At 37.9% G+C, this 60,525-nt stretch overlaps 1 protein-coding gene across 1 annotated transcript; it reads right to left on the reverse strand.

Moving 5' to 3' along the window:
* Positions 1-15,742: 15,742 nt before the first annotated feature.
* On the reverse strand, positions 15,743-41,280 carry LOC125240516 (alpha-tubulin N-acetyltransferase 1-like). Its single transcript, XM_048148408.1, has 4 exons — positions 40,967-41,280; positions 40,295-40,379; positions 37,846-37,892; positions 15,743-16,070 (listed from the first exon to the last, which is right to left on the reverse strand). Exons 1-4 carry the CDS (start codon positions 40,999-41,001, stop codon positions 15,743-15,745), a joined length of 495 nt encoding a protein of 164 aa, XP_048004365.1. The 5' UTR covers positions 41,002-41,280.
* Between the last annotated feature and the right edge of the window lie 19,245 nt (positions 41,281-60,525).

The following is a 60,525-nucleotide window of genomic DNA, read 5'->3' on the forward strand; positions in this document are numbered from 1 at the left end:
AAATTAAAAAGTGGCAGCACTGAAATATCCCCCCTTTCAAATATATACGTGAGTACGGGACGACACTACAATGTTGCCATTTTAATTTTCTATTTCGAAAGTGGGTAAGATTCTATTATTTTTAATATACAGATAAAATTGATTGTTCAACTTTCGTATGAATATCAGTTTTTTAAAGAAACAACACTATTTTGTCTTTAGCTTCCGGTGTGTTTAGCCCGGCACTAATCATTTCCGGTAGCCATTACCTCACATTCTTTTCGCTCTCGATCTAACTTGCGAACGCGTCGCTGCATTAAAATTGCCATTTATTGCTAATTAAATAGTTAAAGTCACATTTTCCCAACAATTATCGTTAAATTAAGTTTAAACTCAGTGCTAGTCACATTATCAAAGTGGACAGGAAGAAAGCTCTGCTCCAAGAACAGTTCTGGGCTCGAGGAGACGGTAAGCCGGGCCCGCACGTGCGCCTTGCATACCAAGGCTGATGGTAAGCGAGCTGAAACCAACCCACTGGAACCTCATGCAAAAAGGTATGTGACATATGCACTGTTTTTTCCCCAGTAAGTGTTTGTTTAAATCTCTAAAATTTCGAGTTATCTTTGTCAATTTCGTCTTAAAGATATTTTATTAAATTACAGTCCGCTCAATTAGTTCATCATTAAACATTTGTTCCTTCGGCCGGATCCGTTGAAAAGTTACCTATTTTTAGTAAAATATCAAATTTGTCGTGTCGTAATATTTTTCTAATAAATTGGTGGGTAAAACTTTTAATTCTCGATTCGGTTAATGGCTGACCGGAAGTGTGACTTTTATAGTAGAATTTAGGTTGGTAGCAGTGTGACAGTTCGTTCAATCCGCTCATCTCGTTCGGTCTTAGTCTATGCTTTGGTGTATGGCAACAATTCGGTTGTCATCTCATCTGTCATTGTCAAAGTCAACTTCAAGTTAATTTTATTGAGTAACGTAAGATACCTGGACTTCCGGTTGGGACGCCATCATAGCGGTTTCGTGTCGTGAATAATTTATTTTTCTTTTACTCATTAATGTTGTTTAAAGTGTAATATTGATAGCGTATTATGCAGTAAACTAATGGTGTAGTGAGAAGCTGATGAAGAATTGTTCTCGAAACGCGTTTAGCCTCTTTTTTGTCGTAAACGGCCGGTAGTCCACGTGCTCTTGTAAAATCTAGCTATCAATTTACAAGTGCTAAGTCACCGTACAATGTCGTACTTACCGTACAAAAATTACTAATATTAGCTCATATCACCTTGACACTGGCGAAATAGTCCCAATGGACTGAAGCCATTTAATTTTAAAAACTGAACTGAACTGAGTAACGTAAACTGTTTATTTTGGACTTCCGGTTGTGACGCCATCTTAGCGGTTTCGTGTCGTGAATAATTTATTTTTCTTTTACTCATTAATGTTGTTTAAAGTGTAATATTGATAGCTTATTATGCAGTAAACTAATGTTGTAGTGAGAAGCTGATGAAGAATTGTTCTCGAAACGCGTTTAGCCTTTTTTTTGTCGTAAACGGCCGGTAGTCCACGTGCTCTTGTAAAATCTAGCTATCAATTTACAAGTGCTAACTCACCGTACAATGTCGTACTTACCGTACAAAAATTACTAATAATTAATTAGCTCATATCACCTTGACACTGGCGAAATAGTCCCAATGGACTGAAGCCATTTAATTTTAAAAACTGAACTGAACTGTTTATTTATATTTTCGTTCTCGTTTTTCGATAAATCAACAGTGATTATTACGTGAAAAATGTCGGACATTGATGTGAGCAATAGAGACGTTGACATGGATAGGGTTGAACGCAATTACGCGGTTATGCGGTTAGAGTTAATCTTTGATTGTATAGATTTAGAGGGTTATGTCGCGGCCGACTTAAACCCAATAGTTGAAGACTTTCATCGTGCCCAAAAGGCTATAATGAAGAAAACAAAGGATGTAAATACGGAGTTCTCGGTTACTGTCGATTTTGAACAAAAAGTAAAGTCAATCTTGACAAGGTTAAGGAAAGCTGAGCCTGTCATTACAAGCAAACATGAAACTGTTGACAAACAAGATAGTAGTGATAATAATTCAGCGAAGTTACCTAAAATTGTTGTGAAACCATTTGATGGCTCCTTGCACAATTGGTTGTCATTTAAGGAACTCTTTGATTCTTTAATTCATAAAAGGAATATTTCGAACATTGAAAAGCTGCATTATCTTATGACATCGTGTCAAGGTAAGGCTTTAGATTTGATTAAGAATTACCCAATTTCGGACAACAGTTACATGGATGCTTACAATGCTTTAAACAAGTTTTACAATAGAAAACGGCAAATTGCCTTTGGGTACTATGAAAAGATTTTACTTTGTGAACAGGTGAAGACCAATGGCCCGTTTCTCGAAAGGTACAAGCCTTGTATTACAAGTGTGTTTCCATGACAACCCATACGATTTGACAGTTTGCGCACTTGTAATACAAGGCTTGTACCTTTCGAGAAACGGGCCCCAGGTCTTCAACTGAATTAGGAAAAGTTAACCGTGTTTTTAGAGAAACATTACAAGTGTTAGAAAGGTTCGACTTACCCGATAAAAACTTTTATGTTATTTCATCTGTTGTGGGGAAAATTGGACAAGGCGACTCGGGAGGCCTTCCTCCTCGAGTTCAATTCCAATGAAATTCCAAAGTTTGAATTGCTACAAGAGTTTGTTGAAAAACAAGTCCGCGCTCTGGAAGTAACGGAGGTTAAGCCCGTAACAAGTGCCATTAAAGGTAAAGGCAAGGTAACACTAGTTGCCACACAACAAAATATATGTGTTTTCTGTACTGAACTGCATAACTTAGAAAATTGTAAAAAATTTAAAGTTTTAGACACTTCGGAGCGGTTCAAGGTGGTGAAAAACAAGGGCTTGTGTGTTTGTTGTTTCTCCAAAACTCATAAAGTTAAACAATGTCGATCGGATTGTCGGTGCAGTATATGCGGTTGTTCCCACAACACTTTGTTACACTTTGAAAAAAAGGAACCGGCTTCGCCAGAGGCTGAACCAGCACCTCAGCCAACGGTGAGCGGTTTAAATAGCAAAGTGACTTTGACGTCGGTCCAAAGTAATGGATTAGTTTTATTTGCTACTGCTCGGGTAGCTGTTCGGGATAGTTCAGGTAATTATCAAATAGCTCGTGCTCTTTTGGACGGTGCTAGTGGTGTCAATTTTATTTCCCATGACTGTGCTCGAAGATTAGGTTTACAGGTAGATGATACTAGCGAGCCAATTACTGGAATTGGACTATCTGAAGTTGCACCTAAGGGTATGTTATCATGCTCTGTTAAACCTATTGGATCAGAAATGGTTAATTTTGACTTCCAACTTCCAAGCGTCAGTGCTTCCAGTTATCTGTCCGGAGCAACCATACTATAGAGTCAATATATCGGAATGGCATCACATTCAAGGTCTACCTCTCGCTGACCCTGACTTTGCGAAGCCGGGCCCAATAGATTTACTCTTAAATGCAGAGATCTTTGCATCTTCCATTTTAAGTGGTAAGAAGGAGGGCCGGAAGGGGCAGTCAAAGGCTTTGGAGACTGTTTTCGGATGGGTTCTGATGGGTGACTGTTATGCCTCTCGTACACAATCTTTCACTAATTGTCGGAAAGATTGTTTTTTTCGTGTCGAATGCTTCACAATCAAACTTGTCGCTGTCGTTGGATGATTCTCTTAAAAGGTTCTGGGAACTAGAAAATATTTGTGGTCCGAGTAAACCTATCTTGTCGAAAGAGGATCAACTATGTGAAGATAACTTCCGTGCAAATTATTGTCGCACGAGTGAAGGCCGGTTCGAGGTACCTCTACCTTTCGTCGATCCTTCGAACAAGCCTACCTTTTCGCACACTCGTGAAATTGCAATGCGGAGATTTTTTTCGTTGGAACGCAAGCTTACAAAGCATGCGGATTTTCGTAAAGCTTATGCCTCCTTTATGGAAGAGTATGAGGTCAGTGGTCATATGGAGCAGGTTGCGCCGCCTGTCTCTAGTGTCGGGAATTTTAATTACATCCCACATCATGGTATTTTGCGCCCCGAATCTGTCAGTACACCTCTGAGAGCCGTTTTTGACGCAAGTTGTCGTGACAGCAATGGGATTTCGCTTAATGATACACTACTAGCTGGACCTAAGTTACAAACTAATATTTTTGATGTCCTTACTAGGTTTCGATGGCATAAAATAGTCTTTACGGGTGACATAAAGGCCATGTATCGTCAAATCCTCGTGCCAAACGAGGACGCTGAGTATCAGCGGATATTGTGGCGACCTTCGACTGACGGCCCAGTTAAAGACTATCGTTTGCGGACGGTAACTTATGGTGTGAAATCGGCTCCGTATCAAGCTTTGCGCACAATAGCACAGATAGCGGAGGAGACTGCTGACTCCTATCCTGAAGGGTCACAAGTGCTTGGGAGAGACATTTATGTTGATGATGTCGTGACAGGCGCTGACTCTATTGAGCAAGCTTTAAAAATTAGATCAGATTTATCTGAAATTTTGTCGTCGGGTGGGTTCCAATTGAGAAAATGGACCTCCAACAATAAAGGTTTTATCGTTGACCTTCCATCTTCTGAGTTGTATTCGAGTGATTTTAAACATTTTGATGAACTTTCGGATTTGTCCCTTAAAATATTGGGATTGTTATGGCGTCCACAAACAGATTCGTTCCAATTTGAGGTTGCAACACCACGTGATCAGAAATGTACTAAACGTACTATTTTATCGAATATAGCGCGCATATATGACCCGCTAGGATTCTTATGTCCTGTCACGTTTCACGCTAAATATTTAATGCAGGTCTTATGGTCATCTGGGGTGCAATGGGACGATGATGTTCCAGAAGCAATCACATCAGAATGGATGAAATTTACCGATCAACTTCCGTCGTTGAAATCTGTCGTTATTCCCCGTCGCATCATCCATTCGTTTGTTTCATTACAATTGCATGGATTTTGTGATGCGTCGGAGCGTGGTTACGCTGCTGTCGTCTTCTGTCGTGTCGATGACACACAAGGCTCTACTTTTGTAGAGCTTTGCTGTGCCAAAAGTAAGGTTGCGCCTCTGCGTAAATTATCAATTCCTCGATTGGAACTGCAGGCTGCCGTGTTGTTGGCAGACCTGATGCAGTCAACACAAGAGGCATTAAAACCTCTCTATGTTGTTCAGGAAATATTTGCATGGTCAGACTCGACCGTAACGTTAGCTTGGATCAAGTCGTGCCCTTCACGCTGGAAAACATTTGTTGCAAATCGTGTGAGCCATATCCAGGATCTTGTTGCTCCTGATCGCTGGCGTCACGTCAGTACACACCACAATCCTGCTGATGCAGGATCCAGGGGTTACTGCCTGAAGATTTGGTAGAGTGTGATATTTGGTGGAAGGGTCCGTCGTGGTTGGTAAAGGAAGAGAAGGATTGGCCTTGCTCACCTTTGCACGATCCAAGCAATGACTGTATTGTAGAGGAACAACGTATTTGTAGCTTACTCGTGACGGCCGATCCTAACTTAATTGATGAAGTCCTTAGCAGGTTCTCCTCGCTTTTCACATTAAAGCGTGTGTTAGCCTACTGTTTCCGTTTTTTACGGTCAGCTAAGGATGGAAAAGTTGTCGGATCTCTACAGTCAGCTGAAACCACTGCAGCTCTCATGTTTTTAGTAAAACATGTGCAGCTCACTTCTTTCAGTGTAGAGATCAATCAATTAAGGGAGGATCGTTTGAACGCATTGCCAAAGGGTTTGCGCAAGTTTTCATTATTCATTGACAGTCAGGGTATTGTCAGGGTGGGCGGTCGCTTGGCAAATTCTCCTATTAAATTTTCTGTCAAACATCCCATTTTATTGCCTCGCTCCCACCGACTCACTATTTTAATAATTGACGAATATCATAAAAGATTTTTACATCCAGGTGCCCAAACTTTACAAAATTTACTTGCGCAAACGTTTTGGATTTTGTCGCCAAAGCGAGCAATTCAGGCAGTGATTGGAGGCTGCGTGAAATGCTTTCGTGCCAATCCCTCTGCGGCATCTCCGCCGCTTATGGGAAATTTGCCTACTTTTCGCGTCTCGCAAATTAAACCTTTTTCGAGTGTCGCCATTGATTATGGAGGACCATTTGATATCGCTTTCGGTCGTGGCCGTGGTGCGAAAACGTACAAAGGTTACATCTGTGTTTTTGTATGTACTAGTACCAAAGCCATTCACATAGAGCTTGCTTCAGAGTTGTCGACAGAAGCTTTCCTCTGTGTTCTTAAACGGTTTGTCGCTCGTCGTGGTCGATGCAGTAACATTGTCTCTGACCAGGGTAGGAATTTTGTGGGCGCTAGTAACTATCTTGGTTCACTCATGAAAGGTGCTGCTGATGCCCAAGAAATTAAATTCTCGTTTAACCCTCCGGGTACGCCTCATTTTAACGGATTAGCTGAAGCCGGGATACGCTCGGTTAAGACTCACCTCGCACGGGTTGTAGGTAATCAAAGGTTAACCTTCGAGGAATTTTATACAATTCTGACTCAGATTGAGTCTATGCTCAACTCTCGTCCATTGACACCTCTTAGCTCGGATCCTAGTGATCTCTCAGCCTTAACTCCAGGCCATTTTTTAACTCTGGAACCGTTGTCGATTGTCCCAGAGGAAAATCTTGTAGATAAAAAAGTAAGTGTCTGTAATCGTTGGAAAATGATACAGAAAATGCATCAAGACTTCTGGCGTAGATGGCACGCTGAGTACGTCCATACTCTACAACAGAGGACTAAATGGAATAAAGTAAATACAAACATTGTCGTGGGTTCCTTGTTCTTGTTGATTAACGAACAGACAAGCCCTTTAAAATGGCCTCTTGGGCGCATCGTTGCTCTACATCCCGGAGTTGACGGTGTCTGTAGAGTGGTCACAATTCAAACTGCTACTGGTCAGTACAGAAGACCAGTTGTGAAGCTGTGTCTTTTACCACTTTCAAATTAACTTTCGTCGTTCTAGTATTATCACTTAGTTTAACATTATAGTTTTTAAGTAGTTTGTCGAACTCTAGCACTATTTGTAGAGTAAATATTGCATATTTAGGTGAGCGGTATGTTCAACTTTGAATGAATATCGGTTTTTTAAAGAAACAACACTATTTTGTCTTTAGCTTCCGGTGTGTTTAGCCCGGCACTAATAATTTCCGGTAGCCATTACCTCACATTCTTTTCGCTCTCGATCTAACTTGCGAACGCGTCGCTGCATTAAAATTGCCATTTATTGCTAATTAAATAGTTAAAGTCACATTTTCCCAACAATTATCGTTAAATTAAGTTTAAACTCAGTGCTAGTCACATTATCAAAGTGGACAGGAAGAAAGCTCTGCTCCAAGAACAGTTCTGGGCTCGAGGAGACGGTAAGCCGGGCCCGCACGTGCGCCTTGCATACCAAGGCTGATGGTAAGCGAGCTGAAACCAACCCACTGGAACCTCATGCAAAAAGGTATGTGACATATGCACTGTTTTTTCCCCAGTAAGTGTTTGTTTAAATCTCTAAAATTTCGAGTTATCTTTGTCAATTTCGTCTTAAAGATATTTTATTAAATTACAGTCCGCTCAATTAGTTCATCATTAAACATTGATTAATAACAAAAAACCAGCAAATTTAGGATTGTACCCTGGTTTAGAAAATGTTTTTTGTTATATTTAAAAATTTTTAATAAATATTTCACATTACTACAATGATATGTTTCAAACCATGGAATAAATTTTATTCTGAATGCACTTAGATATTGAATGATTAATTTGTTGCTCATTATATCATAACATTGTTCTCAAAATAAATAAGGATTTCTATATCACGCAATATTTACTCGCTTTACGACACATTTCATTTACAATACTGGTGAGCGTCAGGACCCCTGGACCACTACAGATATTTGATGTTTAGTACATACTAAAATTTAGTACCTATTTGATACTATTTGGTACCTGAGTACATATATTTGGTACCTCCACTGATATCGAAAAATCGAGCGAATAAAGTGGCCAGACATTCTGACGTCAGGATGTCTGGACCATTTTTGGTTTACATAGTTCTAGACAATACTACTAATTGATATCATAGTCAATATTTACTACCTATTTGGTACCTGTCAATATAATTTTTTCAAATTTTTTTGGCATACCAGAAAAAAGTTATGACGGAATTTAAAGTTGTGAGCCCAGCCGTGGCGTTGAAGTATGTAGCGCATGTCCAAAGAATAGAGGCAAATCCGCCTGCCCTCCTGCGCGTCAACTTAAATAGGAATTTATTTTTAGGCACTCGCACATCATCTCTACTGACTAGTGGCATTAATATAGTCGAAATATAAAAGTAACAAAACAGTGTCAAAACAGGCCCTACATACTTCAACGGCACGGCCGGGCTCACAACTTTAAATTCCGTCATAACTTTTTCTGGTATGCCAAAAAAATTTGAAAAAATTATATTGACAGGTACCAAATAGGTAGTAAATATTGACTAAGATATCAATTAGTAGTGTTGTCTAGAACTATGTAAACCAAAAATGGTCCAGACATTCTGACGTCAGAATGTCTGGCCACTTTATTCGCTCGATTTTTCGATATCAGTGGAGGTACCAAATATATGTACTCAGGTACCAAATAGGTACTAAATTTTAGTATGTACTAAACATCACATATCTGTAGTGGTCCAGGGGTCCTGACGCTCACCAATACTGTCATTGGGCATCATGGCTAATGAATAGGAAGTTTGTGCAACACAAAATATTTGGTCTGGCAAAATATCCTTTGCCGCCAAATTTAAAAAATGCGCAGTGCGCTTTTCACTGCGACGAAATATTTGATTGTTTTATGTATATAGTTCAATTCATAAGTTAGTTTTGTCATTAAGAAAGTGGAAAGTTTTCAAGTAATTCTAACAATCAGAAAGTAAAAAATAAGCCGTTAGCCATACAAAACAAAGTAATCTGATCGACGAAGACGGTGCGTCGAGTCTCGATTTATTATGTAAGTACATTATGGTAAGTACCTAATTAAGCTTACTTATTGCTTTGGTTTGACGGTTGCTATTTATGAAATATCTGAACCGTTTAACCGCTTGATATAATAATCGGTTAAAATGTTAAAGGATGACTAAAAAAAAAACAAGTTTATAATTCAGCGATTTAATTGTATTAAAACGATTTATATTCATTACAATGTAATTCGAGCAAAACAATTGTATAAAAAATAACAGATTGCTAACAATAATTAATACACATTTCAAATAATAGCTTAAAATGCATTTCTATCACTCCAGCCTTGGCCATTATAATCAACATACTATTTAATAATTATTACAGAGCTTAACATAATGTTTTTTTAACTTAAACTAATTTTGTACATGAATTAACTTGCCAAACTGTTACGTTTAATGGCAAGATGCGCTCATTTTTTAAACAATCTTAAATTGTATATCTTAACCTATTTACATAATTACATACATACTATAGGAACTTACGCGTAGGCTAAATCAATTAAATAATGATAAGGTAGGTACTCACTCCTCGATAACATGCGTGCGGCGTTCTCGTCGGCTGTTATGTTTACGTTACTAATAGCTTGCACCTGTTGACCTTGGCTTGTTATCGACTTTATCGAGGAGAGAAGACCTCAGTTTCGACTTAAGCATTGTTTTAGACAATTTAGGCGTTTGTCTCAATATGCTAATTTTATTAAAAGTGTTAGGTACTACGTATTGGGACATTCTCTCTCCATAATAATTATTTACCTTCGGCTGTATTAATCGTTTTTCTCTGACACTTTTTGTATTATACTTATTTGTTACCGTTAGTTTATAGCAATCTTGAAAGTAATATTCTAATCCTACTAAATATGTCACTTTCTTATCAACCGGTAATATTTTACATAAAGAAAATAATAGATCATAGTTTTTATTACAACTATCCTTATCTTTTTTGCTAACTAGGAACTTGAGCAGTCTCATCTGTAGATTTCTGATGTCGTTAATATAAGTTTTAAACGTTCGACCATATACTATTAATCCGTAACTAATCAAGGAGTCAGCAAGTGTGAGTGGACAACATCAATTATTATTTAAGTCTAGGGCCGGGGGCCCGCTGCCGACTAAATACTGTTAATAATATAATTAATTACCCTAGGAATTTAGTTATTATTTGGTTTATGAGTAATTGGTGTGATTGCCAGCGTAGAAGTCAATTTCAAATCAAGTCATAATTATTTTTTCATAATTATTAATTATGAGTGTTCTATATACTACTATAAAAAGTGAAGAGAATATTTGATTTTTTAAATAGAAATAAAAACCATTCATATTAGGCTCTATTTAAAGATATTATTTAGCACTCATTTTTATTGATTTATTCGAGAGTATTATAATCACATTGTTTATACAGTGAAACCTGGTTAAGTGGGACCTGGATAAGTGAGAAACCTCTTTAGTTGGGACCCAAGGTGTGGTCCCGACACTTTCGCACCGATTTACCTCTATTAGTGAGACAAAACAGACCTCTATAAGTGAGATTAGCCTTTCCGATTTTATGGTCACATTTCCCTCTATTAGTGAGACAGAGTGTGTATTTTACCTCTGTTACTGAGACTATATTTGAAATGTATATGAACTTAATTATTTGCTAAGAATTTTATAAAAATTTACCTCTGTATCTGAGACACAGTCAATCTATGACCTCTGTAACTTGGACTTCATTGAAAATCTACTTCCATATTTTTAATAATTCTTAGCCTATCTTTAAATTACGCGATTGATCCTTTTTGTGTTCAGATGAGTTTAAGGGTTTTCTTGGTTATTTACAGTAATTAAAACTAAAATCTCGATAATTTACATAAAAATATTTAAAAAAAACTTTCATAATATACCTACCTATAAAAGTTTTAAGACACAAAATGACGTTAGAGTCTTATATTTTATTTAAATACAAGGCTTATTTACCTTTTCTTTTAAGTAGTATGCAACTAATAATAACTATATGCAAAACACCTTATTTATCACCTCTATAACTGGCATACCCTCTATTCTGGCCTCTATTAGTGATACCCTCTGTAAATGAGACAAACATTTTATTATGCCTGTCTAACTGAGACCCTGAATAAGTGGAATACCTCTTTAAGTGAGATAAATTTGGTCGTCCCTTGAAGTCTCACTTATCCAGGTTTCACTGTAGTATGAACTGGTTAAGTCTACGCTGACTTTAGTTTCTAACGCCTTAAAATAACCCTACGTAGAGAAATTATCAATTAATAGTTAATTTTTTAATCTCAACTCAATCAAGAAAATTAATAATTACAAGATCATATTGTGTGTGGATTCTGCCACGTATTGTATGATTTGTATGTTTACTTATCGATTTTGATAATTTCTTCTGTAGATTACATGCCCACTTTTTAAAATATGAATGGGAAAAATGTTTGCCTGAACATCATTTTGATCATTGATACAGTGATAGACAATAAAAACATAGCATGTACGGATATATGACTAATATTGTAAAAAGCAAAAAGTTGGTTATACCTAAATGTTCGTTTACAAAAACCACAATACAAGTATAAAAACTGTGCCACAAATGCCACAATCAATCAAATAATTTGCCAATTTTTGGCAATAAAATTCACTAACACACCAATTTTTTTCAACAATCTGCGATTTCACGAGTTTTAAGGAATGCTTCATATCAGTGCAAAGTGTATAATTATAAGTATTAATTTCAAGCCGATTAATGTAGTAATTTAATAAAAAAAAAGTATAAAATAACAGAGTGATCCAATGTATTTTACTCACAATGCAAGTAGGTATTGTACCTACTATGAAACTAGTTGTAAAATACAAAACATCGCACCTATTTAGAAAAAAAAACATACATTTTCAAAGTGAAATATTAGAGCGTCTATTTTGGGGTATACAATGAATCATATAAATTCATTGTCCCTTACAAATGCATACATACAAATAAACCGAGTCTTAATTCAAATGAATTCATCTCTGCTCATACAACGCAAGCCTCATCGAACACTCGGTACAAAACATTTAGAGATATGTAACGCCCACTAGCGACTAAAACCACTTTATAAGATAAGTTTGCATTTCAAAGACTCGACATTAAAGTCACCAACGGAAATTAAAATTCCTGTTTAGTACCTAGATATACTTTTTTAAGAAATAAAAAATGTCCCGATTGAAAATTGTCGACTGATTGAATGTCTACTGTGTACTAAGTGAACACCTTTTGTATGTACATCCATATTATTACAATAAACGAGGAACTTAATAGTGCACAAATATTATACAATAAATATGTAGATAGACAGTATAATTTGAATGTAATGATGATATTACAGCCGCTAGTACATACATCATCAAGCAAAGTTATAACAGACGAACTAACATCAATAAACCAGGTACAAAATTAACATGTCAAGGAAACAACTTTTGGCGTATATTATAAGTAGGTACCTAATAAACGACAGTGTCAACTAAAACCCAATTAAGATGAAGAACTATGTTTGATAATTAATTAAGATATTGTTGAGTTTATTGATATTTAAAGTTTCTCAAAAAACCATGTGGTGTATGAAATTGCCACATGGATTTTTTTTCAGTTGGGTTAAAATTTTAAAATAGTTGTAAATCTATCTATATAATATAAAGCTACAACCCGACTGACATTTTTCCAAAAATAGGCAGAAGGGGGATTTGAAGGTGGCAGTGTTTGGTGTGGTCGTATAGAGTTTGGTCCTGCGACCCCGGATAGATCAGACCGTCGGTCTACCGGTTCCGGGTAAAAAAATGTCGGACGGCCTGGCCAAACGGCTGGAGTTAGCCGGGGAGTGTTCGACCAAATGTCATAGAGGACCCTGGGCAGTTTTTGACGCCGCCATTTTTTTTTTCAAAATGGCCGACTTTTTTTTTTGACGATTTTTCAAGTTTGTCGTAGAGAGCTCAAATTTTGGTCATAGAATCTCCAAGCGGCCTCGATTCGAATGAAATAAAAAAAAATTGAAAAGTGCTACAAATGTGGGAAAACTGGCCACTTTTATTTTGTATGGCAACTTTTAAACCGTAAGAGATAGCCGGGGGTGCTCGACCAAATGTCATACAGGTATCCGAGTAGAAAAAAGTTGCATTAAAAAAAAATCAAAATGGCCGACTTTTTTTTTTTGAAAATTTTCAAAATGGTCCTAGCGCGCTGAGATTTGGCACACGGGTGGACGGTCGCGCTAAGATTAGTATTCAAAAAGAAAATTTTGAAAAATTCAAAATGGCGGCCTTTGAGGGCCAATTGAAATTTGAATGGAGGTTTTTCTTTTAATTACCATAGCTCCGTAACGGTACAAAGAAGTGAAAAGTGCTCAAACAAATGTTATACAGTCACCCGAGGTCCATCGAATGGCATTAAAAAAAAATCAAAATGGCCGACTTTTTTTTTTGAAAAATTTCAAAATGGTCCGAGCGCGCTGAAATTTTGCACACGGGTAGACAGCCACCCCAAGATTAGTATACAAAAAGAAAATTTTGAAAAATTCAAAATGGCGCCCTTTGAAGGCCAATTGAAATTTGTATGGAGGTCCTTTTTTTAAATCCCCATAGCTCCGTAACGGTAGGGAAAAGGTTAAAAGTGCTTGAACTAATGTTGTACAGTTATCTGAGGTCCATCAAATGGCATTTCAAAATTTCAAAATGGCCGACTTTGAAAAATTTTTTTTTTTATTTTCGGTCCGAGCGCGTTCAAATTTGGCACGTGGTAAGAACGGGGGCCAAAAATAGAAATGAGAAAAAAAAATTTTTGGAAAAGTCAAAAACGGCGGCGAGAGGGGACAAAGTCAAATTTCCCTACCAGTTTGTATGGAGGTTTTTTTTTAATCCCCATAGCTCCGTAACGGTAGGAAAAAGTTTAAAAGTGCTTGAACTAATGTTGTACAGTTATTTGTGGTCCATCGAATGGCATTTACAAAATTTCAAAATGGCCGACTTTGAAATTTTTTTTTTTTTATTTTCGGTCCGAGCGCGTTCAAATTTGGGACTTGGTAAGAACGGGGGCCAAAAATAGAAATGAGAAAAAAAATTTTTTGGAAAAGTCAAAAACGGCGGCGAGAGGGGACAAAGTCAAATTTCCCTACCAGCCTGAGGGAGCGTTCTACAGCCCGACGGTCATTGCTCCGGTCCAAGTTCCGAGCTGCGTACAGACAGTGCTCCCAAGCAAGAAAATATAAGTAAAGGTGTCTAAAAAGCGACGCGGTGGGCCGGAGGCCGCAGGCCGGGGGTCCAACTTCCCTACAAATCTTACAATCCCCACAGTAACTACGCGGAGGGCCGAAGGCCCGGAGCGTGTCTGACAGGCTCCCAAGTACGCGAAGGCCGCAGGCCGAGCTGCGGGCAGAGTGCTCCCAAGCACGCGAAGGCCGCAGGCCGAGCTGCGTGTAGACTGTGCTCCCAAGAAAACAATAACAAAAAGTATCTAAATAAGCGAAGCGGCGGGCCAAAGGCCCGACGCGGAGCTTCGAAACCCAGCGAAGGCCGAAGGCCGAGCTCCGCGTAGGGCCGAAGGCCCGGAGCGTCCCTGACCGGCTCGCCGGCGGACCGGGAAGTTGGAGTTTAAACACGACCCAATAGTAAAAGTGTCTTAGAGAAGCGAAACGACGGGCCGGAGGCCGCAGGCCGCAGGCCCGTCGTGAGCTTCTCAAGACACTTTTACTATTGGGTCGTGTTTAAGCTCCAACTTACCTACAACTCTCACAGTAACTACGCGGAGGGCCGAAGGCCCGGAGCGTGCCTGAGAGGCTTCCAAGCACGCGAAGGCCGCAGGCCGAGCTGCGGGCAGAGTGCTCCCAAGCACGCGAAGGCCGCAGGCCGAGCTGCGTACCGACTGTGCTCCCAAGCAGAACGATAATCAAAGTGTCTAAAAAGCGACGCGGCGGGCCGAAGGCCCGACGCGGAGCTTCGAAACGAAACCCAGCGAAGGCCGAAGGCCGAGCTCCGCGTAGGGCCGAAGGCCCGGAGCGTCCCTGATCGGCTCTCTGGCGGACCGGGAAGTTGGAGCTTAAACACGACCCAATAGTAAAAGTGCCTTAGAGAAGCGAAACGACCGAAAACCGTCGTGAGCTACTCAAGACACTTTTACTATTGGGTCGTGTTTAAGCTCCAACTTCCCTACAACCCCATCAGTAACTACGCGGAGGGCCGAAGGCCCGGAGCGTGTCTGACAGGCTCCCAAGCACGCGAAGCCGCAGGCCGAGCTGCGGGCAGAGAGTGCTCCCAAGCACGCAAAGGCAAACAAGCAAAGCAATAAATCAAAAAAGCATAGCTCAAAAACAAAAAGCAAAAGCAAAACACAAAAACAAAAAGCAAAAGCAAAACACAAAAACAAAAAGCAAAAGCATAAGCAAAGCACAAAAGCAAAACAAAAAAAGAACACCGCGGGGCCCTCGGGCCCCGCGCACCTTTAAAAAACTAGTTATCAAACTTTAAAATCAGGGGAGCGGCCAAAATGTGATTGGAATTGTTACACCCCGGACGGTATTTCGATGTCTATTTTTGGCTGGTTGAAAACGAAAATAATAAGGGTTTATTCGTCATCTCAAGTTGTAGTAGTCCATTCGATCTTACCGGTGTTTAGTAACACCAAGACCAAGTTAGTGTTGCCATCTGACGCCAAGATAAAAGTGATTCGGTCCGTCCTAGTTCAAATATCCGTTTTTAAATTTTTCCTTTTAAACATCCTAATACTAGGGATGTTACGGAGCATCAAGTAAAAAGAACTGGACATTCGTTTGTTGTGGTAAAACTTGACATCAAAGTAGCCCTGGTCAGTGAGCTGAGAGTCACGACGCGGGGTGGCAAAGCCTGCCGGGGACGGCGCAGCAGACACCGCCGGAGCGACTGGCAATGTGGTCGGGCGCTCCGGGCTTGGCGACGCCGGAACCTCTGGAACCGGTTCGGATTCCGGCTCGGGTTCCGGAGTCGGAACTTTGGGTGGTTCGGGCGCTGGTGTTCGGGAGTCTTCGGGAGTTCTGTACGAGTATATAACGTTATGAAAACTGCTAATAGAATTAGGTGCTTATCCTTTCGTATTACTTTTGACTTGTCACAAAGGTTCCGATATACCGAAACTTTCGGTTGATTTCACACTGTCGGAGTCGGCTTCGGCTTCGGCTTCGGTTCCGATTGATTTCAAGCGAAAGTCATACCGAAACCGAAACTTAATGGCCGCAGTACGCGGCGCGTGCCTGGCTATGAAAACAGGTTTGGACTTGTATGTATGTATTACATACCTGTGCTATAACATTTTCAATCGTACAATAAGGTGTTCATTTTTATTTCCCATGCCTGTTTGATAATGTCGAGACTATACCTACACACCTAGGTAGGTACTGATTTGTATGAAGGTACTTTTTTAATTAACAATAAAAAATACGAAATAATAATACCACTGTTTTATTTTATTACTTGACGCAGGCGAAGGGAGAAAAATTAGGTACTAATTTCTCTCCCTCCGCGGCTTAAACATACATCTCCGGTTCCGGTTTCGGCTTCGGTTTCGGTTTCGGTTCCGATTTCGGTTCCGTTAATGCAAATTTAAAATCTCCGGTTCCGGCTTCGGCTCCGATAAAACCACCTCCGTAACATCCCTAGAACAATGATCAAATGAAAATATGCATGTGTGCGACAGATTAACCAATAAAATAGTAGGCCCTGACAGTTACGACTGTATATCGATGTACTCACTCATACAATAAAAACAGTGCGTGGAGTCCCTCCGGCGGAAGAAGTGAAACTTAAATGCATGAATTTTTCTTTTAACGAGATATTAATATATGTGATAGACAATGGTTTTCTGGCTCTGGGAAAAATATTAAAAAAAATATTTAAGATCGATTTTTATACTAAATCAGTGTAAGAAGATAGATAAATAGGCCAAATCTTATTTATATTAATATATCGTAATTGGTATGTTTTATTTAAAAAAAAATGACTACTATTAAAAAGGTACACTATTTGTGAAACCTCTATGATAAAATGTTGAAACACAAAATTAATAACTCCGAAAAATTCAGCCTAAATCACATACTAAAAATCGCCATCGTCCTGTTTTTTCACACTTTTCCGCCATTTCATCTTAATCCTTAAATAATAAATAGTAAATCATTATATTATTTAATTTATTTAATTGTTCATTAAATAATAATGAATGATGAATAATAATTAAGCAATAAATGTGATTTTGGATAGCTACATATCGAGCCACGGGCCATCAAATATATGATGCATATATACATCACCATGCATTTAAGGGTTAACATAACCTCAAAAACATTTTGTCAAATGACCATCACGTTTTTGCATTTAGTTACGTCCATCTTTTTACTGTTTTAAATATTTTACATTGCTATTTGCTCAAATTATTGAAAAAACAAACAAACTCATTTTGCACTCGATCTAAATATAAAACACACATTCCAACCAACCATTCCACCATTCAAAACGCGCTGAGTGAGCGGCATTCCACGCAAAGTAACAATGACTGAGTGTTACGCGCTGTCAGTTGGATGTCGCATTAGAAGTTTCACTTCAAAAAAATTCGTTATATCCTTTCGATCCGTGCCAACTCTCATGAAACGACCTGTAGTAATCGATACAATTTAGTAGACACTTAGCTAGAACAACACAAGTGACAAAAATAAGTACGTTCTAACATAATTACTCGTATAATTATAACAAAAGTGTTCAGAACAGAGTTACTGGACTACAATAATGCATTATCGAACACAAAAATGTATTTATTAAGCCGACACCTTATTTTTATTGATAGTTCACCGCTGGGCGAGTAACTATAAACATCGCCGTCTCTCTTTTATTTACACGGGAGTGATTATCTTTTGTTCGGTTTGTAGTCGATAGCTCATAGTTTACTAGCTCGCGGTGGGACCAGTGCCTTATAAATATGCTCTATCAAAATGAGATATTTTAGGGAATATCCTACAAAAGAAGTACTGAAATAAAAAAAATCTAACCAGACCAATATAACAGTATCTCAAAGACTTTGAGTTAAGACTCCTTATTCCTTAGAGCGCTCATCAATTTCACGAAACGGCCATCGATAGATGGCGTTGGCGCTCGGTACGCGAGCACCTGCAACTCAACGCGCGTTTCAACGCCGACACAAATAATCTTGATAGTTTTGAATTAAATTGGTAATAACATAATTTTCAATTTTATACGGGGAATTTCCTGTTCATGGTATGGTAGTAGTAAATAAGGTGTATGAATGTAGTAAAAGTATAGTAGTCTACATATACATATATAAATACAGGTTTCCTAATTGATTGATTCAACAACCAACACCGCTGAGCCGAAACTACGAAAGCTAGAAAGTCGAAATTTGTACAGATTGCATTAACAAAATTTCGAAGAGATAAGAATCGATTATGAAAATTTACACCCCTAGTAGAGGGAAAAAGGGGGTGAAAGTTTGTATTGGGATCAATTTGTTTTTTTTTATTAGGAAAATTTTAGTTAGGAACTTGAAATTAGAGAATAGTTTAATAGTGATTTCTGTTTTTTTATTGAATGTATATGCATACTGATTGGTCCCATTTTTATCAGAACCCAGTTCTGATGATGGGATCCTGGAGAAATCCAGGGAACTCCTCAAGTCTGAAAGGCATACATATAGCGATTTTTGTGTTTTTATATGAATAGCATGCATTTACGTACGGAACAATGACATTTGGTGCAGTGGAACTGTTGATGATGGTCAGACCGGAACTCCCTAAATCTAAACGGCACAGTTATAGTGACTTTCATATTTTTATAAGAACAGCATGCACTTACGTCCAGAATAGTGACATTTGGTGCAGTGGAACTGCTCATGATGTTGTGTCACTTTTTAACCATCGCCTCAAATCTCTCAAGGAAGGACGGTTCTCAATTCGTCTGTTTTTTTTTGTTTGTTCCTCGATATCTCCGTCGTTACTGGACCGATTTAAAAAATTTAATAATTAAAGCATTAAAAGCAGTTTTAAAAAATACCTACACATTTCTACATGTGCTCTGCCTACCCTTTTATGGGATACAGGCGTGATTGTATGTATGTATTTGTACATAATCCAACATTCGCAAGTAGCTTTCATCAGAACCCAAAAGGCGGCGGTTTTTTTTCTTAAAAATTATTAAACGTTTTTTTTATGGGATAGGAGGTAAACGAGCAGACAAGTTGCCTGATGGTAAGCGATCACTGCCGGCTATGGACACCCGAAGCACCAGAAGTGTTGGTGCGTTGCCGGCCTTTAAGATGGATGTACGTTCTTTTCTTGAAGGTTTGAAGGTCGCATCGGTCCGGAAATACCGCTGGCAACAATTCATTCCACAGTTTAACTGTGCATGACGTGACCTGTGCAAAACATTGCGTCTTAGAAACATTTGAAAGGGTGGAAATCAAATTATGCACATGTTCGTTCTAAAAGTAGCTGATCAAACATCGTCGGTTTGGAAAGCCTGCGGTTAAATTTTTGCTCCTTCCTTACTATACATATTTTATTTAGAGGGTTTTGAGATTTAGGTAATAAAACAACGCTTCATTAGGTTTAATAGCATTATGTAAAGTATAATGTCAATGTAAGTGCAAGCAGTCTTATGAATAGAATAGCAGTTCTGTTGACCACCTCCTGACTCCATCATGAGATCTTGGACCTCATCTAGTTCGATGGTGCTCGTCGGCCCAAATCTAATGAGCCCAAACATGATGGGGTTATAATGAGGAGAATAGCAGTTCTGTTGACCACCTCCTGACTCCATCATGAGACCTTGGACCTCATCTAGTTCGATGGTGCTCGTCAGCCCAAATCTAATGAGCCCAAACATGATGGGGTTATGATGAGGAGAATAGCAGTTCTGTTGACCACCTCCTGACTCCATCATGAGACCCTGGACCTCATCTAGTTCGATGGTGCTCGTCAGCCCAAATCTAATGAGCCCAAATATGATGGGGTTATGATGAGGAGAATAGCAGTTCTGTTGACCACCTCCTGACTCCATCATGAGACCTTGGACCTCATCTAGTTCGATGGTGCTCGTCAGCCCAAATCTAATGAGCCCAAACATGATGGGGTTATGATGAGGAGAATAGCAGTTCTGTTGACCACCTCCTGACTCCATCATGAGACCCTGGACCTCATCTAGTTCGATGGTGCTCGTCAGCCCAAATCTAATGAGCCCAAACATGATGGGGTTATGATGAGGAGAATAGCAGTTCTGTTGACCACCTCCTGACTCCATCATGAGACCTTGGACCTCATCTAGTTCGATGGTGCTCGTCAGCCCAAATCTAATGAGCCCGAACATGATGGGGTTATGATGAGGAGAATAGCAGTTCTGTTGGCCACCTCCTGACCCCGTCATGAGACCTTGGACCTCATCTAGTTCGGTGGTGCTCGTCAGCCCAAATCTAATGAGCCCAAACATGATGGGGTTATGATGAGGAGAATAGCAGTTCTGTTGACCACCTCCTGACTCCATCATGAGACCCTGGACCTCATCTAGTTCGATGGTGCTCGTCAGCCCAAATCTAATGAGCCCAAACATGATGGGGTTATGATGAGGAGAATAGCAGTTCTGTTGACCACCTCCTGACTCCATCATGAGACCTTGGACCTCATCTAGTTCGATGGTGCTCGTCAGCCCAAATCTAATGAGCCCAAACATGATGGGGTTATGATGAGGAGAATAGCAGTTCTGTTGACCACCTCCTGACTCCATCATGAGACCCTGGACCTCATCTAGTTCGATGGTGCTCGTCAGCCCAAATCTAATGAGCCCAAATATGATGGGGTTATGATGAGGAGAATAGCAGTTTTGTTGACCACCTCCTGACTCCATCATGAGACCTTGGACCTCATCTAGTTCGATGGTGCTCGTCAGCCCAAATCTAATGAGCCCAAACATGATGGGGTTATGATGAGGAGAATAGCAGTTCTGTTGACCACCTCCTGACTCCATCATGAGACCCTGGACCTCATCTAGTTCGATGGTGCTCGTCAGCTCAAATCTAATGAGCCCAAATATGATGGGGTTATGATGAGGAGAATAGCAGTTCTGTTGACCACCTCCTGACTCCATCATGAGACCTTGGACCTCATCTAGATCGATGGTGCTCATCAGCCCAAATCTAATGAGCCCAAACATGGTGGAGTTATGATAAGTAGAATAGCAGTTCTGTTGAACATCTCCTGCCTGACTCCATCATCATGAGAACCAGAACCTCATCCTGGTCCCAAAATATAATAATAATTCAAACTCTCAACAAACTTCACGTATAACTTAAAATCCAAAATCATATGAAAAGCATGTCGAATGCTAAAATTGCATAAGGTGTAAAAAGGATCAAGATTTGTTTAGTCGCAGTTTACGGCACTTCTCGGAACTATCGCGCTGCTTACGAAAGCTAGGTGCGCCGGACGATCAAACGCAGGTCCGTTGTCTTCGAGCGCTCGGCGCAGACTGAGCGGGCTCGCGTTAGCACAGTGTCTTTTATTCGAATTTTAGGTGTTTTAAAAACATATCTATCGACAGAAAGGTATGTCTTATATGTATGATTTTTTTTTTATAGGTCAATAAGAAGTTCTAGTTTAGGATAATATTATTTAAGAGTTACAAAAAATGCAGGAATCGCAGGAAAAATACATAATGTAAACCTCTTTTTATCGAAAAAATGGGGAGGATACGGAAGGTTATTTATCCACCATTTCAAGTAAATCTTAAAATGTCAAAGTATTAGCTAACTCGTACAGGATATAACAAATAGGATTGTGATCATTTATTACCCCAAATAACATTTTTAACAGCACAATCACGATTCTAAACGAGCTATTCCACTACGAAATTTGAAAACGTCTTCCGAAAAAACTGATTTTTCGGAAGTATAAAAAGACATATTTTAAAGTAGTACCAATTGACTTTCTAGCTTAAGATATGTACTTTTAGGAACATTATCATTTTTTTAATAATCATTTATAGTTTCTTTATAATTTTGAATGAAAAAGGTTCTATTTTGCAAAAAACGCTCGTCTTTAGGAATAAGGCCTCTTAATTTATATTGAAGGTACAAGAACTATATATTTTTACATCAAAAAAACTAGTTTCCACTGAGTAGCGTTAAAATCCGTTACTGTCGAGCAGTCTGGTCAGATTATCAGTTTATTTATAAAATCAGAAATAGTTTGTATAATTTAATTAAGGCAAATGGGTTTTATTAAATTATACTAACTATTTTATAATCCGAAAAACACTTTATTTACAAGGATTTCATTAATAAATATTTCAAAAAATCATTGCCAGGGGACTGTTTGTTGAACATCCTTACAGAGAATCACCCACAAACACTTCTAAAAACGCTGAGTTTTAAAACTATTACTGCAATTGGCAGTTTTTCTAAGCAATATTTGTCTTTTAATATTAAGAGCTTGAGAAAATTTCATTTCGTTTTCAAAAACAGACCATACATATTTTATATGTTAGAATATTTAAATATACTCATGTTAGTATTCTGCGTTTGGCGACATGTTTCGAGTCAATTCGCCGAAAATGTCGCCGAACGCGATGTATTGACGTGACTACATCCGTACATTTAAATTTGTCTCACGAAAGTTTAAGTCTATAATTTTTCATGTTGTTAAAATTATCGTAAATTTGAGCTAAAGCTATTTTTAGGCGAAAGTTTTGGCAAATTATATATTAACCTCTAAATCCCAATAATATAAAGTATAAACTCATTCATAATTTAGCGTAATTACAATAAATTAATCAAATTTTAAATAAATTAAGATGCCTTAGTTCCTAGATCAATAAATAGTCTTGAGCTACAAAAGTAGCTCCATAATTACAGTCTGTATCTTAATGTATTTAAATAAATGTATACAAAATCAACCCTTAAGGTGGCTCGCTTTCCATACAAAAAACATCTACCATTTATTTAGTCACCGCACACTACAACTAAATAAAAATATGCGCATACATCTACTATACATTATCCGTCGTCGCGGTAGTGAATGAAATACATTGTTTCATACAGAAATCATGGACAAATCCTTGTGAATTTTTTATTAATTTTACGTAAATGTGCGTGCCAAATTTTGTGTACAGACACAGAGCCGTCATATTTCGCGCATTTTTAGTTGACATTATCATCAGTGACATTTGGCTCTTGACAAGTAATTATTTAAAGATATTGGTTTAGTTAACTCAAGCAGACTCAGAAATAATGACGCATTTTGTCAACAAAGATACATATCGTGTATTTCGACACTGCTAATGTAAATCGAAATGGCGTCTCGGTCAAACGACTGACTATGATGCAGAAGATCGTGGGTTCGAATCCGAAGTTTTTTTTAATCATTTGAACTTTTATGGATTTATTAAGTATTTTTTATTTTTTTAATGGAATATTTGACTATTACTATATTGCTTTCCTATTTTTTATTTTCATACAAAAATACAATACAATCCTTTATTATGCCTTTGTTGATAAAATAAAATATTACACGTCTGGTATAATACATTATACATAGGTCATAGTGTGGGCATAGTATTAGTAAAGTATTGCATTTACTGAGCTGGTTGACCTATGTTATTGTTGTGTCAATGTTTTTCTTCAACAACTAAATGGTTATATACAAGAATATGGGTAGCTTTTGCACATTGTAATTTTTCCTCAGTCACCCGTTGACCACGAACGCTGTAAAGTGTTTGAAACATCGGGATGAATTTTAAACTCATTATACGCGATTTAATCCGTTTTCATAGTTTTTATTTCATGAGTAACTATCGCGGTAACTGAAGACAATATTAACTAAATGGTTACAAATAATAATTATCATCAATATAATCTGGTCCAGGCAGGCAATTATGGTCGCGCGATAAATGATAAAACATCTGGCCGTCCCTATAATCGCACTTACTAATAGTGCGACAGGGACGGCCTGATATTTTATCGTCTATCGCGCGACCATGCTACCCGTGCTGTACTAGCTTTTGCCCGCGGCTTCGCTTGCGTTAGAAAGAGACAAAAGTAGCATATGTCACTCTCCATCCCTTCAACTATCTCCACTTAAAAAACATGTCAATCCGTCGCTCCGTTTGGCCGTGAAAGACGGACAAACAAACAAACACACATTATCTTTGGTGAAACAACGAATTCTTCCACTTCAGATTATAGAGTAACCAGCTTTTCCCATTTATAATAAACTAGCTTTTGACCGCGGCTTCGCTCACGTAAGAAAGAGACAAAAAGTAGCCTATGTCACTCTCCATCCCTTCAACTAAATCCCCTTAAATAATCACGTCAATTCGTCGCTCCGGTTTTGCCGTGAAAGACGGACAAACAGACACACACCCTTTCCCATTTGTAATATTAGTATGGATTTGACATTATTATTTATATTTAATTAATTATATAGTCAGGGACCAAACGACCTCTTTTACAAAAAGTCGTCGACATCTCTTCTAAATACCTAAAACAGGTATGGATGTGTTCCTCGTTATCTCCAGATTACGAATTGACCTGTTTTAGTTTAAGGAGGGGGGACGGGTTGAGAAAAAGGGGGAGAAAGATGGCGGCCGACCATCATAGATATTTATTCACATCTCGAGTCCTATGGCACCAATCTGTGCGTGCAAGGTGTCGTTTGAAAGCTTATTAAACCTACTTTAATTGTTTTTAAATAACTATACTCATAAAAGTAACCGTTTACGAAATATTTGAAAATATGTGTTTTTTTATCGCGCATTAATTGCACAAGTACTAGAAAAAATGCGTCTAACTCAATAAACAATAACTTTACCGCAATTGATGTTATTATAAAATTTTCGCGTCTATTCATGCTCTTTCTAAAAATATAAGTTTCATTGGTATATGATAATATATAACCATGTAATTACGAATTTGGTTTAGCAGGAGTCACTCTGCCCGGTCGCAGAAATGGGCGCTGACCGTAGTAAAGTATTCAATATTTTTGAGGTCCTATTTTACGGATCCATATGCGAGAGGTATCGTTTCAAAGCTAATTAAACCTACTATATTTTTTTATAAATAACTATAATCATAAAGTTAGCTGTTTAGAAAATATTTGAAAATATGTGTTTTATAGACCATGAGTCGCACAAGTACCTACTGGTAAAAAAGGCTTCTTAATCAATAAACAACAACTTTCCGGAATTGATGTTAGTATAAGATTTACGCGGAATTTCGTGTGCTTTCTAATAACATAAGTTTTATTGGTGTATGATATTATATAACCAAGTAATTACAAATATGGTTAAGTAGGGGCCACAGCGCCCGGCCACGTATGGATGCTGACCGTCGCCAAATTTTCTATATTTTTCAGATACTATTTTATTTAACAGGAATCTTTTGAAAGCATATTATGCGTACTAACATTGGTTCTCAATAATTTTAGTTGTAACTGTAGTATAGCTAACAAAATATTTGAAAATATGCATTGGAACCGATGTGAGTAAAACATGCTTCTAGCTCAATGAATTATATTTTTTCCGCAATTGATATAATAACAAAATAAACGGCGAAATGTATGACCTTTTCAAATAATAAGTTTTGTCAGTATTGCATAAAGAATTAATGTTAATTTATCCATCATACTCACTGCGCACCGTCATATACATGGATGACCATTTTCGTTGCCGTTTTCATAATTTTTAAGATTGTATCTTGGTGCATGACCAATAAACAATAACTTTACCGCAAATAATGTTATGATAAGATTTACAGGACATTTCATATGCTTTCTAAAAATATAAGTTTTATTGATGTATGATATTATACAACCAAGTAATTACGAATTTGGTTTAGCAGGTGTCACTGCACCCCCGTGACGTAAATAGGTGCTAACCGTCGCCTAATTTTATGTATTTCTCAGATCCTATTTTAGCGATCAATTTGTGAGAGGTATCATTTGAAAGCATATTATGCGTACTATCGTTACTTTTTAATAATTTTAGTCGTTATTGTAGAAGTTTACAAAATATTTGACAATATGTGTATTTTTACTGTATATGAATAGCATTCGCACTGATACGAGTGAAACATGCTTCTAGCTCAATAAATTATATTTTTCCGCAATTGATATAATAACGAAATGAACCGCAAAATGTATGGCCTTTACAAAAAATGAGTTTTGTTAGATTTGCTTAAACAATTAATGTTATTATCCACCATACCCACTGCGCACGGTCAATCGTCATATAAACGGATGTCCCCCGCCGTTGCCTTAATTTCTTCATCATTTTACAGATTTTATTTTACTGATCAATTAAGTATATAAGTAAATTCGATACGTGATAGATTATATTTATTATGAATATACGATTAGTGAAATAAAATCTGAAAAATCATGAAAAAAGGCAACGACGGTGGACATCCATTTATATGATGGTGCGCAGTAGGTGAGCTGAACAAATTCAAATAAATTGTTTATGCAATACAAACCAAACTTATTTTTTGTGTAAGTCATACATTTTCCGTTTATTTTGTTATTATTTCAATTGCGGAAAACTATAATTTATTGAGCTAGAAGCGTGTCTTATCAATGCCAATGCTATTCATGCACAGTAAAATACACATATTACTAATCAAATATTTTGTAAACTTCTACAGTTTCGACTTGAAATATTAGAAATAAAGATAGTACGCATAATATGCTTTCAAATGATACCTCTCACAAATTTATCAGTAAAATAGGATCTGAGTAACGTAGAAAATTTGGCGACGTCAGTCAGCACCCAATATCGTGACAGGGCGCAGTGACACCTGCTAAACCAAATTCGTAATTACTTGGTCATATATTATCATACACCAATAAAACTTATATTTTTAGAAAGCGCATGAAATTTCGCGTAAATTTTATAATAACATTAATTGCGGTAAAGTTATGGTTTATTAAGTTAGAAGCATTTTTTATCTGTATATGTGCAACTCGTGCTCGAAAAAAAAACTCATGTTTTCAAATATTTTGTAAACAGCTACCTTTATAACTATAGTTATTCAAAAATAATTATAGTAGGTTTAATTTTCTTTCAAATGATACCTCTTACATATGGATCCGTAAAATAAGAACTTAAAAATATTGAATACTTTACTACGGTCAGCGCTCATTTTTATGCGACCAGCGGAGTGACCACTACGAAACAAAATTCGTAATTTAATGGTTATATTATCACTTACCAATAAAACTTATATTTTTAGAAAGCTCATGAATAGTCGCGTAAATTTTATAATAACATCAATTGCGGTAACGTTATTGTTTATTGACTTAGAAGCATTTTTTACCAGTACTTGTGCGATTCATGCTCGATAAAAAACACATATTTTCAAATATTATGTAAACAGCTACTTTTAATACTATAGTTATGTGTAAACAGTTATAGTAGGTTTAATTATCTTTCAAACGATACCTCTCACATATGGATCCGTAAAATAAGACCTCAAAAATATTGAATACTTTACTACGGTCAGCGCCCGTTTATGCGACCTGGAGGATAACCCCTGCCAAACAAAATTCTTAATTATATGGTTATATATTATCATATACCAATGAAACTTATATTTTTAGAAAGAGCATGAATAGACGCGAAAATTTTATAATAACATCAATTGCGTTAAAGTTATTGTTTATTGAGTTAGACGCATTTTTTACTAGTACTTGTGCAATTCATGCGCGATAAAAAAACATATATTTTCAAATATTTCCTAAACGGTTACTTTTATGAGCATAGTTATTGGAAAACAATTAAAGTAGGTTTAATAAGCTTTCAAATGACACATCGCACGAACAGATTGGTGCCATAGGACTCGAGATGTGAATAAATATCTATGATGGTCGGTCGTCATCTTTCCCCCTTTTTCTCGACCCGTCCCCCCCTCCTTAAACTAAAACAGGTCGATTCGTAATCTGGAGAGAACGAGGAACATATCCATACCTGTTTTAGGTATTTAGAAGAGATGTCGACGAAAATCGTGAAGGAGACGACTTGTGGCCAAATTGGCTCTAGACTAATATATGTATAGCCCAATTTCGTCGGGAACAGCGTGTTATGTAATGGCGTCGTTGGTGTACAGTCGTCTGTCACGCCGTGAAGGTGCGTTCGATTCCCAGGATTCTATTAACTTTTTGTATTTTTTTGGATATAAATTTCGTATTTTTTATTGACCGAGCAAGAATGGAGAGCCGAAGGTATCAATTTTATCTTAGAGAACCTATTGATATTTTTATTGTCATTTTGATTTTCTATTTATTAAGTTGAGATATAAAACACAACTTTTAATACCCTCGCTAAATATAATATTTTATCGAAATTACTCCTTAGATAAAAAAAGTCCACTTGAGTTTTTAAAGCATTACGTTACTCAGTTAACTATTGCATTTTCATTTACTAATTTAAGATTTATGAAATACAAGAGAAACAGTGCCAATATTACTGAGATAATTATGAGGTGTTCGCTGCGGCTCTGTGCGCCTGACTCTGTGGTACTGCCGCTGCTGCCACGTTAGGGATTCTAGTGGCTTCCGATACGTCATCGGCGATGTTGGCCAGTGTGTCAAGATCGCTCTCCCTGGATGCTACCAAAACTGCGCGCACTGCCGTAGGTAGGTGATTCTGCCACATTATTCTCAGTGTGGCATCGGGGAAGCTGTCCTTAGCCAGGTTGCGCATCTTGGCCAATAGCTGGGATGGTTTTTGATCGCCCAGGTCCATTTCCCCGAGGACCTTCTCTACTTGCCTGTTTTTGGAATCTTCCAACATCTTCAAGAGCTTCGCCTTAAGCTCCTGATATCGGTTGGTGGCGGGCGGGTTTGTTAGAAAATCCGCCAGCCGCAGTATTACGTCCTTTGGCAGCTTCGACACCACCATGTCGAATTTGGCGTCGTCCCCTATCCGCTGTGGTGAGGTGATATATTGGTGTGGAATAATAAGCAAAAGCGATTTGAATACCCTTGCTCCATCGAAAATAAACAATTAGAAAAAAATAAACAATTAGAAAAAAAAATCATTCGAATCGTAGTTTAGAAACTGTAATGTATTCAGAGAAGGACTAGGTATACTATCGATGAGCGACAATAATAGGCACTTTCTAGCTCAAGGATTTATTCGAGACTGTCTGAAGTGACACCTGTCAATAGGTATTTCTATATCTACCTACATAAGTACATCACACTTCTCCACACTTAATTAATACTACTAACTAATATTTTTAGCATGCGTAATAGGGTTACTTAAAAACTAGGCACTTAATCTACAACAAGGAAACATCGATCGTAAATTAGGACGAGGCATCTGGCAGAATACACAACAATAGGTATAAAGTACACATTGGTAACGGGAACCCGTTCGTCCATACTCATAAGGATAAAAATCATCGCTATGAATGTAGAATATTAATAATGGATCTTATGCTCAGGGAATACGATTCATAATAGATTAATTATTCCCAGACGTAATCTTAACAACAATAACTAAACAATAGAGTTACAAGTGGGCCTCAATCAATCTGTGTAAGAATGTCCTATAATAATTTTTGCTTATTTATTATTTATTATTATTATTTATTACAAGTAGCATTCATTCCGAAAAATTACCTACCAGGTTATGACATAGCGTAATGAAGCGTATTATAGAATAACATATACATTAATATAAAGGAGAATGCTACGCAATGAAACTTACAATTCTATTGCGGGGGTCTATCTATTATACTTAAGTAGCCCCCGTGCTTATTCTTTATATGAAGGTTTATTCAATGTACATTGTCTAATGGGCCGCGACCGGGTCGGTACAAGAGGGGTGGTTGGCTGGTTTGCTTGTTCCTCACCACTCCCGGTATCCCGCCCTGGCGTAGAGAAGCATTCCACGTCCTCCTCTTCCCCTTCCACCGTACTTCGCGCCGGCGAAGCATCGAACCTCGGCGTCGAGACTTCCCTCGTGCTACTGAGCCCCCTGGTACTCGCTCGCGGTGTTGTAGGCTCTGACGCCTTATTAGGGGTTGGATCAATAACCACGGTCTCACTACACCCCTCGCTATTTTGTGGATAGACTATAGAACTCCTCATTCTCCGTTTCAATTGGTCGATATGGCGGTGAATACGATTACCCTGACAATCAGTAATGTTATAATCGGTATCCCCTAAAATCTCTGACACTTTACCCGGTTGCCATTTCTCACCTTTTAGATATTTACGATACCAAACCTCATCACCTATATCCATTTTCCGTTCCGATCCTCCAGCTAAGCGAATTTGACGACGTTGGTTTTTATTTACATTCATCATGAGCATTGCGGGGCTCTCCCCGGTGGTACTATGCGCCGTATTACGATAATAAATTAAATAGGTGTTGATAGCGTTTAGAATGTCAGTTTTTTCTATAACCGCTTTTTTTATAACCTGTTTGATTAATCTAACCCCGTTTTCTGCCGCTCCGTTCGACGCGGGGTGATAAGGGGCGGTAAAAATATGTTCTACCCCGTCTAAGGCAAGAAAATTAGAAAATTCCTTACTTGAAAAAGGCGGCCCGTTATCGCTTATCAATTGTTTAGGTATTCCCCACCTAGCCCATACTTCGGTTAATTTCTCAGTAATCGCAACTGCGGTCGTGCTGGGAACCTGGAACACTTCGATCCATTTAGACATAGCATCCACTAGTATTAAATAAGTTTTACCATGGATGGGGCCTAAGAAATCCACATGTACCCTTGTCCACGGTCTTGTTGGCCACGGCCAGCCACGCGGCACGTGCCGCGGCGGCGCGCTGGCCACCGCGGCGCATGGCGCGCACCCGCGGCACGCCGCCTCCACCGCCTCGTCGAGGCCCGGCCACCACACATAACTGCGCCCCAGCGCCTTGGTCTTAACTATACCCATGTGAGGTTCATGTAGAATTTTTAAAACTTTATCGCGACATTTCTCCGGTATCACTACTCGGTGCCCCCACATGACACAACCTAGCTCGTCATATAATTCTAACTTTCTGTTAAAGCATGGCTTCAACGTATCAAAATCACATTTATCCGGCCAACCCTCGCGAATAAAAGTTAATACTCTGGCTAAAACAGGATCGCGCATAGTGTGATACTTTATTTTACTATAATCTAATAACAACGCGTCTTGTGCGAAATGCAGGTAAGTCTGCTCCGGAATATTATCTCCTAAATTATTCCGTGTCTCGTTGCAATTAGGTAACCTAGACAACCCGTCCGCACAGTTATCTTTCGTATTCACATACTCGATTTCGTAATCATAAGCCGATAATATTATTGCCCACCGCTGCATCCTGCTAGCTGTCATTGTTGGTATACCTGTATGTGGACCGAATATCGATACTAGTGGTTTATGATCTGTGCGCAATGTGAAATGCCGCCCATACAGGTACTGGTGAAATTTTTTTACACAAAAAATTATACCTAAAGCTTCACGATGTATTTGCGAATAATTCGCTTCCGCGTTGTTTAACGTGCGTGATGCGTACGCGACGGGGCGCTCCCCGTCCGGGCCAATCTGGGTCAAAATCGCCCCTACCCCCCGCGGTGACGCGTCACAGGTCGCTATTAACGGTTTACTAGGATCATAATGCCTTAACACTGTAGCGCTCGACAACAACCGTTTTATTTGTATGAAAGATTCCTCGCACTCCTCACTCCAGTGCCACTCCGCCTCCTTTTTCAACAGTTTATATAAAGGAGACAATATTAAACTGAGGTTTTTAATAAACCTACCAAAAAAATTTACCGTCCCTAAAAACGACCTTAATTCCGATACGTTACGAGGTTGCGACATTTGTAGGATTGCCTTTATCTTTGTCATGTCTGGTTTGATACCCTCCCTAGAAACGACATAGCCTAAGTACGATACTTCCTTAGCTAAGAAAACGCACTTATTTTTCCTTAATTTTAATCCGTTAGTAAGTAAACGTTGGAGAACCGCTTCTAAGGCTTGCAAATGCTCTGACTCCGTTTTCCCTCCGATAATAACATCATCTAAAAATATCTGTACATTAGGTATGTTACCCAATAAATTCATCATAATACGCTGAAATATACCTACACTAGACGATAAGCCGTACACCAGTCTATTATACTGAAACAATCCCCAGTGGGTATTTATAACTGTGTAACGTTTAGACTCGTCCAATTCAATTTGGTTGTACGCTTGAGAAAGATCAATTTTACTGAAGTACATATTGCCATTTAAGTTTACTAGAACATCTTCTATTTTAGGGAGGGGATACCGATCGACCAATAAATACGGGTTTAAGGTACTTTTATAGTCTGCACAAATTCTAAGGGAACCGTCCGGCTTATTGATAGGTACCAGTGGTGATGCCCAGTCCGAGCAGTCGACGGGCTCGATGACGCCGGCGCGCAGCATGGCGTCCAGCTCGGCGTCCACGCGCTCGCGCAGCGCGTAGGGCATGGGGCGGGCGCGGTGGAACACCGGCGCGGCGCCCTCCCGCACCCTCAACGTCGCCTTGCCGCCCTTGTACCGGCCCAGTCCGTCGCCGAATAACGCCTCATATCTGCCGAGCAAATTTACAATGTTCCGTTTACCTGGTCCACTAGCCTTATCTATTACGTAATTACACTTTAATAACTCCGGTATTTTTATATTTAGTTCCACCAACCATTGCCTTCCCAATAAAGAAGTTGAGCCACCTTCAAATATAAACAACTCTAATTGCTTAGTACATTCATTGAAAGTTACCATGGGTTTAATTATACCTAAAGGTCTAATAGAAGGCCCTGTGTAGTAATTAAACCCCGTTTTAGTGGGTTCTATATTCATGTGTGAAAAATATTTATCATATGTGGTCTTACTAATGCAGGCATGTGGCGCGCCCGTGTCCACCTCCATATTTATAACTGTATGGTCTATATGTATGGGTAAACTCACCGCCGGATAGTTATTTAACCACAGGTGATTAAATTCGTGCTCGAGGTCTCCGCCGTGATCCTCACTCGGTTCGTGATCGGCCTCTCCAAAATGCATGGCACTCCGCGTCGCGCCGCCGCCGCTGCCCCTCCGCGCCGGGCCGGCGCGCGGGCTCCGCCGCGGCCCGCGGGCCCCGCGCCGCGCCCAGTCTGGGCACACTCGCCGCAAGTGGCCTGTACGCTGACACTTGCTGCACACATATTCTCGGAACTTGCAGTTAGCGTAATTATGATTGCGCGCGCCACAGGCTTCACAGTTCCTCTCCTGGCGGCCATTATAATTTACGTTTAATTTCCGTTGTTGCGTAACTACAGGCGCCCGCGATTGCCCTCCGCTGAATGCCCCCGATCGGGCCCGACTCGCGAACATAACGGCCTGCACTTCTCCCGTCCCGCTCGAACTCGTTACCTTTGTTTGCTCCACTATCGCCGCGTCCCTCTCTGCCGCCTCCAATGATGTAGCCAGTTTGACTGCATCTGCAAACGTTATATTATCGTCCTCTGCAAAAAGGCGTTGCCTAATCAAGTCGCTGATTAAGCCACAAACGAATTGATCCCTTAAGTTACCATTTAACTCCGAACCAAAGTCACAATGCTTCGACAGCCGTTTCAACTCCGCCACATACGTGGATACGTTTTCACCGCCATTTTGTCTCCTTTGTCGAAACCGGTACCTTTCTGCTAAAACCGACGGTTTTGGCTGTAAATGATGGGACATTAATTCCTTTATTTTGTCTAAGGTTAAATCCGCCGGCTTTTTAGGACTTGCCAAGTTTTCTAGCAACTCATACGCCTCATCCCCCATCGCTGCTATTAACACCGGCACCTTCAATTCGTCCGCCACTTTATTCACCTTATAGTACATTTCCACACGGTCCATGTACGACGACCACGCGCCGTTGCTGACATTAAATTCGTGTAACTTGCCGATAGACATGTTGATTTTTCTACTGCACGCGCGAAATTATCACTACCTGTCGCCACTGTAATGTATTCAGAGAAGGACTAGGTATACTATCGGTGAGCGACAATAATAGGCACTTTCTAGCTCAAGGATTTATTCGAGACTGTCTGAAGTGACACCTGTCAATAGGTATTTCTATATCTACCTACATAAGTACATCACAGAAACTAAAATTTATCTATACTTTTTTGGAATTTTTAAAAATATCAGATTAGGATAATTATGTTAGAAATTCTGAGTTCGACGAACCCAAAAATTATTACCATGTAAGAGAATAGGTTTTTAATCTTTTTTGTGGAAAACGCTCAGTAACTACTGTACGAGTACATATACATTTATGTATAATAATAAAACAAAAAATAGTGTCTCATAGTGTAAATTGTTGTGTTCCTGCCGGTGAGTAAGGCTGCCAGAGCTCAACGAGGGTGTGGGGTGCTGACGACGGGAGGACTTACGGAACTAATTTGTTCCGTCTATTGTCCTTTGAGTCGTCGGCAACCCAAACCCTCCTTTGAACTTGTACACTCCTTTTTGCTGTGCACACGCAGCAAACTACACTCCCTACACTCCCCGTACAAGTTTCTAATGGGGCGGCAACGCGCATGCGACACTCTTTGAGTTGCAGGCGTCCATAGGTTACGGTGACCGCTTTCCATTAGGCGGACCGTATGCTTATTTGCCACCGACGTAGTATTAAAAAAAAAAAAGAGAAAATGTCCTGGATTCGAACCCAGTACTTCCATGCAAATCATGCGATGGCACGTATTTACCGCAAGGCTATTTAAACAAGCTGTCGCCGCGTGAAATTATCGACTAGAAGGAATACAAAAACACTGTTTGTATGTGTGAGTGGTACTTAGAAATAGTGTAAAATAGTAAATTTATCTACATTAAGGTGGCTCGCTTAGGTTACCCGAAGCTCAGGCTGCGTTAGATGGCGTTAATCTGCAAATTACCAGTCTTATTTTTTTTGTGGAGTCGTACAGACATTTATATACTTTCAATTATGCTTCGCGAACATTTAATATTAAAATTGACGTATTACAACAAACATTCAACTTTTCATTGTAACGTTAATCCCCTTAATGTAGATAAATTTACTATTTTACACTATTTTTAAGTACCACTCACACATACAAACAGTGTTTTTGTATTCCTTCTAGTCGATAATTTCACGCGGCGACAGCTTGTTTAAATAGCCTTGCGGTAAATACGTGCATCGCATGATTTGCATGGAAGTACTGGGTTCGAATCCAGGACTTTTTCTCTCTTTTTTTTTTTTTTAATACTACGTCGGTGGCAAACAAGCATACGGTCCGCCTGATGGAAAGCGGTCACCGTAACCTATGGACGCCTGCAACTCAAAGAGTGTCGCATGCGCGTTGCCGCCCCATTAGAAGCTTGTACACTCCCCTTTGCTGCGTGTGCACAGCAAAAAGGAGTGTACAAGTTCAAAGGAGGGTTTGGGTTGCCGACGACTCAAAGAACAATAGACGGAACAAATTAGTTCCGTAAGTCCTCCCGTCATCAGCACCCCACACCCTCGTTGAGCTCTGGCAGCCTTACTCACCGGCAGGAACACAACACTATGAGACACTATTTTTTGTTTTATTATTATACATAAATGTATATGTACTCGTACAGTAGTTACTGAGCGTTTTCCACAAAAAAGATTAAAAACCTATTCTCTTACATGGTAATAATTTTTGGGTTCGTCGAACTCAGAATTTCTAAGATAATTATCCTAATCTGATATTTTTAAAAATTCCAAAAAAGTATAGATAAATTTTAGTTTCTAAACTACGATTCGAATGATTTTTTTTTCTAATTGTTTATTTTCGATGGAGCAAGGGTATTCAAAATCGCTTTTGAAATCTTAAATTAGTAAATGAAAATGCAATAGTTAACTGAGTAACGTAATGCTTTAAAAACTCAAGTGGACTTTTTTTATCTAAGGAGTAATTTCGATAAAATAATTATTTAAATATAAATAATAATGTCAAATCCATACTAATATTACAAATGGGAAAGGGTGTGTGTCTGTTTGTTTGTCCGTCTTTCACGGCCAAACGGAGCGACGGATTGACATGTTTTTAAGTGGAGATAGTTGAAGGGATGGAGAGTGACATATGCTACTTTTGTCTCTTTCTAACACAAGCGAAGCCGCGGGCAAAAGCTAGTACAGCACGGGTAGCATGGTCGCGCGATAGACGATAAAATATCAGGCCGTCCCTGTCGCACTATTAGTAAGTGCGATTATAGGGACGGCCAGATGTTTTATCATTTATCGCGCGACCATAATTGCCTGCCTGGACCAGATTATATTGATGATAATTATTATTTGTAACCATTTAGTTAATATTGTCTTCAGTTACCGCGATAGTTACTCATGAAATAAAAACTATGAAAACTGATTAAATCGCGTATAATGAGTTTAAAATTCATCCCGATGTTTCAAACACTTTACAGCGTTCGTGGTCAACGGGTGACTGAGGAAAAATTACAATGTGCAAAAGCTACCCATATTCTTGTATATAACCATTTAGTTGTTGAAGAAAAATATTCACACAACAATAACATAGGTCAACCAGCTCAGTAAATGCAATACTTTACTAATACTATGCCCACACTATGACCTATGTATAATGTATTATACCAGACGTGTAATATTTTATTTTATCAACAAAGGCATAATAAAGGATTGTATTGTATTTTTTTATGAAAATAAAAAATAGGAAAGCAATATAGTAATATGTAGTCAAATATTCCATTAAAAAAATAAAAAATACTTAATAAATCCATAAAAGTTCAAATGATTAAAAAAAACTTCGGACTCGAACCCACGATCTTTTGCATCATAGTCGGTCGTTTGACCGAGACGCTATTTCGATTTACATTAGCAGTGTCGAAAATTCCAAATACATTTATGAGTACACGAATAAAAATAATAAATGCAGGTTACTACTATATAAAATATAAAAATAAACTACTAAATTGGAATAGAACATGAAACTTCACCATTATGCAAAACCAAAATTTAGTACATATCTAAATAATTCGTAGCATATGAATATCGTCACTACTTTGAAAAAATCTCGTATCTCACGCTGTTCCTCAAAGTTAAAACGCAGTAACTCTAAATGCATTCTATACATACTACAATTTTCTTTTCATTGACAGACGAAGATACAAGTTTTTTTTAAAGTAGTGACGATATAACGTGTTTGGGTACAGTCAACCAATTGGAACTCTAGGCCACTCTACAACCATGTCAAAATGACAAGAAGAGATTTCTTACAACCTGATTTATAGCGTCACTATGACATAGTTCTACAGTGGCCTAGGGTTCCAATTGGTTGACTGTACTATGTTTGTGTTAAATAAATCATATTGACGGAGATTCATTGATTATATTAACCTTTAAAAAATATATATGACCTCAATTTTGCCCTGTCACAATGGACGCGTATTTTTAACCCCCAACGCAAAAACGACGGGATGTTATAAGTTTGACGTGTCTGTCTCTGTGTGTGTCTGTCTGTCTGTGGCATCGTAGCTCCCGAACGGATGAACCGATTTAGATTTAGTTTGCTCTGTTTGAAAGCTGAGTTGATCGGGAGTGTTCTTAGCCATGTTTCATGAAAATCGGTCCACTATGTCGCGGTCGGGGGTTTTTAAAAATTTTAATATTGCGGTTAGGTTATTATTTAGTTATAAAATCAATGGATCTTTGGTGTATGACTGTATATTAATCTGAAAGGTATTAGTAAAAACCGCATGCACACAACAAAAGGTTATATGAACATGAATATATGTGGATTATAATAACACGTACCCGTTGGTCGTTTCCACGTACACGCGGTCTGTAGCCCCATGGATCACCTGAAATTATAATTTATGTGTAAGCATTTTTATAGGAAATTAGAGGTCTTCTTCCTCCTACCCTTATACCACGTTATGTGGGGTCGGTACAACACGTCTTCCTCTTCCATTCTCCTCTATCTTTAGTCATCTCAACACACATCTTTCTTTCTCATATCCTCTTTCACACAATCTATCCAGCGTTGTTTGGGTTTACCCCTCCCTCTCCATCCATCAACCTTCATCTCCAACATTCTTTTGCCTACAGGTCATCAGTTTATTATACCATAACGACAGTGTGGGTCTAGTATGACAATACATACGAGCTATTTCTTATCAAAGTTTTTGGGTACAAACGACACTTTGGGTACGGTAATTTCGTATGTGTGATAACTGAGCATTTCTTTTTTTTTCGCCACTTATGAAATGTGATATTCTGAAAAAAATTATGCTATTTCTACTCAGAATCACTAGCTTTTTCAATCCTAGTAGTAAAAAAAATTGTCCCATACGATTTTTTCTTATTTTGTTACCATTTTCCGTACATGTTGTGTGGGGTAACAAAAGAGGAAAGTAAAAAAAAAGTATGGAAATTCTGGGACACTTTTTGTCTCCCAGTGAGATTGAAAGTACTCGTGATTCTGAGTACAATTGACCTAAAATTCCCTAAAAATATCAAAATAAAAAAATGCCAAAAAATAAAGAAATGCTCAACTCCGAGTATCATTTATGACAATCAACTAAGAAATGGCACTAGATACTTAATGATACAACTACTGAAAATGGAACCATTAATAATAACAGCTAATAATCAATCACATCTACTAACCCCCTTATTCATAAACGTACACTAAAGTTATCAAGCGGAGTTCGTTTGTCCCTTTCCGACGTATTGGTGTGATAGAAAGGGACAAACGAACTTTATCGGCTTGATAACTTTAGTGTACGTTTATGAATAAGGGGTAAGTCTTTAGTGTTCTTTACATATCCCGCACCATTTTTGGTCTTCTCTGTTTGGCCTAAAGGTTGACTGGTAGAGAATGCCATGTAGCATTAAGTCCGCCTTTTGTAACTGTATATTTTTACTGTGCAATAAAGTTTAAATAAATAAATAATATCTACATAATATGTTATTTATAACACAGCAAAAGGGAGTGGACAAGTTTCTAATGGGTTGGCAACGCGCATGTCCTTGAGTTGCAGGCGTCCATAGGTTACGGTGACCGCTTTCCATCAGGGGGACCGTATACTTTGTTTGCCACCGACGTAGCATAAAAAAAATTACAATTTTCCAAATTACAGGCACAAAACAAATTTGACCATAAGGCCTGATTTAGGGCCCATTTAGACGGTACGAGAACTCGCATACGAGTTTTCTTACATTTCGGTGTTTGATGGCTGTGCAAAATTGTATGTAACCTCAACAGCCCGCAATGTAACTAAAATCGCATGCGAGTTCGCACGCCGTCTAAATCAGGCCTTAGACGGCGTGCGAACTCGCATGCGATTTTAGTGACATTGCGGGCTGTTGAGGTTACATACAATTTTGCACAGCCATCAAATACTGCAATAAACTCGTATGCGAGTTCTCGTACTGTCTGAATGGACCCTAATAAACTTTACCAGTCAATTTAAAAACATAGTGGTCCTTTGAATACATACACTGGCTTATTGCACTCTTCGAGTCAACCAAGTCATATAGGAAGTTTCACAGTAGCGTATAGAAAAGCAGTGATATTAGTAAGTATAACTATTCCGTCAAATGGGGATGTAGGTAACTGGCACTTCACTCTATCCATTGGAGCAACTGAAAAAATATTGACAAGATGCATTGGGGAAATTTACAACTCATTTTGAAAATAACTAGTCTCTGCTAAACCAGAAGCTCTTCATAGCACTACTTAGGAAAACTAAGGGAGCAGTTGTTTTTTATATCGTCACTACTTTTAAAAAAACTTGTATCTTCGTCTGTCAATGAAAAGAAAATTGTAGTAAGTATGTATGGAATGCATATAGACTTACTGCGTTTTAACTTTGAGTTTTTTAACTTAGGCGAGAGGCTGGCAACCTGTCACTGCAATGTCACAGTTTCGGTTTCTTTCAACCCCTTATTTGCCAAGAGTGGCACTGAAACGAGTAGTTTCATGTGCTCTGCCTACCCCTTCATGGGACACAGGCGTGATTATATGTATGTATGTAACTTTGAGGAGCAGCGTGAGATACGAGATTTTTTCAAAGTAGTGACGATATGATAATGTAATACTGTTTTACGCGGTAAAAACATTGTAAATCCTCCACTTTGGTCGCATGCGTTTCTGTATATAACAGTATTTTAAGCTAATACAACGCCTATTAAAACAAGGACACACAGGGAAAATCATCACTCATCAGCTGTGGTGAATCGACTGGATGTTAGTACTTACGTCAGAGATGGTGGAAGGCGGTTTGCGAGCGGCGAACCGTCCAACCGCCGCTGTTGGGATCACCGGAGTGTTGCGACCAGACTTACTGTGGACAACATGGGACTTTTGAATTATCCGCACAGTAAAAATAGGCTGGAATGTATTTTACAGGCAATTACAAGTAAAAACAAACAAGTTGCTCAAGAATAAGACCCATAGTTAAAAATCCCGTTAAGGTGCGACCACACCGCTGCTTAAAAAACGGTGACGGTTGAAATCGCAGTGACGCATCGTATCCGTACCGTTTTTACCGCATGCTCCCCACACCGCTGCTCAAAATACGCAGACGGTACAATTACAGGTAAAAACAAACAAGTTGCTCAAGAATAAGACCCATAGTTAAAAATCCCGTTAAGGTGCGACCACACCGCTGCTTAAAAAACGGTGACGGTTCGAAATCGCAGTGACGCATCGTATCCGTACCGTTTTTACCGCATGCTCCCCACACCGCTGCTCAAAATACGCAGACGGTACGGAAATGCAGTGACCTTCGTAGGGGACACGTCGTGCGTTTCCGTACCGTCGCCGTTTTTGAGCAGCGGTCTGTGGAGTATGCGGTAAAAACGGTACGGATACGATGCGTCACTGCGATTCCGTACCGTCACCGTTTTTAAAGCAGCGGTGTGGTCGCACCTTATGGGCACAGTGCTTTTTTTAACGGAAACCATTCTTGTATGGCAACGCTAGCTCGTACTAGCCGAGAGCTGATCGGCCGTTTTCGCGCGCTCTCGGTGCGAGTCAGTCGGTTCTAGTTCGGTTGCGGTCGGATCATACGGATTGCTTTGCTGTCATTGTCACTCCTCGGCTCTTCGCTCCTTTCGCTCCCATTCTGTTGCGCGTGTGTGAGTGTACTAAATGTACTAGAGAGCAGAATCATTTGGGAGTAGTTCAGTCTAGTACAGTGAAGGGAATGATGTCTTTTGTACTATTAGTACATTTACTACACAAGCCTACTTACTTAATAAATACCGAATTACCGAATAAACAAAGTAAATAAATCGTAATTCATCGGATAATGACATCCTATTTCAGGATTCTAAGGAACCACCAAAGGGATTTAAAAATGCGTTAAAATATAAGTACTTACAATAATCAATTAATTATGTAAAAAAGTGAAATAACGTAGCTTAACATACAAAAACCAAAATTTTGTTATGCACTTTATAGGAACATTAAGAGCCTTAGTACTCATTACTAACAATACTAACCAATCATTGAAAAGTTTTAAACTCTAAGCCAGGATTTAAAATATGGCGGAACCGAATATTCGACCGAATGTTCGGTTCGGTAACAGCTGAACCGAATGTTCGGCCGAATATTCGTATTCGGCAAAGTCCGTATTCGGCCCATCTCTAATATTTATGCTGCCTTCTTTTTGTGCAAAGTTATTGCCAGTGACTGCACTATGTAACATATTATCGAAAGTAGATAATATGTTACATAGTGCAGTAGCCTTACCATGACTTTTTTGAGTTAAAAAATACGTTACGTTTTCAGTGAGAGTTACGGAAAATGTATGGAAAAACTGAACAGCGCTCCAAGCGGAAACGCTCACGTACTAAAATTTTCATCGGTACCATAAGTTATTAACGTGTTTACTCCGAGTTTTCAATACGTTCCTAACTTTACAGCTAAGGCGCTCTCTTTCTAACTGTATGAAGTCAATAGAACCAGAACTATTTGACAGTCTCTAGTGAAAACTCAATACTTTACGTGAGTAATCATTGACAGTCACGAGCGTAAAAGTAAACCACCAATTCACTGTGATGTGTCATTACTGTCAAATTATATAACAATCCCACAACATTTTCACGATTATATTTGCAATTTTAAATACAATTATGACTAATATGTATTAATTTATAATATTACGTGAAATTCAAGAACAGCTTAAATGTAGCAGTTAGTCAGTAGTTCGATAAAAAGATAAACCAGTTATGAAACCAGTGTTTGATACTTTTACAAAGGTAATGAGTTATATTTATTCATCATTTTGTACTGTTTAGCTACAGTTGAGATGATTATATTGCTTGCTTTCAGAAAAAGAAGTTATTATTGAAAACAATATTTCCATGCCAGCCGTATGGTATTCAGCAAACCCAACGTAGAAGATTGTTAAAATTGATAAGGAATGAGGCAGTTACGAATCAACTGACTATTACCTACAGCAGCAGGCAGTACCAATTCATAGGCATTTTTGTTCCTCAATGCACAATACGTGTACCCATCCATAGTCACCATAACACCATATCTCGTGGGTATATATTAGAAGTGAACCAAAGGAAAAAACTTCAAAAAAATTATCCTATTATTGAAATAAAGTATATTATTCTGTGACTTTGTTTATTTTGTGATATTCTTGAGTAACAGGCTAAGTATTTAATAAATTGACGTGAAACGAAAACTTAAAACCTAAAATTCAGCGTTTCCGTACATATCAAAACATCAATTACAACAACATCGACATAACGACAAAGTCTAAGGTAAGGTATGGAACTTTTGAAGGCCATTATGTGATGTATATGAAGATTATAATTTGATACAAAAGTGAGAGCATAGTGAAAAGAATTTTGAAACAAGTAAAAATTATATCCCATTTTTTGGCAGGGCACGTAGCCAAATGCACAAACGATTCTGATAACATCGTTATCGTAGCTTAGCTATCTCTTTCACTTTTCCGTATTGACGTGACAGAGCTAGACTGAATTTCGATCGGCGTCTAGCGTCAACGATTGACATTTCAGCTAAGTCCTTGTGTCAAAATTGTCAAAGCTAATTTTTTTTTAATTTATTGGGAGCATTGGCAACTTGGCCATCAGCTCAAACATACAATATTTAATACAACATACAAATAACAGGAATAACAATTACCATGTTAAACATAAAAGTAATAATTGCACATATTGAAATGCTAAACTTATGACTATTTAGTAACTACACAAAACAATGTTTTATGAATGAAAAGAAGTATTTTTGAACAATTACTAAATTAGTTACAAAGCGCCAATAGTGTGCATAATAAATTCATAAATTACAGGGTATAATTTTGGATATTTTAAAAGAGCCTTCAAGTTGATTTCCCGGTTCTTTGCTTGGCTGAATATCCCGGGAATTCCCGGTATTTTCGATAGGTACCGGTATTTCCCGGGAGCAAACTCTAATAGGGATAGGGATAGGGATAGGGTTAGGGATAGGGATAGGGATAGGGATAGGGTTAGGGATAGGGATAGGGGTAATCGGTCGGACTCGTACCTACTACCTACGCCGTGGTCGCTGTGTAACATTTCTACAATCATTGCAAGCATTTCTTTAAAGACAATAGTAATATGAGTAATCGAAAAAAACGCAGACAAACATCTGCATAGAAACCTACGGATCCAAATGAAAATTTTATTTTTTGTACATGTTTGAATAAGGATTCTTTTATTACGCGGGCGAAGCCGCCGGCAAAAGCTAATTCTATATATGATGCTATGTACCCTTTTTCTGCAAATAAAATATTTCTATTTCTTTACTACTCGAGAACATCACAAATAAACAAAGTCAATTAATGAAATACTTTATTTTAGTAACAGGATTATTTTTTTGGAGTTGAGGTTCCTTCCTTTATTGGAGCACTTCTATACATATACCTGTGATGATCATGGCCAATAATACCATTAAGTGCATCGCGGAACAAAAACACCTATAAATTGATACTGCTTCCGAAGGTACAGGTCAATTCACAAGAGCTGGCACGAATGGAACGAATGTTTGAATGAAAATATGCATGTGTGTGACAGATTAACCAATAAAATAGTGGCTCTTGACAGTTACGACTGTATACCAATACAGGTGTCACTCACACAATCAAAGTTTCGTTCGTTCCATTCGTGCCAGCTCTTGTGAATTGACCTGTAATGAGTAGCGTATCTGCCACAGTGCCACAGTATTCATATTAATTGAACTAGCTTCCATGTTGACTGAATACCATACGGGTTTGTTCGGAAATGTTGATTTCAATAATAGCCTCCATCATCTTTCTGAAACCAAAAACTGCTTTGAGCAATATAATCATCTCAACTGTAAATAGTACAAAATTATGGCCAAAAATAACTCATTACCTTATTTGATTTGTTTACTGGTTTATGATGAATTTCACGTAATATTATAAATTAATACAATATGTTAGTCATAATTTTATTTAAAACTGCAAAAATAATCGTGAAAATTCCGTGTGATTTTTGTATACTTAAGTTGACAGAAATGTCACGTCAGAATGACTTGGCCTATGGTTTGAGGCCTACTACCGAATACCGAAGTTATCGAAATGTGGACATGCGTCTCTTTTACTCTTATCAGTATGAAGTAAAAGAGGAAGAGTCCCTCAATGCGTATGTTTCGGAATTCGCAGTAGACCCTATATTGACAGATTTCGATAGGTAATTTTATGGAGATTAGAGGTAAGGAGCGAAAGCTTTAAGTATCAGAAGTGCACATATAAAAGAAAAGATAGGTGGCACTGGAATAGCAGGTACATAAGGGTTTGACAATCTCTTAGCCTTCTCGGTAGTGACCCCGCCTACGGAGCAAGAGGTCCCGGGTGCAAATCCTGATAAGAGCTATTTTATTTTTTTCTACTACATAATATATTTTCCTGGATTATTTTATATTTTTACATACATACATGCATACAATCACGGCAGTATCCCATGAAGGGGTAGGCAGAGCACATGAAACTACTCAAGTTCCAGTGCCACTTTTGGCAAATAAGGGGTTGAATAAAAACGAAATTGTGACATTGCAGTGACAGGTTGCCAGCCTCTCGCCTACGCCACAATTTAAACCATATCCCACTGTCGCCTTCTACGACACCCACGGGAAGAAAGGGGGTGATGAAATTCTTAACTCGTCACCACACGGCATATTTTATAATTTTAATATCAAAAAATATTTTGTTTTGTTACAACTTTTCGAAATTTCATTCGCAAGACTTACAACATTACCTAAGAATCCTAAGATGGGGCAAACAATGTAAAAGGGCTTAAGTTGACATTTTTATTAATAAAACAATAATTAAACACAATTAAAATACACAAAATGAAAATTGAAAAAAAATCAAAAATCAAAAAGAACGCTGTCAGGATCTAACCTGAGAACATCTGCATACGAAGTCAGCGCACTACCACGGGACTACATCTTGACTTGTTCAGTATAACGAAATCAGCCTAGAGAATAGAACGTCTAATGTCATGTCACGTCGCTGATCATTGAGCAAGACATGAGAGATTTGTAACCTCAATTACAAGGCATCAGCCGGTCATTTTTGCGACTGTTCTACTTCGACAGATTTTCCTCCTTACCTCTATTCTCCCTGAGTAAATTACATTTACTTATGATTTTAGTTCCATCGCGTAAACACCAGAGGCGTAGCATTCGTCTATAGTTCTTTCTCCGTTTATTCATAAACTTAGAAAGGGACAGAAGCAGCTTCTTTGGAGTGAAGTTAGGTACAATATAATGTAAACAAACGTAAACTCACTCACTTTCTAAGTAAAGTAATACGGCTCTCACTTGGGCAGCCCATGGTAACGGTACAGTTCTTCTTCTCTTCTTTGCATCCTGTTACCTTCTGCTGGGGTGTAGGGCTCGAATCATATTTCTCCATTTACTCCGGTCTTGGGCAGTTTGGTTGACCCTGAGCTCCTGCTGAACTGAGCAACGCCAGGTCGATTTGTTATCTACTAGCTTTTGCCAGCGGCTTCGCTCGCGTTAGAAAGAGACAAAAAGTAGCCTATGTCACTCTCCAACCCTTCAACTATCTCCATCTAAACAATCACGTCAATTAGTCGCTCCGTTTTGCCGTGAAAGACGGACAAACAAACAGACACACACACTTTCCCATATATAATATTAGTATGGATTTTGATCCTCATAAATAAAGATTTTTTTATAGCTTTTACCCCCTGCTGATAGATATATATAAAATTCTTGTATCTCACGATTCGCCATCTTGCTCAAAATAGTCTGACAGATTCACTGAGCGAAATGAGTGGAATGAGCGAAAGGAGTGATATATATCACCGCGAGCGAAAGATATGAATCAATCTTTTCATCTCAGTGAAGCGTTTTGCGCATCTCTAGTCTGACATGTTTGACGTCGATTTTTTTGATTGAGAATTTTGCCGTTCGTGGCAGCACCGGCACTAAAGCAAGCATTCACGAGCGTCTTTAACATCGACGCTGGACGAATGCTGGAAGCTTTGCAGGACTGCAGAACAATGATGGTTTGTCTATGGTATAGTTGCTTGATAAAAAAAAAGAGTAGAAATTAAAAAGTGGCAGCACTGAAATATCCCCCCTTTCAAATATATACGTGAGTACGGGACGACACTACAATGTTGCCATTTTAATTTTCTATTTCGAAAGTGGGTAAGATTCTATTATTTTTAATATACAGATAAAATTGATTAATAACAAAAAACCAGCAAATTTAGGATTGTACCCTGGTTTAGAAAATGTTTTTTGTTATATTTAAAAATTTTTAATAAATATTTCACATTACTACAATGATATGTTTCAAACCATGGAATAAATTTTATTCTGAATGCACTTAGATATTGAATGATTAATTTGTTGCTCATTATATCATAACATTGTTCTCAAAATAAATAAGGATTTCTATATCACGCAATATTTACTCGCTTTACGACACATTTCATTTACAATACTGGTGAGCGTCAGGACCCCTGGACCACTACAGATATTTGATGTTTAGTACATACTAAAATTTAGTACCTATTTGATACTATTTGGTACCTGAGTACATATAGTCCGTTACTTCTGGAAAGTTATGTATGAAAATGTTGGCATAATTAATGGAAGATTTTTTTTGATTGGGATATGTACATTACAGGCCGAAGTTATTTTTCATCAACCCTCCCCATCCCTCCCCCCTCTGCGTCACCCCTCTTCCCCCCCTTAAATAGCCGAAAATGCGGTTTTTCGCGATTTCTGACAAAACCGTTGTAGATACAGAAAAAGCATGTAGGAAAAAAGTAATCCTTGATAAATTTACTACAAATCATTCATTGACACTTTGGTTCTAGCACTTATCGGTTTCGCGTGATCCATCACGAAAGTTGGTCCTTTGCTGCAATTTTCTTTAGTAAATGTTAAGTTTTCTTCCAAATTGCTTACGAAATCTGTTTGATATTACTTAAATAATATAAACTGAAAATGAATTTCAGGGGGAAAAATCACTACCATGGGTGGGACTTGAACTCACGGCTACTGGATTGATACTCCAGGGCTCTACCAACAGCTACCAAAAGCTCATCCCCAGTCATAGATATACTATATAGATCAATGGTACTCCTAGCGACTACTACCGTGAAAATATTACGTCTTAAATAGTTACTGGAGTTCCAAGACACATTGGAAATTCCACCCATGGTAGTGATTTTTCCCCCTTAATTTTAGTTTAGTCATGAGTTACAATATTTTAGTTATATCAAACAAATTTTGACGATTTCGTATGCATTTTGGGCGAAAACTTAACATGCACTAAAGAAAATTGCAGCAAAGGACCAACTTTCGTGACGGATCACGCGTAAACTATAAGTGCTAGAACCAAAGTGTTAATGAATGAATTGTAGTAAATTTATTAAGGATTACTTCGTTCCTACGCGCTTTTTCTGTATCTTCAACAGTTTTGTCAGAAATCGAGAAAAACCGCATTTTCGGCACTTTAAGGGAGGGTAGAGGGGTGACGCAGAGGAGGGAGGAGTGGGGAGGGTTGATGAAAAATAACTTCGGTCTATAACGTACACATTTCAATTAAAAAAAACCTTCCATTAATTATGCCGTAATTTTAGCTAATTTCCCCCTACTAATATATTTGGTACCTCCACTGATATCGAAAAATCGAGCGAATAAAGTGGCCAGACATTCTGACGTCAGGATGTCTGGACCATTTTTGGTTTACATAGTTCTAGACAATACTACTAATTGATATCTTAGTCAATATTTACTACCTATTTGGTACCTGTCAATATAATTTTTTCAAATTTTTTTGGCATACCAGAAAAAAGTTATGACGGAATTTAAAGTTGTGAGCCCAGCCGTGGCGTTGAAGTATGTAGCGCATGTCCAAAGAATAGAGGCAAATCCGCCTGCCCTCCTGCGCGTCAACTTAAATAGGAATTTATTTTTAGGCACTCGCACATCATCTCTACTGACTAGTGGCATTAATATAGTCGAAATATAAAAGTAACAAAACAGTGTCAAAACAGGCCCTACATACTTCAACGGCACGGCCGGGCTCACAACTTTAAATTCCGTCATAACTTTTTTCTGGTATGCCAAAAAAATTTGAAAAAATTATATTGACAGGTACCAAATAGGTAGTAAATATTGACTAAGATATCAATTAGTAGTGTTGTCTAGAACTATGTAAACCAAAAATGGTCCAGACATTCTGACGTCAGAATGTCTGGCCACTTTATTCGCTCGATTTTTCGATATCAGTGGAGGTACCAAATATATGTACTCAGGTACCAAATAGGTACTAAATTTTAGTATGTACTAAACATCACATATCTGTAGTGGTCCAGGGGTCCTGACGCTCACCAATACTGTCATTGGGCATCATGGCTAATGAATAGGAAGTTTGTGCAACACAAAATATTTGGTCTGGCAAAATACCCTTTGCCGCCAAATTTAAAAAATGCGCAGTGCGCTTTTTACTGCGACGAAATATTTGGATTGTTTTATGTATATAGTTCAATTCATAAGTTAGTTTTGTCATTAAGAAAGTGGAAAGTTTTCAAGTAATTCTAACAATCAGAAAGTAAAAAATAAGCCGTTAGCCATACAAAACAAAGTAATCTGATCGACGAAGACGGTGCGTCGAGTCTCGATTTATTATGTAAGTACATTATGGTAAGTACCTAATTAAGCTTACTTATTGCTTTGGTTTGACGGTTGCTATTTATGAAATATCTGAACCGTTTAACCGCTTGATATATAGACTAGCTGTCAAACCGCTAACATGTATAATAATCGCTACGAAGAATATATTTAAAAAACTTACATAAAAGTGCATATCTACATCCCAGTAAACAAATTTTGTGAAGAACATAACCTCATTGTCGTGCACCAACATTTGTCACAGCAAAAACCGTGAGTTATATGATCTAAGACGAAAACTATTTCACGTAAAACAAAGGATTTTCACACACATATACACGACCCAAATAAAACGATCGTCTTATTTTGAAAATATTGAAAATCTACCGCAACAACAGCAAGAAATAATTAATCAAATAGACTCCGGCTTTGACATTAGGCTTGTGTCGTTCACGAACTATGAACTGTTAGGAATAAAATCCCATCAATGACCGAAATGAACTGAATCTTTCCGTGGTCTGAGAATCGGTCTTTGCTCATTTAGTTCAGTATAGGATCGGCGAGCGCGAGCGGTTTGGATCGAGAACGAATGTGTGACTGCGCCGACCGAGAGCGAGAGCTATTTAGCAGAGCAACAAAAAAAGTCAAGTTTTCATATTAAACTTCGGTTACTTACAACCTTTCGGCCCGGAATGTTACTATCTGTGGACTATTCGTATCATTTTGACACTATTCGGTCCCATTCGTTCTGATCTTTCCGACCGCAGTGGTCGCTGGTCTGGCTGAACTAAATGAGCAAAAGACCTAAAAGAGCGAACTAGTTCGTGGGAGCGATTGAACGAGATCGGAGCGCTCCGATCAACGAACGAAACGGCACAAGCCTATTTGACATATCTGACATTGACATAACGAGTGCGTTCAGAAAGTTAGATACCATCAAATAAAATAACGTTCAGAAATCGGCACGGGGTACGTTCAAAAACACACAAAATGAATTGCTTGGGCTGTAACCTGGTTATAGACAGAGGAGAGTTACTCACTTGCAGTGACTGTAAGGATCCCTATCACTTTCGTTGCCTGAACATGACGTCAGCGCACTTCAGAGAACACCAGCATAAATTACGAGCACATTGGAAATGCTGTAGGTGTGAAAACATCACTCACCGGCGCCGAAATGATGACGATATCCCAGCATCTCCAGCTTACCTGCAAAGGCATGCGTCACAATTGCAGACTACTGATATTACAGATATGTCGATAGTCGACGAACATGACGTCACAGACACCTCAGCGAATACTGCAACAGAGTCTTCGTTAAGTATACAATTAATACAATATCAGCAAGACAGACCTAGACACTCGAACATTCCCAGCAATGTAACAACCACCGATACGATTACTTATGACAAATTTACCCAACTGATAAAAACTGAATTTGAAGTTATAAAAGCAAGCTTGACCCAGTCCATTACGGAAAACATCACAAAGGCTGTTATCAAAGAGTTTAACACCAAGATCACGGACATGAAAATGGAAATGACACAAAAGACTACAGTACTACAAGAGGAACAGACAAGCTTTAAAGAAAAGATAAAAAACATTAATGAGACTATCGAAAAGCTCCAATCCCAAAATGACAAACTATTACAGGAGTTAGATTCAGTGAATAAAAAAATTGAAAACCAGACACATAATACGACCCTTAGCCCTGCACGAGACCACTACACTGGCAAGAACTCAATAGTATTGTACGGATTAAACGAATTTAGAGGAGAGAACGAATACGTTCTAATAGAACAAATCAGTAACATATTTTACGAAATTCTTGGAGTAGATATTAATGGATTCATTGACGGTGTAAGAAGAATAGGTAAACTTGGAAATAGAAGACCAATTGAAATTGAAATGATAAATAAGAGAATGACAAACTACATCCTTAGAAACAGCCATAACTTCAGAGATACAGGACTAGCAGTTTCAAAATTCATGGATCGAGAGGAACTCAAACATAGACAACTAATTAAAAACACATTTAGAGATGCCCGATCAAAAGGTCTTAACCCCATTGTAAGGAACAATAAAGTATATGTAAATGGAAGCCAATACATACTCCCAACAACTTCACAGCAACCACTAATTAAGGAACCGAACGATAGCCTGAGTGACACAAACACAAATTCAAATAACTTATTTCGCAGCCAATAGCCTTCTATCACTAGACACTAGGAATGGTAATGTAAGTGACGGCGCTGAAAATTATAGCCTAGTTTTAAGTACAATTAGAACTTTACATCAAAACATAGCAGGTCTCTGTAATAAATTAGACATAATTGAACTAGCTTTAACTGAATTATCAAACAAGGGCAAAGAGGTTGATATCATATGTTTCAGCGAGACATTTGTTAAGAAAGGGTGCGAGAATAATATTAAATTGAACAATTATCAATTGGCTGCATCATATAGTAGGGATCATAGTAGAGGCGGCACTTGTATCCTAGTACACAAGATGTTCGAATTCAAATCTGTACCGATTCCAACAGAAATAACAATGAAGCTCAATTTCGAATGCTGTGGGGTTGAAGTAACCGGCCTAAACATCGTAGTGTTTTGTATATACAGAATACCATATAGAGATAAATCACGTATACAATTATTTATGAGTAGTATGGAAAAAATTGCTACACTTTGCTGCAGAAAAATATAAACGAAAAAAAATTATCATTTGCGGTGATTGGAATTTGGACATTTTGAAAGATGATACAAATACTAAGGAATTATTAAGTATATTACACAGCTACGATTTTAAAATTCATATTAAGACTCCGACAAGACAGAATTCGTGCATAGACCAAATAGCAAGTAATATAAAAAATGTCAATTCAGAACTAGCATACTTAGGATTATCAGACCATGAAACCGCGCAAATTTTAGAAGTAAAAGCTCCTAAACAAAGGGCCATAACCACATGGTTCGAGTACAAGAAAGATCTCCATGTTATCTTTTAATGATGTTTACGAATCCCAGGTGGCCTCAGAGGCGTTTAAAAATTTTTTCCCCTCACTAGCTCGGAAACACGTGTTTTGTCCTTTAATACCAGCGGGTAAAAACGCATTTTATCCACTAGTGGGTAAAGTAATTTGACCTTGAATAAAATCAAATTAACTGCTTTAAAGTTGATAAAAGTAGGTGAATCTAGTAATAAAGATGATTTACCACCTGGGGAACTACTGGAAGCAGTGATAAACGCATTTTTTGCGTTGTAGTTTCCTCGCTATAGTGAGGGGAAAAGTTTTGTGTTACACTCGGGTGCAAATGTATTTTACTTCTCGTGTGTTAAAAAACTCGCAAGTTCAGGATTCTATTCTCGAACCACTCGCTTCGCTCGTGGTTCAACTATAGAACCCTTTCACTTGCTCGTTTTTCAATTCCACACTCGGCGTTAAAATACAACTTTGCCCCCTTGTATAACAAATAACTATTACGATATCTTTACTCTACTATACAAATTATGTTTTCCAACTATCAAAGTAAAAATAAACAATCGACCTAGGAAAATTAAATGGCTAACGCCGGGTTTAAAAAAGTCTAGTAAAACCAAACGGACCTTATATTTCAAATACAGAAGAGCCGGTAGAAACAACAAAATAAGTAAATTTGAGTTTGATAAATATAACCGTATGTTTAAATCGTGTATACGTAGAGCACAACAGATTTGCAATAGTAAGTTCATACAAAGTAACACAAATAAATGTCGCGCAACTTGGAAAACCATATCTACATCTATATCAAATGACTTTCACAAGCACGAAATTAACCACATTGAATATGAAAATAGTTCTCACAGTGATCCTAATGAAATATGTAACTTTTTCAATAAATATCTCATAAATCAGACAAATATTACACAACCAAAGCCGTCAAAAGTAAAACTAGACAGCTCATTATTCAACACTAAAACGATTTTCCTTAAGCCTACAAATGAGCAAGAAATTTATAGAACGATTATGTCCTTAAAGAACACCAGAACAACAGGTCATGACGAGATCACAACAATGGTTCTTAAATTATGTGCTCCCGAAATCTGTCGACCTCTCTCGCATATAATTAATTTATCTTTCACGGATGGAGTCTTCCCAAATGAATTAAAACTATCGATTGTGAAGCCCCTGTTTAAGAAAGGGGACAAGTCAGACCCAGCCAATTATAGACCCATTACCATGATACCCGTTCTGTCTAAAGTGTTTGAAAAGTGTATATTAAGCAGACTAAATGACTTTCTAGAGAAATACAACATTTTAACATCAAAACAATTCGGGTTTCGGAAAGGAAAATCGACTACATTGGCCGGCATTAACTTGGTAAAAACTATTACACAATGTCTAAATAGCAAACACCCAATTATGGCTATCTTTCTGGATCTCAGCAAAGCCTTTGATTTTGTCGACCATTCAATACTCACAAAAAAACTAGAAACGTACGGAATAAGAGGCAAAGCACTTGAATGGATAGAAAGTTATTTAAGGGGAAGAACGCAATACACGGTAATTGAAAAAATGGTTAGGAAGAATACAAATACACTCATAAAGGAAAAATTCAAGTCCGATGTAATGACCAACAAAACTGGTGTACCTCAGGGAAGCATTCTCGGACCACTGCTATTCTTAATTGCAATTAATGATTTTCCAAAGGCCATAAAACAAGAATGCATTATTTTCGCTGACGACACTACTCTTATTATAAAAAGCGACAGCGGAAATTACACAAGTCTTGAGTCAATAGCCAATAATACATTAAAAGACGCGATTCAATGGTTTGAAATAAATAATTTAAAAATCAATATAACAAAAACCCAAGCTATAAATTTCTGTTCCTACAACTCAAACCCATCACCTTTACAAATTAAATATGATAATTTAATAATTGAGATGGTCGATACGGTTAAGTTTCAGGGTTTTAATATCGACACTCATTTAAACTGGAAAGCCCATGTAGATCAGATTTGCAAAAAGCTGGACAGATTTATCTTCGCGCTCAAAAAACTTAGGCAAACGGTGTCCACCGATGCGGCCCTGATAGTATATCATGGTTACGTCTCCTCAGTTTTAAACTACGGATTATTGTTATGGGGGAATTCTGTGGACTCTGAACGAGCATTCATTATTCAGAAGCGATGTATTAGGGCATTAGATAACGCGTGGTTTTTAGAAAGTTGTAGACCTTTATTTAAGAAATTCAATATTCTTCCACTACCGTGCCTCTATATCAGAGATGCATGTCTCCACGTTAGGAATAACCCCAGCCATTTTGTTAATCGTAGCGATTTTAGCACAAGACATACAAGGGCACAATACCAAAACCTTTTACATCAACCTTCCTGCCAATCAGCCATTTACAAAAAAAACTGCTACAACATGTGTATAGTCATTTATATGAAATGAAATGAAATGATATCTTTTATTTCAGACAGATGTCCATATTTAGGTACACAAAATATTAGTAAAACAATAACACAATAAAAATAAAATTAAAGAACAATAAAATAAAACATCTTACGCTAGAGTTAGTAGAACACATAATGCTCGTTAGATCTCACATGCATTGACATCCAATGAGTAATAAGAGGGCCATCAACCCTTTCTGCAATCACCCTCAGGAGAGTGTTGGTGCTGTCCCTGACGCGCTGCCACAATGACGCCACCCTCTTACGCAACACTGCGTGGAAGCCATCCGTGCTCCACTCGGCGAACATTCCCGACGCGCTGCAGCGCCAGGGCAGCCCCAACAATCCCCTGAAGGCATTGTTATATTGAACACGCAGAGCACTAAAAGTTCTTTTGGTATAGTTGCTCCACAGGTTGCACGTGTACAGGTTTTGACAGTAAGTTTTAAACAGTGTTAACTTCACCTTTCGGGAGCAGCGCGCAATAACAGCCTGCCCGATCACTTAAAATTATAAGATAATAATTTATTTAAAACTAGATTATCGAAATGGTTACTAGACAATTGTTTTTATAGCGTTAAGGAATATTTGACTCGTGAAGCTTAATTGTAATTGTTAATAATTCAGATTTACTACTTTTAATTTATTATTTATTGCAAACCTTTGACATTTAAAATCATTTTAGTTTATTTAGAAATTTAGAACTTGCAGGACACCTAATTAATTTGTAATTTGTTTATTAAATGTGCATGAGATAAATTATTTAATATTAAAATGTTAAAAATTTGCACGCCTGCATGCAGGTTGAATATGCATGGAAAACTTAGCCATAAGACCTACCTTGTTATCATATTCAAGCAAATAAAGATATTTCATTTTCATTTCATTTCATATTTCATTTTCATTTCATATAATAATCGGTTAAAATGTTAAAGGATGACTAAAAAAAAAACAAGTTTATAATTCAGCGATTTAATTGTATTAAAACGATTTATATTCATTACAATGTAATTCGAGCAAAACAATTGTATAAAAAATAACAGATTGCTAACAATAATTAATACACATTTCAAATAATAGCTTAAAATGCATTTCTATCACTCCAGCCTTGGCCATTGTAATCAACATACTATTTAATAATTATTACAGAGCTTAACATAATGTGAGTGGACAACATCAATTATTATTTAAGTCTAGGGCCGGGGGCCCGCTGCCGACTAAATACTGTTAATAATATAATTAATTACCCTAGGAATTTAGTTATTATTTGGTTTATTTTATTTTATTTTTTTTTTATTTTATTTATTTGGGTCATCAACAGCAATACAAAAGATAAATTTAAGACACAAGGAACCATTAACATAGCCAATAACAGATGTCCACAAGTACTATACAAAAAACATGCAAAAGCTAAGTGGTAACAAAAGAAAAATACAAATTTAGTAGGTATAAGGAATGAAGACAAAAAAAAACAAAAACAAAAAGCGGTGCTGCTTACGAAGTAGGCACTTAGGCAATACTAAAGTACATTAATGTAGGTATGGCTTGCATAATGTAATGTGTGTGAGTGTGTGTGCGTGTGCGTGTGTAAAGTGTATGTAGTGTATGTGCATGTGCGGTTGTGTCTATCTGTTATGTTCATATGTGTGTTTTATTTGTCAATTGTCGCAGTTTTTAGCATTCAGTAAAAATGACCGAATACGTATTTTTAAGGTTGATTTAGTGCAGTCAAACAGGTCTATACTATTAAACTGTTTATTATAAAGTTTTAAAATACGATTTATGGGAGAATTTTGAGCGTAGTTGGTGTGAACTCTGGGTAGACTAAACAGGGAACGCACAGAATTACGAGTTCTAATTGACGGCACTGAAAACTTGATCTCCGAGAGCAAATGGGAACTGTCAATGCGCCCTGAGATTATGTCATACAGTAAAGAGATGTCTAATAAGATTCTTCTATTCTGTAGGCTCAATAAGCGGTGACGAATACACCTAGACTCATAATCGGTATCCCATTGTTTGGTACGAAAGCCCAGGTATCGCAAAAAGGAGCGTTGAATTTTCTCTATTTTATCTCTGTGTATTACGTATTGGGGAGACCAAACGCTACTAGCATATTCAAGGACGCTTCGAACATATGCATAGTATACAACTTTGATGCTGCCAACATCTTCAAATTCACCACAAACACGAAATACAAAACCCAAATTCTTATAAGCGCGGTTCACAATATCGTCTATATGTTGAACATACGTTAGTTTTGAATCAAGGGTCACACCAAGGTCCTTTACCGAGCTTACTCGTTCTATAGCTTCACCTCCAATACTATATTGATATTTGATTGGACTAGGGCTGCGAGTAAAGGAGATCTGGACACATTTTGATATGTTAACAGTTATTCGGTTGTTGTTGTAATACAGAAATAAACGGTCCAGATCCCTCTGTAGCTGTTGACAATGGCTTAAACTGCTAACTTCAGTAAAAATTTTTTTGTCATCAGCATACATTAGGAACCCCGATGATTGAAATACTGAGTAAATATCAAATAGATAAGCGTTGTAGAGCAAAGGACCGAGATGCGAACCCTGAGGAACACCAGAGGGGACATTCACAAAGTTTGACCGGCATCCACCGAGGACAACCGCTTGCCTCCTGTTCGAAACGTATGACGTGACCCATCTAAAGACATCACCGCGGAGACCCAGCCAGTGGAGCTTGCGTAGCAGGATGACGTGATCCACTCTATCAAAAGCTTTTTCAAAATCTGTATAGATCACGTCAACCTGCTTTCTCTTGTCCATGTTTTTTACTACGAAATTTGTAAAATCTACCAAATTAGATATTGTTGACCGATTTTTGAGGAACCCATGTTGCTGTGGAGGAATACCTTTGTTAATTACATCGTAAACATTATTTAATATTATTTTCTCGAAAGATTTAGCGAACTGGTTTAAAATAGATATAGGGCGATAATTTGTTATTTTGGATTTAGGTCCTTTTTTGTGAATAGGGACAATTAAAGCCTCTTTCCATTTTTCAGGAAATAAACCCTCTGACAAAGACTTTTTAAATAAAATAGTTAAAGGATAACTAAGGCTTGATGCACACTGTTTTATAAAGAATGGGGGGATCCCATCGCTTCCAGCTCCACCGTTAGGATTTAATTTAGATAATAAATTTTCTATTTGTACAGGTGAAATATTTATAGTCGAGACAGTCTGATGACTATTACAAAAAGGTGGCGCAAAATGCGTTTCAGGGTAAACTGAAAGAGGCAAGCTAAAAACGGAGTAAAAGAAATTATTAAAGCCATCACAAATCTGAGTATTATCACTTAAAGTCTGGCCTTGGTATTCAAAGGATTTAGGGTATGCAGAACCGCCTCGGCGAGCTTTTACAAAAGACCAGAGCTGCTTCGGATTGCTTTTTATCCCTTCTTGGACTGTGTGCAGATAGTGTTTCCAACACAATTCTTGTAGCCGTTTTTGCCGTTTACGTAATAGTGAAAAAATATCGTAATCCGAAGGATTGTTATATTTTTTCCATTTCAAATGCATGTTATTCTTTTCCTTAATAACCTTAATTAGGCAAGTGCTGTACCAAATAGGATACTTACGTTTATTAAAGCGGGTATCTAATGGAATATACTTAGCAATTATCTCATTAAGCACATTATAAAACTTCGTCAGTCCTTGCTCCACTGAAACCGAGGAAAGATACGAGTGCCAATCAATGTTATTGAGGCTGTTATTAATAAGTGTGTAATTACCCTTACGAAATTTAAATTTTGGTACAGGAGTATCTTTCAAAGAGCCGCAAAAAATGTCACTTATAGTTATTTCAAGAGGGGGATGGTATTTATCAGCAGTAACTAAAGGACGATCGGAAATTAAAACTTCAGCCGAGAAATTAGCGAAAACTAAATCTAAAGTATTACTACTACAATTTTGTGTGAAATTTTGTTGTTCTAAGTTTGCAAACAGAAGGCTCTCGATCAATAAGGACGCCGCATTTTGAACTTCTACAGCTCCTCGTCTTTCAAATACTGGCAGCGCATCGCTACTCCATTTAATGTGTGGCAAGTTAAAGTCACCTACTACAAGTAGATACGCGTTGGGGGATTCAGAGATAACCTTTTCATACAAATCGTTTAAGTTAGTAATATTGCTTGCCAGTGAATGGCCCGGAGGCGCGTAAGTTGAACACAGGTGAAGATCGCGGCAAGAATGCAAAGTGGAGTCGTTAGTATGCGATCGCAACGAATTAGCTGGAATAGTGACCCATAAACATTCCATGCCAGCGCGCAACCACTCGGGGCGAGCGCGAGCACCCAAAGATCGAAGCACCAAGATCATAACCCCTCCACCATCGGCTTTACCGCTCAACACTCTGTCCCTGTCCAATCTAAAAACATCATAGCGCTGGTCACATAGTTCCGCGTCCAAAACACCGTCACTCAACCAACTCTCGGTAATAATAATAATATCGTAATTATGAGATAACACATTTCGGTGGAATTGAAGCGTTTTGGTACGTAGCCCACGTGTATTCTGATAGAATACTTTTAAGTTATTTAGAGGTGACGACGACGTCTCGGCATGCATGGCAAATACCGATAAAACGTGTACGATTTATATTTAATTTTTTTGCTAAATAGCGACATTAGTGATAAAGTGAAGAGGAGTGCTCTCGTGACGTTATAAAAATGCGACTGCACATTGACATATGTATATGCAGTATACAAAATTATGTAGAAGTGTGTAATATACGTGTGTAGTAGTGTGAGTGTTATGTTTGCCGTTGCCTCAGATAAGCCGCAACTATTACTTGAAAAAAGCCAAGTTAATTTCAGAAGTGAGAGTAAAAAATTAACAAGCGTCGTTAACAATAGGTAAGCTAGTTTATATTTATGAGTAATTGGTGTGATTGCCAGCGTAGAAGTCAATTTCAAATCAAGTCATAATTATTTTTTCATAATTATTAATTATGAGTGTTCTATATACTACTATAAAAAGTGAAGAGAATATTTGATTTTTTAAATAGAAATAAAAACCATTCATATTAGGCTCTATTTAAAGATATTATTTAGCACTCATTTTTATTGATTTATTCGAGAGTATTATAATCACATTGTTTATACAGTGAAACCTGGTTAAGTGGGACCTGGATAAGTGAGAAACCTCTTTAGTTGGGACCCAAGGTGTGGTCCCGACACTTTCGCACCGATTTACCTCTATTAGTGAGACAAAACAGACCTCTATAAGTGAGATTAGCCTTTCCGATTTTATGGTCACATTTCCCTCTATTAGTGAGACAGAGTGTGTATTTTACCTCTGTTACTGAGACTATATTTGAAATGTATATGAACTTAATTATTTGCTAAGAATTTTATAAAAATTTACCTCTGTATCTGAGACACAGTCAATCTATGACCTCTGTAACTTGGACTTCATTGAAAATCTACTTCCATATTTTTAATAATTCTTAGCCTATCTTTAAATTACGCGATTGATCCTTTTTGTGTTCAGATGAGTTTAAGGGTTTTCTTGGTTATTTACAGTAATTAAAACTAAAATCTCGATAATTTACATAAAAATATTTAAAAAAAACTTTCATAATATACCTACCTATAAAAGTTTTAAGACACAAAATGACGTTAGAGTCTTATATTTTATTTAAATACAAGGCTTATTTACCTTTTCTTTTAAGTAGTATGCAACTAATAATAACTATATGCAAAACACCTTATTTATCACCTCTATAACTGGCATACCCTCTATTCTGGCCTCTATTAGTGATACCCTCTGTAAATGAGACAAACATTTTATTATGCCTGTCTAACTGAGACCCTGAATAAGTGGAA

Source organism: Leguminivora glycinivorella, chromosome Z (genome assembly GCF_023078275.1).
Source record: "Leguminivora glycinivorella isolate SPB_JAAS2020 chromosome Z, LegGlyc_1.1, whole genome shotgun sequence".
Lineage (NCBI taxonomy): Eukaryota > Metazoa > Arthropoda > Insecta > Lepidoptera > Tortricidae > Leguminivora > Leguminivora glycinivorella.

Excerpts from the sequence above, each read along its gene's own strand:
- LOC125240516 (XM_048148408.1), bottom strand. The coding sequence starts at position 41,001 with ATGGTTTCCGTTAAAAAAAGCACTGTGCCCATAAG. Across the intron at positions 37,893-40,294 it reads CGCCTTCCACCATCTCTGAC|GTGATCCATGGGGCTACAGA; the intron begins GTAAGTACTAAC and ends TTATAATTTCAG. Across the intron at positions 16,071-37,845 it reads TACGTGGAAACGACCAACGG|AACTCCCGAAGACTCCCGAA; the intron begins GTACGTGTTATT and ends ATACTCGTACAG.